Genomic DNA, 70,820 nt, shown 5'->3' on the forward strand with positions numbered 1-70,820 from the left:
GATTAACCTGAATGCACTAGTGGGAACACAACGACTATGACTGCACATTTACGCCGACATCATCCTAGTGCAAAGACAAGTGGAAGCAGACAAAAAAAAGCAAGCATGCTACTAACTTTAGCCAAGTCATTTAGACAGCTGTTAGCACATGATTCTCCTTATGCTGCTGAGAATATAGCCCAGAAGAAGCGGATAGTATAGCTTTTATTTTGGAAAGAGACATTTCTCTGTAATAAACTCTCTTTTCCAAAGATGAGTGATTCCTCAATCAGATACAGGGCTTGCAATATCGCTAGCCCGACGTCCCGAAGCTAGCGATTTTTTCAGTCGGGCTACCAAAATCTATCTCTTCCCTGCCCGTCGGGCTATTGTAGGAAAAATATATGTCAATGCTTTTGCATTCTTTCAGAAATGTAGCTGGGTAATTATGTCATTGGCATCGGTGAGCCACTGTCAATATGTGACATATTGAAGTCGCGTTTGAATTTGCGCTTGTTTTTTTGCTTTCACTTTGCAATCGCGCGAACTGTGTATAGAGAGCGACAGCACTGATCTGTGAGTGATGATAATTTGTGCACCAATTCCTCTGACATCGTCTTATTAATCGTTAGCTTACTATGCAAACATGACAAGTGAAATCTCCCACAGCAAGCTTAAACATGTGAGAGGTTGATCGCGCAGAGAATCGCTGAGCTTATGTGAGTGCGTGTGTAAAAGCATTTCAGTTCTGCTGAGCCAAATAAGACAGGTCAGGGTGAAGAAGTGACACCCAAAGAAAAGCTTACCACAAAACAGAGAAGTTATGACAAATCAGACTATAAGGCAAAAAGAAAGTGCAGCTTTATGGTTTCATGGACAAAAGAATTTCTGTGGCTGCAATATGATGAGCTAAATAACCAGGGCTGCACATAAGTGGTCCGCAGGTGCGCATTCGCTGTCAAAATAAAAAACACGCACAAGGGTTAGGGTTAAATTTAAAAACTGTACTTTTGAGTTAAAATATATATTTATAATTTTAATAAATGACAAATTAAAAATGCATGAACATTTTTTTGTATCGAAAAAATATCGAACCGTGACACCAAAGTATCGAACCGAACCGAACCGTGAATTTTGTGTATTGTTGCACCCCTAATGTATATATATATATATATGCACACACATGTAAACGTGTATATATTTATAAATGTGCATATATTCATACATTTGGACATATATTTATTCTTATGATTCTCACATTCCTGTTCTTACATTTGGCTTCTTTCTTATGTTTCTTGTATTTTGCACACCGCTGTTGCTTTTGAAGCTTGCACACAAGAATTTCACTCACATGCACTGCACCAGTAATGTGATGTGACAATAAAAGTGATTTGGTTTGATTTTTATTTGATTTAATATTGGAGTTTAATCTTGGACCAACCAAATTTTGTTACTAACTTGAGACACTAGCATCGCATCTTCTTAATCTGAAATTACTGCCAGGTTGGCCTGACTTTATGATATGGGCATGTGGTGTTTTTTATATGCTGCTTCAATAAAAGCGAAGCATAATTAATTTTCTTCTTCCTCTTTGACATCATTGTGTTGTGTTAGGTTAGGTTATTTTGTTAGGGTGGAAAATGCAGTTTGGCCACAGGCTGACTGGAAGAAATATTTTCTCACAGTTGCAGTTACCAGTTCTTATGTGTCTTACTGGTGCTTGTCAGTGCCAGTCAGACATGAACTGCAAATAGATTATCATTACATTCTGCTTTGGTGATAACCACTCTACAGGCTTCCTTTCAATACATTAATTTTGATCAGTAATGTTCTTAAAATGACCTCAGTGTTGTGTAATTCATCTGGTGTACAGTAATAGACAGTGTTGGGAAGGTAACTATTAAAATGTAATCCACTACAGATTACAGAATACATGCCCCAAAATGTATTTTGTAACGTATTCTGTTACATTACTCAGTGAGAGTAACGTATTCTGAATATTTTGGATTACTTAATATATTATCATGGTTTTTACAACTACATGACTGTACTATTGCTGTGTGTTTTATTACCATTACTGAAGGTTACTCGCCATACCAATAGCAACTAGATTTTTAAATCTTCATATAAAATGAGTAACAGTAGGGTGGACATTAGGTAAGGCTGCACTTTTAGCAGCAATCTCGTATTAAAACTATTCTGCGCGTATATAAAACGGGTTCACAGCACCGAACCTTAGTAAAGGGACCTCTGGCTAATACGTCGGGATCCATGTCGGGCTCTTAGCTGAAAACTAGCTTTACTTTGTTGTCTGGGTCAACATTGCTAGCTAGATACAGAGAGAGGCGTTGAAAAGGCTGCTCCAATGGAACATATTGTTTCAGAGGAAAACACGAACACAGTGTACAGTTGAGTCTTAATAGCGTACTTACAACTGGGCTCGTCAGGCACTCTTTTTGGCTGCAGTGGTTATTATTATATTTACATGCTTCCAGCTCCCGTTTCTGCTCGGTGACAACTCGTACTTTTCAACTCATCTTTTTCTCCCTCCTTCGCTCACAGACACATAACGGGTATGGTAGTCCATTCTCCCTGCAGCACGGACTACACTGCCCATGAGGCTACGTTCTTTAGGGCTATGCCTCTCACACTCTGCCTTCATATTAAATCATTTTTTGAACAGTAATTTTTAAAAATATTTCTTCACGTCATTATGAGACGTGACATACAGGCATTTGAGTCTCTTAATGCGTGTTTTGTTTGTTTCCACCGGTGTGGAATTACCAAAAATAGAGAGGGCATAACCTAACATATGAAACAGGAAAAGACCGCCATGTAATCCATTTATTTCAACAAAGTAACTGTATTTTGAATACCACCTTTTTAAACAGTAACTGAAACTTATTTTATCTACTGTGCAGTACACAAGTGGAACCATTTTCACTTTCTAATAATCTTTTTCCTCTCTTAAAGATTTTTTTTTTACTTTTTTGTTTGGTCGTTTGCACTTTTTTTTTGTTTCTGGCTCCTTGTGTTTAGTTTGTTTCTGGTTGTGCTTCCTTTGTCTCGTTTGGCCTGATTTGCCCCAGCTGTGTTTCCCTCCTGTTACCCATTCCCTGATTGCTCCCTCTGTGTATTTAAGCCCTGTGTTTTTCTGTGTCCATGTCGTGATCTACCCTCATCTTGCTGTGTGTTCTGTCCGTTTGCCAGTTCAGGTTATTATTGTTTTCAGTTTAGTATTTGTATTCCCAGTTTTGCTAGTTCTGTTTGCCATCTAGCAATAAATCTGAGTTTGAGTTTACTTTCTGCCTCCGAATGTCTGCACATTGGGTCCTCCTTACCACCACTCCTGCCTGCACACAGCCAGAAGACAGAAGATCGCGACCATACTATGGACCCAGCAGACATTGAACTTCTGGAGCGACGCTGAGCAGCCTTTGCCCAGTTGGAGGAGGAACTCCGCTGGAAGCCATGGCTCACCCCTGACGTCGGGCGCATTTTTCATGGAACTCGGCTGGCTCTCGGCGGTCCCCGGAGCTGCCAAGAGTCTCCACCTGTTGCTCCGCTGAGCTTTCTGATATATTGATAACACTGGCCTTGATTCTCGGTGGACATCCCAGAAGTTCTCAAAATGTTTCGTCTTATTCAAGTTTAAAACCACAAATGTTCCTGGAAGAGCATGACTTTTTAATTTTTGGGAAAAAAAATATTTCTCCCTATTTTGGGGGAGCTTTAGGGTCCCTAATAATATATCAATCATAAAATTTGACACCCTGCCCCCCCCCCCCCCCCAAACAGATATTGGTTTGTTGCTTCAAGGCAACGCTGTGCAACAAGGGTAGTAAAATGCCAAGTTATTCTATAATAAGTTGTATTAGTACAACAAGGATGAACAAATAAATAAACAACAAATAGACAATGTAAACATTTCAGAAAACAATAAAACACCAAAGTACATCCAACATTTGACCCTAACTCCATGCACGCGCGCACACACACGCATACACACACACACACGTTGTGTTTCCATCACTTTTGGGGACATTACATTAACTTACATTCATTTCCTGGAGACTTATCCTGACTCTACCCATCACAAGTCCCTGCCTGAACCTTACCCTAACCCTGACTCAAGCCTTCACCCTAAAATTTAATGATTTACCTTGCAATTTGTCCCCATAAAGTAAGCGAGACCTCACAATGTGAGTGTGTAAACAAATTTGTGTCTCCACAACAATAATTAATACATGACCACACACACTGAGACCCTCACAGCAATATTGGTATGGCAGGGATCAGGCCCACACAGTGTGCTTACATATGACCCACATACCGCAAAGAATGACGGCCCTTTGGTGGCCCAGACCTTGTTTGCCAGAGGTGGCCCACACGTGGGGCAGCACAAGGCCAGTTTCAGACACCCTGGTCGTCCTGTGCTGGCCCATGTGTGGATTACCTCTGGCAAACATGATCTGGCCCACCAAAGGGCCCTTATTCATTGCGGTATGTGAGCCATCTGTAGGTGGTGTGCAGCCATGGGCCAGTTGTAGACACACTGCTGGCCCTGTGCAGGCCCAGAACAGTTTCAGCTCTGGCCCCAGATGTCAGCATAATGTGTACCTTAATCAAGCCATGCAATAACATGTGCCGGAACATGCAAAACAGTGCAAAAGTAACATGCCGAAACTCTGTTCAGACAGTGAATGGACTGATTTTTATATAGCGCTTTTCTACTCTCCCAGATTACTCAAAGTGCCGGCTTGATACCAGATCCTGGCCAGACCTGCTTGCTATGTGGGCACTAACACACACAAAGACACAGTTACTTCACCAACTGACCCATGAGCTCCTAAGTGTCCCTCAAACCTCATTCAGGGATCCACTCCTCTACTTCACTGTCACTCCCTGAAAACTCACTGTCCTCACTTTCTGAGGACAGAAAGTGCACATTCCCTTGGTTTCCTTGCATAAAACGTTTTTACATCCATGTCCTGTAATTATGAGTAGACTGTAAAGTAAAAAACATTGACTATGATCATATAAATGCACAAAAACACATCTCTACACACATATGCAAATGCTTTATATTGCCTGAAAAAAATTGGTCTAACTGCACAGTGTTGCCTTGAGGCAACGAATATAAATTAACAGTTTTACTGTATAAATAAATTTTAAAAAGTAGAACAAACAATCAAATATGCTTCTCAACATATTCATGCACATACAAGTATTTTTAAAATGAAATGAAAGTCACACCACCTTCAAGTCATCATTTTATTGGAAAGAGATGTGCCTGGTAGCATTATTTGAAAAAAAAAAGTGTGTTTTTTTTTTGAAGGGCCAATGTAAGGCATGAAAATGTGGTTTGTTGCCTCAGGGCAACGCCATGCAGTAGAGGGTTAAAAAATTACAGACATGTTAACGAACAATGAGGAAAAATATCTGTATTACTGCCAAGCATGTGCAGGATTGTGGTAACAGAAGTATCAAATAACAAAACGAAACCGGGTTTTAGGGGATTGTGTTTTATTTCAACTATTTAATCTGTTGTTTCTATTTTGGCAGCAATCAGGAAGTAGCTGTGGCGAAAATAATGGGAATCAGGCTCGTCTTCTGGTAAATGTTTTTAAGGAATGTAGTGATGCATGCGTTAATAAAAGATGCGGAACTTGAAACATGACCAATGTTTGTCTAATCACATTGAGTCGAATGAGGGAGGAGTTCACATGTGTGTGTTTGTGTGTACACTGCGCATGGAATCGGAGCTTATAAGAGCTTGTAGTTTTCAGTGTTTTCTCATTTTTTTATCATATTTCAATTCATCTGCAGACTTTTTCCAGTAAAATGAATGGTGCAGGTCTTATTTATGTATCGGTAAAATCCATTAATATTCCTGAAATATTAACAGACAGTTGTCATAAGAAGGTTCAAGAGCTTTCCTCTTCTTGGAATCATAAGAAACTCCTCAGCACTACGGCAAGCAGTGGAGTTGACTTATTGAAAGTATTAAATCAAGAATTAGAAATTAAGTTTCTCTTCTTCCTCTTCCTCTACCTTTTCTTGCTGTTAGTTCCTGTTCTGCGGTTCCTGGGCTTTGACAGCATACGTTGTTTTCATTATTATTTACATTATTTATTGTAACTGTTCATTATTTCCAACTCTGTTTTCCATTCAACCCAACCTGACAAGGCACATTATCTATTTCTACAAAGCCTTTGCTTCCCTGCTAGCTTCTTTCTGGCTAACGAGACTTTGTAACGACAAGGAAATGTTTTGTTTGTTTTGGAGAGGATTATTTATGAAAACGTATTTTTAAGAATATTAAAAACTTTAGGATGCAAACTCTGATTTAATCAATTATCCACCCAGATTAGTTGGTTTTATAAAGGAAGAAACATCTGACAACTCCTGCGTGTTTTGTGGAAAGCAAGAAATGTATTAAATTAGAGATTAAATGAAGCTTGTTAAATTTTTACATTCTAGACAGACAGCGCTATTATGTCTATTCCTATTTTCATATATATTTTTTTCTAATATATCTCAAATTTCCCTTTTTATTCCTGACCCTTGTGCGTTTGTAACAATGAACAGTGAATTTCACAGTGGGATTAAGAATCTATGTCTGTGTTTTACGACAGATATATCTGGGTTTCCTTTCCGGTATATGTATTATGTTAAATTCACATTCTAATAGCTCAAAATCACTGTTTTTGTTTAAATTAAGGCCCAGTGAGCTCTTCCTGGACAATCACCAATTGCTTTACAAAACATTATGAATAAAAATGGAGTTTAGGCTGGTTGGGTAGAGCAAAAACTCTTCATAGTTGCTGATATTTTTAAATTGGTGGCTCCATTGTCATAATCTGTTTTCTAGAGAATCAACTGATAAAAATCGGAGTGTATGCCGGTATTGACTGTATCGATGGACACATTTTAGGAAATACCTTTCTTCGTGTCTGGATTATCCTGACTTTTTATTAAACTGTCACAAAACAGGACACATATTTTTTTCATTTGTGAGTACATGAGATATGTGACCACGTGAAATGTGATCGGAGCTGTTTCAAAAGCAAAGAGTATGCAATATTTAAAAACACTGAAAGACATATGACACTGAGGCATTTCAAAACTAAGTACACAAGTCTGAAACCACAAATCTTCCAGGAAGATTACATGTTGAACAATAGCGGGTGAAAAAAATCAGGATTGCTACCAAGCAGTCTACGTGCCGGGTTGGCAGATGAAGGTGATCACAAAAGCAAAAGTAAAAAACACTCCATTTTCCCAAGAAACTGAACATTGTTCTGTGAGATATTGTTTTGTTTCGGGTTTTGTGGAGGGACGAGAAAAAAATGCTGCTGCTTCTTGACTGTTTGACTTGAATCTTGGAACCATTAAAATACAAGTGCATATGTTAAAGGTTGTTTTTCCACCAATAAAAAGATTTCAAGTACATGTCGCTGGGTTAAAATCGAAAAATTGTTTCAGTACCCGTCGAAACCTGAGTAGAACATTTGATTTGATGGATTGTTCCGAGGGCTGTGTCGATGTCACGTGACTATTATCGCACCTTATCGTATTGCGTCCCATTATGTCACCAACTGCTTTACAGTCTCCCGTGTGTTTTTGCCCCTGTTTCAGAATTCGAATTCTACTACAATTTCACGATGCATGAAAAGACTTTCTTTATATCTAAATAATTATGGCATATCCACAGGAAGTAAACTTTTTCTCTGCAATTACAAACTCTGTGTAAATCTTCTTGGTAGCTTAGTATTACAATAGAGCTGACACTTGTGAGACTTTACCAGAGATGTAAGCATCACGGAAGATGCTTTTGTGTCACAGTAACTGAGGACAGAACAGAAAAATAGGAAAGATTTCTTTCTTGACCTGCTCATTTATTGCATATAACCCCAAATATGCTGCAGTATATCAAAAACTGAAGCAAAAAACATGATTAAACACATGGACATTACCTGTACAAATACTGATCCTGCTGAAATAAAACAGAGCAAAGTTAGAGATTAGAGACATAGCTATGCCTTTTGTAATTTTGGACAGTTTGGCAAGGAACCTTTCTTTTGTTTGGAACAACATAAATTGGACTCTCTCTTCTCCAAAAAGTTGATTCTGTTCATCTGGACGTGGCGTTTTGTGGGAGAAACATTTCGTCACTCACCCAAGTGACTTCTTCAGTCTAAGCTGACTGCAGGTTTCCCCAACCTTATAAACAGCACATTTGCATAATGACTGAAACCAGCCCACTGAAGGAACAATGGGCTCTCTCTTGTCAAAGGTCATAAACAACTACAGAGAGCAACCCTGTACACAAAGGTAAAATTGTGCTCAATAAGCAAGTGAACAATTACAATGTAATTTGCGCTTTGTGTTGGTATGCAGAGGACTCCCAAGACACTCCAGTGGATGCCCCCTACACCATGACAGAAAGTTGACAAGCAAGCCATACTTGTTCAGTTTTTATTTTTTCTAAATGTACTGTCATAAACTTTAAACTTTATCACACTAACTGAGGCCTGTAGAATCTGAGCGATCGCTCTTGGGGGTTTTGCCTTTTTTATCACCAATAATCCATATTATCTGGAATCACAATATCTTCTTAAAAACAAATGTCCATTATTTTTTTTAATAATATTTAATCATTTTACTTGACATAAATGACACCTTATCTCTGTCATGAAAAGCAAGGAGGTCGTTCTTGGATAATTATTATTACTGCAGACAAAAAAGAAAGCATGTTTTGTTCTTATCTTTTGTGTTTTCTCTGACAAGTATTGCGAAACTTAATTCTGCATGTAAGACACTGCAGCCGTGCTGCTTGTAGGGTAAATCATGAAAAGGATAGAATTACAACTGAAAACCCAGACAGCTCAACCACTCAGTCAGCGCTGTGGTTTTTTTTTAAATCCACAAACAATTCTTGTAACTTCTTAATAATGCCTTAGTTATAACAGAGATGTGTTCAGAGATGTGTTGACATTATGTGCATCTAAGAATGAGGAAAGTTGGTGGAGGACAATTTTCTCAAGAACATTAGACAAAAATGTCAGCTTAGAGACTGGTCTAAAATTGCCAAGAACTGACGGGTCCAAACCAGTTTTTTTTTTTTTTTTAGAAGCGGCTGGACAACAGCTTGTTTAAACAAATGAGGAACAGTTCCATTTGAGATACTGCCATTTACAATAGCAAGGATGTTAGGGCGGACTGTCTTCAGCACATCTCTGAGAAATGGAGTAGGTAACACATCCAAGGGGCACGTAGTTGGTCTCATATGCATTATTATATCAGTAAGATGGGATAATGAAACTGGTTTAAATTCAGAGAAAAAGAATGAACATGTAGGGGGTTCAGAAGGGTCTTGGGATGAGAGCGGGATATGTGCTCTGATATTATCAATTTTTTCAGTAAAGAACTTTAGAAAATCCTCACAGGTGTGCGAGGCAGTCTCAGATATGGCTGAAGTGGTGGGATGCAGAAAAGAGTTGATTGTGTTGAACAGAACTTTGGTATTACCAGAATTCTTAGTAATGATCTTGGAGAAATAACAATCTCTAAACACTTGGTAAGAAACGAGGAGCTTATCTTTCTTCCATTTTCGTTCTGCTTTCCTGCATTCCTGTCTGACGGCACGAGTGACCTTATTTAGCCAAGGCTGAGTTTTAAATTTTTGCCAGTAGCTCATCAGGATTATTGTAATGAGGAGAGATTTCATCAAAGGTGGCTAAAGGAGATGCAGCGAAGGCAGCTGAGAATTGGGGAGCAGTTTTAGGTGTTATAGGGCGTGTAAGAGAGGGCGCCTGGGTTTGTTTAGAGGATGAGTGAGAAATGGGAACATTAAACAAAATGAAATTATGATCAGCTGGACACACATCAATCACCTCAACACCGATCAGTGAGAGCCCAGATGACAAGATGAGGTCTAGAATGTGGCCCTGCTTGTGTGTAGGGCCGTTGACAGACTGGGTCAGGTTAAATGACTCCAAGAGTTGTGAAAATTCCCTAACCAAAGGTTTGGAGGGGCAACACATATGGATATTGAAGTCACCAAGGATTAGAAACCTATCAGTGGTTGGCAGTGTCACAGACAGAAAATTCCTGAATGAAATCTTTGTTAAGGTGAGGAGGCCTAGGACAGATCCAGCATAAACAGCTGCAGTTCAAAACTAGTGTAGTCACTTCTGAGTAGCATTCTGCATTTAAAGTGTAATGAACCGCTGATCTATACCATAAGTCATCCTTGCGGGGGTTGTCGGAACTGTATGTGCAGTCGCACTAAGGACAGATGTGCTCAGAGGCATGCCCCGTAACGTGTATGGAGCAGTCTGTCGCGGCAGGAATGCACAGCTGCCTCTTCTTCTCTCATTCTCTCCCCCTCCCTCTCCTCTTGCTACTTCAAGCATGAAACTGATCAATGATCAGCTGATCATCACGGAATATTGATAAAATGTCTGACACAACAGGGATTTAAAAAGAAACACATTAGAAACACACAAGCTAATTCAAGTAAAGCACAAGCATCTTTAGCAATCCTGGCTCAAGAGTTGGCTGTTCGTCTTGTAATCGGAATGTTGCCGGTTCGAGCCCCAGCTCGGACAGTCTCGGTTGTTGTGTCCTTTGGCAAGACACTTCGCCATTACCTACTGGTTGGTGTTAGAGGGCCCGGTGGCACCAGTGGCGCCTCTGTCAGTGCGCCTCAGGGCGGCTGTGGCTACAATGTAGCTTGCCATCACCAGTGTGTGAATGTGTAGATGACTTAATGTTTAAAGCGCTTTGGGGTCCTTAGGGACTAGTAAAGCGCTATACAAATGCTGGCCATTTACCATATTTTGCTATCTGGGGTCATAAAAAAGCTCCATCTTCACTTTTTTCTTAAATCCAGCTTCACAGGAAGTCTTACACCCTCATCGGGTTTTGAGAGCGGGGCTGTAATGTGATGTAAATACGTTTTTATATTTGTAGTGTTTCACGGATATATCCTTGGGCAAGATACTAACCCCGTGTTTGCCTACTGGTGGTGGTCAGAGGGCCCGGTGGCGCCTGTGTCCGGCAGCCTCGCCTCTGTCAGTGCGCCCCAGGGCAGCTGTGGCTACAATGTAGCTTGCTATCACCAGTGTGTGAATGTGTGTGTGAATGGGTGAATGACTGAATGTAGTGTAAAGCGCTTTGGGGTCCTATGGACTAGAAAAAGCGCTATACAAATGCAGGCCATTTACCATTTACCATTTCACGGATGGTGGGTATTTTATATTGGTGTGGACAGATTTGTCCCGAGGGAGGACAAAGTTTGAAATCACAAAGTTTTTGGTATGAAATTAAGCTTTTGATGTTTCCTCTCGCGGTAGTGTTTGGTTTTTTCGGATTTTGACCTTATCACTATTGTGTAATTTCATCAACAGAACAACTGAGCTTCTAAAGTTATCTCACTTTAAGAGGGAACAGCCGTCTGCCACGGGCCACATGTGACTTAGGCTCAGGTACATTTACTGCGCTCTGCTGCCATCTAATGGACATTTTAGATTTTTTTTATTTTTTTTCATGAACCAAGGGACGCATGTGATCGGCGTTGTTTCTCAGCGAAATGACGCACAAAGGGCCGATTATACATCTCGTAGCGATGGAGCATGGGTAAAGGAACACCAGCTATGGATCAGTCCATAAAATGGACGTTATTAGCTGAAATCAGTCCCATCGTTTTGGGCCAGTATGGGCCATCTCCAACAGATAGTTTGTTCAGAAGGTTGTTATCATCCATTCAGATCGAGGATCACTTACAAGAGCATGGGAAGACTCCAGATTCGCTCTAGTTGGAATCCGATGAATACAGCAGTCTTTACAGGTAAGACCATATAAATGGACAGCATTTATATAGTAACTATTAACAAGTCAGCGAGTGATGATAATAATGATAATGTGGTTATGTTAGTAATACATTAATTCTCCACACGATGTTCATTTACAGAAATGTTTCACAGAAACTGATTTCTCTATCAAAGACTGAACTAGTGTGTTTCCGTAGATTACCTCTGTATGAATGTACGCCTAAAGGAAGGCGTGTTTGTCTGGGGGAAGACAAGAAGCAGAAGTACTTGGGAGAGGCAGCTGCAGTGAGGACATAGCCACCTTACACTGAGGTCAGAGCTCAGAATCTGAAACAGCTCAGGTTTATATTCTAGGGGTTATAAAAAATCTAAGTCGATTTATAAAGAAACTTTCAAATAATAATTATAATCACAATTATGATTATTATTATAAAAAACAAACATTTAAGTGGATTTTCTGTCACATGTATTGTGTTAGCCCTGCAATAAACTGGGAGCCTGTCCTGCCTTTGCCTTGTTGCAGCAGCATCCTCCTGTGACCCTGAATTGGATACATTGAGGACAGCTACCTGTAGTCTGAAAAACAGTTTTGTCAAGTTTGCAGGTCTATCAGCACGAGACATTCTTACATAGAAAACACTGTTAAAGTCTCTAAGTCAGTTAAGCATAATTGGTCCAGTCTATGATGGCATTCAGAAGAAGTCAGGGAAGAAATTTAGGCCGTGTACTGAAAAGGTATTTTTTCTTATTATCAAAGGACATTTGGAGTGACGGCTTCTACAACTCAGTTCTTGGTTGCGTTTAAGTAAAGCCTACAGGCAAAGAAGTCACAGTGTTGATATTCAACACAAAGAGAAAAGCTTGTTTGAATGTATTTACAATCACAGTTTTCAAAACCTCTGACTGTAAACAGCTTTACAGGTTTGATATAATTTGACACTTGATATCAGATGATGGGATTTAATTAAAAGGTATCCCACATAATAGTTTTTTATCTTGTCATGGGAGACCCACCCCTTCCTCCCAAGTTAACTGCAGCCCGAAAAATCTATTGGGGGTATATACACACTCACAACCATTGGGGCAAAAAGAGCAACCAAAAAACGGGCAACCTGCACAGCCACAGATGCGCGAGAAGGTTGAAGCGCTTATAAGCTCTACTCATGAAGGAACTCTTGGAGAATCTTGCTAATGGTAACAGGGGACAAGTACTCCTGCCCAAGCTGACATGATATATCCGCACATACAGCCCAGCCACAAAGTGAACCAAGTCGTTTAGTTAAAGACAGCATGACCTGAAATTTCTTACTCCTAAGTTAAATGGATGGATGAATGGATGAAAGTTAGATGATTACAAGCATAAAATCATAAAAGCCACTAGTTCCCACACTGGAGTTCCCTAACACTGAGTATTAATTGTACTGAGCTTGTATCAACAGTTATAATGGACTAAGCTACCTGAGACATTGCATTGAATTATTGTTTCTATCGTAATTATTTCACCTGAGAGGTTTTAGCTCAGATATTCAGCTTTTTCCTTTCAGTAGACTTAGTCCTGTTTCTGCTTTCATTTTGATTGCAAGAAGAAGAAGAAGAAAGCTTCAAAGAAGTGGTGTTCAGGGTCTCAGTGAACAGTGTGCCGATCATGGTCACGCACTGCATGTGGTTTTAAACTTTGAAATATATATTGTTATTGGGGGATGTGTCATATTAGTGCATGGTACAGTTTATTATTGAAAACTGTTGAGTTCTGTTTTCTGTTTTGATGACCACTTAGACCAAAGATTTTAAAAAGTGTTGTTTTTAAGATCCTTTTTTAAAAATCTGTAAAGTGCTTGTTCATTTTTTATTTAAAAAAGTTTTACATAAATGTTAGTGTTTCATTTATAATATTTTATAGCTTACACTACTCTGTACAGGTCTACATTAGAGACATTTCTGTTACATATGTATGAGAATGAAACAGATTTATCAAATGTTATTTGATTAGATACATAATGTGAAGTTCATCATTTTCATAAAAATAAAACTATAATGACAAACATGAACAGCTTTGCTTATTTCTGAGACATTAATGCTTGAAAACAACTATTTTTGAAATGTTTTAATATTTAGACAGTTTATATTTGTAGGCTGAAACTATAATGGTGAACCTGAGGTGATGGCCAACAGAAAGTAAATATATATATAAATATAAAACAATATTCAAGTAATGTTTTTACCCTGTGCAGTGTGTGGACGCTGTGCACTCAATCACCTCATACACTGTAGTAAACATGCACCGCTAGCTGGATGAACACCACCATCTCTCCACATTTTCACCATCTGTGAGCACAAATTGCTGCTCTGCCAGAAAATCACATATAACATACACAGAGGTGAAGAATATTACTACTATTAAACATTAGAGAGACAACAGATTGTGAATGAATAAAGTATGGTATCATTTTCAATTCAGGTGTCACAATAATTTATCCAAACTATATATCGGTCGCAGGGTTAACACATAGACACAAACAACCATTTGCACTCACACCTAGGGGCAACCTATCCCCACTAACTGCATGTCTTTGGACTGCAGGAGGAAGCCAGAGTACCCAGGAAGAACCCACACAAAGACGGGGAGAACATGCAAAATCTACACAGAAAGACTCCAGCCTGATGCTGTGAGGCAACAGTGCTGACCTCTGTGCTACTGCTGTGTGTATGCGTTCAGATTTTTCAGTTGCAGAAAATGCAACTGAATGAATCAAATATTGAACAAAAATATATTCTAACATTCTGCATTCTCAAATTTCACAGAGTAAATCAGAACAGAAAAATTATTAATTATAAAAAATAATAATATTATATATTATTAAAATTTTCTGCAACCATGACCAAAGTCACAATCATCATTACAGTATTGTGGACTTACTGCTTGGCTAATAGTGACAAACTTCAGGAGAGATCATGATGACAGAAAACTGCAAACAACACTGTGAATGCAAGCTTTTTTTCTCTTGTTTCTGTGACCTCAGTGTGCTGGCAGACTTGTTCAAGAGTTTAAAAAGTGATAATTAACTACTCTGTTTGTCTATATTCTATGTATCATATGGGAATAAAAAGATTATTTGAGAAAATCTGTTTTGAATCTAGTTTTTATATGTTTAATTTTATAGTAAGTAGAAATTTTAACCCAACGTTAATGGTAAGATAACCCTTGTGATGGGTTCTGAGTTTCGACCCAATTTTTGGCAACCCCAACTTTAAACATTGGTCAATTTAACTCAATTTTTGGATAGTTATCCTAACCCAGTGTGCTGGATCAAAACAGTAACCCAACCTTGTTAAGTTGAAACAACCAAGCGTTGGTTTGGTCCATATTTGACCCAGCGTTGGGTTACAAATTGGCTCATTTTTAACCCAGCGTTTTTTAGAGTGCATGGAGAACTGTTCTGGCAAACTGAAAAGAGAATTAAAATGAAAAAAAAAAGCCAAACAGACCATCTTGGAATCAACAATCAAAAAATGATCGCAAATTCATGAAATTTAATCACTGGTTCATATTTCAATTAAATATGAATATGTTCCTTAACTGTAAACAGTTAAGATGTGATTTAGTTTACATCCTTCACCCAGCATATTTGTCCGGGCCTTCAGGTAAAAATAGGAATAATTTCAGTCAACATGGCTTATAGTAGAGATTCTGTAGGAAAGATTGCTAGCTCTAATATTAATATCACCAAATCCAAGGACACACCAACTGCTCAGATTTCTAGAAAAAAAACATTTTTAAAAAATTTCAGTCTATCCATTCATTTTCTTCTGCCTAATCAATTCAGGTTCACAGTGGTAGGGTGGGGGGCTACAGCCTGTCCCAGTGGTCATAGTTAGTGTACGATACCTTTGGACAGGGATCAGTCTGGTACATCTCCTCACCAACTTCACTGGAGTGTGCACTCTTAAGTATTTTTCCCACATCTGAATAAAAAATACTGATATTTACAAATAACAGAATCAGCTGATGCCGCCTGAGTGAAATCCTGATTATAAATGTTAGGAACAGAGACAGGGAGGTACTGTTTGAAGTTTATTGTTAACATGAGTCAATGATCATTTACAGCAGTGGTTCCCAGACGTTTTTTTTACTAGGCCCCCTTTGTTTTACAAGAAAACTGGGGGTCTCCGCAGTTTTCTTGGAGGGTGACATGGCTGCCCTCCAGTGATCCTCCATGGGCTCTTATGCTCTGGAGGGCCTCTAGATGTCTGGGGCCTGGATCTCCTCCATGCCTGCTTCATGTCCTGTTGGCAGGGCTATGGCTCCCAACACCTACTATTAGATACTTACATGGAGAAACCTTTTGAATACAAGCATGCTCACGCACACAGGTGTGCACACGGGTGAAATCCTGCAGTGCCCACAAGGTCCCTCTGTTCAAGAAAGCACATGTACAGGCCCATTTGAAGTTTGCCACTGAACAACTCAGTGATTCAGAGGAGGACTGGGTGAAAGTGTTGTGGTCAGATGAGCCAAGCTATTTGGCATCAACTCAATTCGCCATGTTTAGAGGAGGATTGCTGCCTATGACTCCAAGGACATCGTTCCCACCATTGTACATTGAGGTGGAAACATGGTTTGGGGTGTTTTTCTGCCAGGGGGACAGGACAACTGCACCGCATCAAAGGGAGGATGGATGGGGTCATCATCAAATCTTGGGTGAGAACCTCCATCCCTCAGCCAGGGCATTGAAAATTGGTCATAGGTGGGTATTCCAGCATGACAGTGATCCATAACACACGGCCAAGGCAGCAAAGGACTGGCTCAAGAAGAAGCATATTAAGGTCTTGGAGTGGCATGGTCAGTCTACAGACCTTAATCCCATAGAAAATCTGTGGAGGGAACTGAAGGTTTGTGCTGCCAAATTTCAACCATGAAACATTAATGACTTGGAGAAGATCTTCTGCAAAGAGGAGTGGGACAAAATCCGCCTGATATGTGTGCAAAAATCAAATCACCTGGGGCTCAAATGATTTTATTTCTCTGGCTGTATCTGGGTTTTTCCACTATTGACTGTGTCTAGCAATCCGGACTTTTTCTCAGATTGCTTTATGTAGCCACCGGTGCTATCTGTAGAAAAATATTACACCACTGGACTTTCATGACAGTACTGAATAGTGCACGTCTTTGACTGGATTTGAAAATAATGGTTCATTCTGTTTATTGATAATACAAATTATACTAATTAATATTATATGGAGAGTCATCACTCATTCAGTAAATGCTATTTGGATAGTCTGCAAAAACTTAACATTCAGTGTTTTCTCAATTTCTATAAGTCACAAGAGTAAGCCTGCTGATGTTTTGTTTCTTTTTACTCTACACTAATACACGGTCATAGGAGAATGCGTGTCTGCGCGAAATGTGATCGGAGCCATCTTGAAAGGAGAAAACAAAAAAATATTTAATAACACTGAAAGAAAGATGATACTCAAGACACCTTAAACAAGCTACACAAGTTTAAAGCCACAAATGTTCCAGGAAGAAGTTCAGAAATTCTTTGAGTGCCAGACATGTTAAAACAATAGCAGGGTGTGGGGGGAAATCTGTATTAGTGCCAAGAACATGCAGGAATGCGGTAACTATTTCACTCAAAACCCCACAGAACTATGTTCACAAACCACACTGAACATAGTTCTGTGGGGTTTTGTTTCGTTTTGTTTCGTGACTGTGTGACTTGGAGCCATTGATATATCAGTGGATATGTTGAAGCTTGGTAGTCTTTTGATTTTCCACCAGTAAAATAATTCCATGTCTAGATCAGTTAGAGGTTGGTTCACGAATATTTTTGAGTCTGTCCCAGTCACTTTGAACTCTTTTGGTGGATTCTTTTACATTTTCACAAGATTCTACACCGTGAATGATTCATGATTCGGTAGCTTGTAGGACCGTTTTCAACAGTACAACAATAGGATATTAGCCCTTTATTGTCATTGTACATGTGCAACTAAATTGTGCTGAATTTTTTATCATTCATTAGTAACGTGAAGAATTTTATCAGTCTTTCACATCATTGTGAAGAACTTTTTTCTCACTCTTCTTTAGGTCAAGTGAAGTGGCTTTGTTGTCATTTCAACCATGTGCAGTGGTACAGTACATAGTACAGTGAGACAGCATTCCTCCAAGACCAGGGTGCTACATATAGCAGACAATCAACACAGAACTACATAAAGTGTAAATGTGCAGAAATTGCAAAAAAAACCAAAAACAAACAAAAACAGTGCAACACCAGAACAGAATGATACAGACACAACAGTGTGCAATAGAAAAGTGCAACAATGGCAATGGGTTGTGCAAAAAGTAACTTGATGTATGAAGGTGTGTGCGTGCGTGTGTGCGTGCACGTGAGTGTGTATGTGTGTGTGTGTGTAACATTTATGGTCTCAGCCATTGCAACACCTTGAGTTGTGGCTGTGGGACAGATGACTACATATTTAAAACTTTAACATTTTGATTTACAGGGAAGTCCATGGCCAACTCCGTGATTGTAAGGTGCTCGGATCCCATGGCTTCATACATCATCCCTCCATCACCATGACTGAAAATTGACAAGCAAGTCATACTTGTTAAGTTATTTTCTTTTCTAAATGTACTGTCATGAACTTTAACATTTACCACACTAAATGAGACCTGTGGATCTGAGATGTAGCTCTTAATTTGTTATTTTATTTTTGCCATTTTCTCTGGGCATTGGTCTGACCTGAATCTGTTAGGATGCCTGAATGCTCCAGACCAGCAAGGTGCCAAACCTTCTGATTTTATAAAGGTGTTCACACCTGCTGATGACCAGTAAATCAAGTGCATTTGATTGAATCCAATTTTCCTAGGACAGTGAAAACTTCCTTAATTCTGTTGAATAAAGTTAAATTACTACACCTGATGACCAAGATAAAATTTCAAGCAGCAGAAACTTCAGATGTTCAGATAATGTTGATAAATAAAGTTTAAATTATCAGAAATGAGGGAGGCCAATCAAATTACGTTTTTTGCTTGTTTGTTGGGTGGGGGGGTTTGGGCAGGTAGTATTGTCACCAACATTCAACATTTTTTCTAAGCACAGGCTTTGAAATGGGCACACAACCAGGAACAATAGCTCTTGTCTATCTGTGCTTTAATTAGCTGTTCACATACCTAGCCAAGTTTCATTACTTGTTGACTTGTCACCTGCAAGATAAGGACACAGATTTGGCTTCAGTCACAGTCTCTTTTTTTAGTTTCTTTTACCTGGAAATACAAATCTAATTCTAAAACTCAGTTTTCAAAACTTTAGCACACAGGTTCTCCTGTGCTCCACAAACTTAGAATTGACAAGCACCAACGTAGTGTTTGCCCTGATAAAAGTGGTCTATACTCATAAATTTGCCATGAATGAAAACATTCAGTGTTTAAACAAGTAGATGTACTTCTTTACAACTTCATGCACATGCACATATTTTTTATTAATATGGTTATTTCTATTTAAACACGTATAAAGATAAGATTAGCCTCAGAGGTTGCAGCCCTCACAGCTTTGTGTCATAAAAGGATTCCCGCACCTCCAACCCTCTTCTGCTCCTCATTTTAATGAACAGTCTAGTGTTATTAAATAAATAAAAATTAAGAGATGGAAATTTGTTGCCTGAGGACAGCAACTAATCTAGAGGGTTAAAAATGAAACGGCATCTGTGCAAAAGTACAATGGCAGAGACAGCAGGGTGCTGTTTGTATACTGAAACATGCTGAAATTAACAGCAACATTTTTCCACATTTAGCTCCAAACCATACAAAAACATGTTTTTCAAGTCATTTTTGTTGTGGGGACATTCTTGAAATATTTAAAGACTTGAATAAACAAACCATGTTCAATTGGCCGGTAAATTTAAAAAAGAACATTTTCATGTATGTCTTCCTCAATTTTTATGAAAACAAACCTTTTTAAGCTCATGTCACAACATCTCAATCAGTTTAGGACAATCGGGCCAGGACTTTACGTAGGCCACTCCAAAGTCTTCATTTCATTTTTCTTACATCATTAGAGGTGGACTTGCTGGTGTGTTTTAGCTCATTGTCCTGCTGTTCTCCTTCAGGATGTTTTGGTAGACAGCAGAATTCACTAGGGCAAAACAGCCCCAGACCATCACACTACCACCACCATATTTTACTGTTGGTATAATGTTCCTTTTCTGAAATGAAAGGACAGTGAAAACTTTCTTAATTCTGTTGAATAAAGTTAAATTACTACACCTGATGACCAAAATAAAATTTCAAGCAGCAGAAACTTCAGATGTTCAGATAATGTTAATAAATAAAGTTTAAATTATCAGAAATGAGAGAGGCCAATCAAATTACGTTTTTCGTTTGTTTGTTGGGTGGGGGGGTTTGGGCAGGTAGTATTGTCACCAACATTCAACATTTTTTCTAAGCACAACATAATGTTCTTAAAAATCGAACAAATGACAAATGTACAGTAATAAAAGTTCGTACATTATAGATAAAATATATTCATTTCACTTAATCTAATGACACCTTTACTCTCTCATGCAAAGTACGGAAGTTATTCCTGGAAAATTATTGTTACTGCAGTCAAAGACAAAGACATCTTTTGTTCTTGTCTTTTGGTATTTGTACGCTCCATGTGAGATATTGCAGCCCTACTGCATCTAGGGTAAATGAAACCCAGACGATGCCACTGAGTCACTGCTGTGTTTATTTAAAACTATGATACACTTACTTCTATGTAACTGATAATCCCTTAGTTATGACAGAGATGCATTGAAATGGGCACACAACCAGGAACAATAGCTCTTGGCTATCTGTGCTTTAATTAGCTGTTCACATACCTAGCCAAGTTTCATTACTTGTTGACTTGTCACCTGCAAGATAAGGACACAGATTTGGCTTCAGTCACAGTCTCTTTTTTTAGTTTCTTTTACCTGGGAATACAAATCTATTTCCAAAACTCAGTTTTCAAAACTTTAGCACACAGGTTCTCCTGTGCTCCACAAACTTAGAATTGACAAGCACCAACGTAGTGTTTGCCCTGATAAAAGTGGTCTATACTCATAAATTTGCCATGAATGAAAACATTCAGTGTTTAAACAAGTAGATGTACTTCTTTACAACTTCATGCACATGCACATATTTTTTATTAATATGGTTATTTCTATTTAAACACGTATAAAGATAAGATTAGCCTCAGAGGTTGCAGCCCTCACAGCTTTGTGTCGTAAAAGGATTCCCGCACCTCCAACCCTCTTCTGCTCCTCATTTTAATGAACAGTCTAGTGTTATTAAATAAATAAAAATTAAGAGATGGAAATTTGTTGCCTGAGGACAGCAACTAATCTAGAGGGTTAAAAATGAAAAGGCATCTGTGCAAAAGTACAATGGCAGAGACAGCAGGGTGCTGTTTGTATACTGAAACATGCTGAAATTAACAGCAACATTTTTCCACATTTAGCTCCAAACCATACAAAAACATGTTTTTCAAGTCATTTTTGTTGTGGGGACATTCTTGAAATATTTAAAGACTTGAATAAACAAACCATGTTCAATTGGCCGGTAAATTTAAAAAAGAACATTTTCATGTATGTCTTCCTCAATTTTTATGAAAACAAACCTTTTTAAGCTCATGTCACAACATCTCAATCAGTTTAGGACAATCGGGCCAGGACTTTACGTAGGCCACTCCAAAGTCTTCATTTCATTTTTCTTACATCATTAGAGGTGGACTTGCTGGTGTGTTTTAGCTCATTGTCTTGCTGTTCTCCTTCAGGATGTTTTGGTAGACAGCAGAATTCACTAGGGCAAAACAGCCCCAGACCATCACACTACCACCACCATATTTTACTGTTGGTATAATGTTCCTTTTCTGAAATGAAAGGACAGTGAAAACTTTCTTAATTCTGTTGAATAAAGTTAAATTACTACACCTGATGACCAAAATAAAATTTCAAGCAGCAGAAACTTCAGATGTTCAGATAATGTTAATAAATAAAGTTTAAATTATCAGAAATGAGAGAGGCCAATCAAATTACGTTTTTCGTTTGTTTGTTGGGTGGGGGGGTTTGGGCAGGTAGTATTGTCACCAACATTCAACATTTTTTCTATGCACAACATAATGTTCTTAAAAATCGAACAAATGACAAATGTACAGTAATAAAAGTTCGTACATTATAGATAAAATATATTCATTTCACTTAATCTAATGACACCTTTACTCTCTCATGCAAAGTACGGAAGTTATTCCTGGAAAATTATTGTTACTGCAGTCAAAGACAAAGACATCTTTTGTTCTTGTCTTTTGGTATTTGTACGCTCCATGTGAGATATTGCAGCCCTACTGCATCTAGGGTAAATGAAACCCAGACGATGCCACTGAGTAACTGCTGTGTTTATTTAAAACTATGATACACTTACTTCTATGTAACTGATAATCCCTTAGTTATGACAGAGATGCATTGAAATGGGCACACAACCAGGAACAATAGCTCTTGGCTATCTGTGCTTTAATTAGCTGTTCACATACCTAGCCAAGTTTCATTACTTGTTGACTTGTCACCTGCAAGATAAGGACAGATTTGGCTTCAGTCACAGTCTCTTTTTTTAGTTTCTTTTACCTGGAAATACAAATCTATTTCCAAAACTCAGTTTTCAAAACTTTAGCACACAGGTTCTCCTGTGCTCCACAAACTTAGAATTGACAAGCACCAACGTAGTGTTTGCCCTGATAAAAGTGGTCTATACTCATAAATTTGCCATGAATGAAAACATTCAGTGTTTAAACAAGTAGATGTACTTCTTTACAACTTCATGCACATATTTTTTATTAATATGGTTATTTCTATTTAAACACGTATAAAGATAAGATTAGCCTCCGAGGTTGCAGCCCTCACAGCTTTGTGTCGTAAAAGGATTCCCGCACCTCCAACCCTCTTCTGCTCCTCATTTTAATGAACAGTCTAGTGTTATTAAATAAATAAAAATTAAGAGATGGAAATTTGTTGCCTGAGGACAGCAACTAATCTAGAGGGTTAAAAATGAAAAGGCATCTGTGCAAAAGTACAATGGCAGAGACAGCAGGGTGCTGTTTGTATACTGAAACATGCTGAAATTAACAGCAACATTTTTCCACATTTAGCTCCAAACCTTACAAAAACATGTTTTTCAAGTCATTTTTGTTGTGGGGACATTCTTGAAATATTTAAAGACTTGAATAAACAAACCATGTTCAATTGGCCGGTAAATTTAAAAAAGAACATTTTCATGTACAGTGGGGCAAAAAAGTATTTAGTCAGCCACCGATTGTGCAAGTTCCCCCACTTAAAATGATGACAGAGGTCAGTAATTTGCACCAGAGGTACACTTCAACTGTGAGAGACAGAATGTGAAAAAAAAATCCATGAATCCACATGGTAGGTGTTACGGCCCTAGCTGGGCCTCCTGATACTGCCCTTGTGTGGGCGTGGTGTTTTTCTCCGCCTCCTCCTCTTTTGCTCCACCCCCCGTCTCTCTCTTGCTCTTCTCTCTCCCCAGGACACAGCTGCTGCTCATTGGACTCATTTACCACCTGGGCCCAGTCAGCAATCACCTCTCGGAGGTCATATAAGCTGGGGATGAGCTGTGAGCAGGGGGTGGGGTGTTCTCTGGTGTTGTGTGTGGTTAGCCTGCTCAAAGTGTGGAGTTGTGGAAACAGCATAGCTGCTTTGCGTGAGTGGTGTGGGCTTGTGAGCCTTGGCAGCAGCAAAGCCAGCTGCTGTTAGTGACAGGGTGAGCTTGTGGGCCCCTGGAAGTACCTCCTCGTGGTGTGGAGTTTTTGTTTGGTTGTTGTGTTCTTTGTTGTTGCAACCCTTTTTCTCTTTTTCCAAGTGTTATTGGTAAAACGGCGTTGCCGGCTCTTTATGTTAAGATGATCTATAATAAAGACTATTTTATTTACTGAAAACACTGGTCTGTTTTCCTTTCATTCTGTTCTGGACTCATTTGTTACTGGTCCCCTCACTCACATGCCTAGACCCCTTCGGGGGGAACGTAACAAAGTGGGGGCTCGTCCGGGATATGACTGGAAGGAACAGCAATTGAGTTTTAGTGAGTTGTTTGCTGGTGGCTTGTTTAGTTGTATTGTATCTGCTGCGCTCTCTCTCCAGTTAGCAAAGGGGAGTGTCTAGCTGAGCGTAAGCTCCTCCTTCGGGCACTCATTTTTTATTTTTCCTTTGTTATTTTCGGAGTCATCCCGGGTGGGGATTAGTTCCCTGTCGGGGGTAGGCTTGTCGGTGCTTTGTGCACTTGACGCTTAGCCTTTAAAGTTGCCTCGAGCCTGGTACACTCCAGAAGCTAACTAGGCTAAGATTTTAGTAGGCAGGTCTGGGGAGAGGGTTGGCGGTATTTTTATTTATTGGTTAACCTGTGGCCACACTTTTCCCGCCTGTTTTCTCATTTGTGTATTGGAGGTGGTGCTTCTTTGTTGTTATTGTTAGCCTCAGGTAGTGTTTGTTTTAGAGTCAATGGCTACCTTTGATATTGCAGTGTTTAAGGGTGAGCGTGGTGCAGCGTCTCAGCCCGTTCTGCAGGCGCCAGCTCAAGCTGTAGGTCCATTGGTGTCGACACCTGTTGATCAGGGGCTGCCTGAGGACAAACCCATGACAGTGCCTCGCTTCGAACCCCTCTCCATTGAATCAAGTGAAGGCTCGAAGCTGGATGCTAAGCTCCGTGTCCGTCTGGCTCGTCTCCAGCTGGAGAAGGAGCAGCGTGAGAGAGAGTTCCAGCTGAAAAGGGAGCTAGAGCTTAGGCGTTTGGACGCGGAACTGGCTAGGGCTAGGGAGGTTGAGCTGATGAAGGTGGAGGTGGAGGCAGAGACAGCTGTGAGGTTGCGACAGCTGGAACTCCGGCAGGTTTCCCTTCCTCCGACCGCCTCCATTCGTCAGGCGGACATCCCGTTTGACGTAGGGAAAAACAGTCGTCTGGTTCCGATGTTCCGTGACACTGAGGTCGACAGCTACTTCGAGTCGTTTGAACGAATAGCCACGGCCTTGCACTGGCCACGGGATTCATGGGCCATTTTGCTCCAATGTAAGCTGGCGGGTAAGGCTCAAGAAGTTTGTTCCTCGTTGTCAGCTGAGGACAGCTTGGACTATGACAAGCTGAAAAGGGCTATCCTGCTGGCCTATGAGCTGGTCCCAGAAGCCTATAGGCAGCGTTTCCGGGGGTTGAGAAGAGGTCAGGGTCAGTCCTATCTTGATTTCGCCAGGGAAAAAGGTGTTCTTTTCGATCGGTGGTGTGCGGCCTGCAAAGCCACTGACCTGGCTTCGATCCGGGAACTAATGCTCATAGAGGAATTTAAGAACTGCATTGCTGAGCGCATCGCGGTATATATTAATGAACAGAAGGTTTCCTCGCTACAGCAGGCTGCGACGCTGGCTGATGAGTTCGCGCTCGTCCATAAAACCAGTGTCAGTAGGTATGACCGGCGCGATGCCCCAGTGAAGGTTAGTGATGTGCCAGCTACACAGTACCGAAAGGGTGAGGTACTTGTGTCCCATTCCAGTGTGAAACGAAAGTGTTTTTTTTGTTTAAAGTCTGGCCATTTAATAGCAAATTGTGGAGCCTACAAACAGAAACAGTCAGTCTTGAGAGTTAGGAGTGTGCCAGCTAACAAAGCCGATACAGGCGTGGTTTCAAGAGCCAAAACAAAGCTCTGTTTCTTCTGCCACAAACCTGGCCACCTGGTTGCTCACTGTTTGAAAGCAAACTCAAAGCAAAATCGATCTGCTTTCAAAAGAGTGAACTGTGGTTCACAAACCGACAAAGTTGCCAGTCCTAGGCAACAGTTGGAGCATAATTGCTCAGTGGTGTCATTTGGTCACTGTCAGAGATCAACTAATTGTAATCTGCCACCTGATGACGGTCTCTCGGGTCCAGATGACCTACAGTGTGATAGATTGTGTGTGACACAACCATTTCAACCTGCACCTCTGGCTAACCAGCATGCCTTTTGCCGTGACCTAGCGAAGAAGCGTCAGAGAAGTGTTGCTGTAAGGCCTTCTAGCTGCCTGATGGGTTCTCCATATGTGATGGCTCAAAAAACATTTGGCTGTCATTTGGGACACTATGTTGAGGGACTTGAGCCAACCCCATGCAGTGTTTTCAACCCATCAAAAAGGTCTTGGCAGATTCGGCAGGGTATGCCTAACCGTTATTATGGTGGATGGTAGGTGATATGTTTAAAAGCTGGGTAGGACGTTCTATGACAAACCACTGGTTTGTAATTATGGGAGGGGGTGTTACGGCCCTAGCTGGGCCTCCTGATACTGCCCTTGTGTGGGCGTGGTGTTTTTCTCCGCCTCCTCCTCTTTTGCTCCACCCCCCGTCTCTCTCTTGCTCTTCTCTCTCCCCAGGACACAGCTGCTGCTCATTGGACTCATTTACCACCTGGGCCCAGTCAGCAATCACCTCTCGGAGGTCATATAAGCTGGGGATGAGCTGTGAGCAGGGGGTGGGGTGTTCTCTGGTGTCTCTGCGTTGTGTGTGGTTAGCCTGCTCAAAGTGTGGAGTTGTGGAAACAGCATAGCTGCTTTGCGTGAGTGGTGTGGGCTTGTGAGCCTTGGCAGCAGCAAAGCCAGCTGCTGTTAGTGACAGGGTGAGCTTGTGGGCCCCTGGAAGTACCTCCTCGTGGTGTGGAGTTTTTGTTTGGTTGTTGTGTTCTTTGTTGTTGCAACCCTTTTTCTCTTTTTCCAAGTGTTATTGGTAAAACGGCGTTGCCGGCTCTTTATGTTAAGATGATCTATAATAAAGACTATTTTATTTACTGAAAACACTGGTCTGTTTTCCTTTCATTCTGTTCTGGACTCATTTGTTACTGGTCCCCTCACTCACATGCCTAGACCCCTTCGGGGGGAACGTAACAGTAGGATTTGTAAAGAATTTATTCGTAAATCAGGGTGGAAAATAAGTTTTTGGTCAATAACAAAAATACAACTCAATGCTTTGTAACATAACCTTTGTTGGCAATAACAGAGGTCAAACGTTTACTATAGGTCTTTACCAGGTTTGCACACACAGTAGCTGGTATTTTGGCCCATTCCTCCATGCAGATCTTCTCGAGAGCAGTGATGTTTTGGGGCTGTCGCCGAGCAACACGGACTTTCAACTCCCGCCACAGATTTTCTATGGGGTTGAGGTCTGGAGACTGGCTAGGCCACTCCAGGACTTTCAAATGCTTCTTACGGAGCCACTCCTTTGTTGCCCGGGCGGTGTGTTTTGGATCATTGTCATGTTGGAAGACCCAGCCTCGTTTCATCTTCAAAGTTCTCACTGATGGAAGGAGGTTTTGGCTCAAAATCTCACGATACATGGCCCCATTCATTCTGTCCTTAACACGGATCAGTCGTCCTGTCCCCTTGGCAGAAAAACAGCCCCATAGCATGAGGTTTCCACCCCCATGCTTCACAGTAGGTATGGTGTTCTTGGGATGCAACTCAGTATTCTTCTTCCTCCAAACACGACGAGTTGAGTTTATACCAAAAAGTTCTACTTTGGTTTCATCTGACCACATGACATTCTCCCAATCCTCTGCTGTATCATCCATGTGCTCTCTGGCAAACTTCAGACGGGCCTGGACATGCACTGGCTTCAGCAGCGGAACACGTCTGGCACTGCGGGATTTGATTCCCTGCCGTTGTAGTGTGTTACTGATGGTGACCTTTGTTACTTTGGTCCCAGCTCTCTGCAGGTCATTCACCAGGTCCCCCCGTGTGGTTCTGGGATCTTTGCTCACCGTTCTCATGATCATTTTGACCCCACGGGATGAGATCTTGCGTGGAGCCCCAGATCGAGGGAGATTATCAGTGGTCTTGTATGTCTTCCATTTTCTGATGATTGCTCACACAGTTGATTTTTTCACACCAAGCTGCTTGCCTATTGTAGATTCACTCTTCCCAGTCTGGTGCAGGTCTACAATACTTTTCCTGGTGTCCTTCGAAAGCTCTTTGGTCTTGGCCATGGCGGAGTTTGGAGTCTGACTGTTTGAGGCTGTGGACAGGTGTCTTTTATACAGATGATGAGTTCAAACAGGTGCCATTCATACAGGTAACGAGTGGGGGACAGAAAAGCTTCTTACAGAAGACGTTACAGGTCTGTGAGAGCCAGAGATTTTCCTTGTTTGAGGTGACCAAATACTTATTTTCCACCATAATTTACGAATAAATTCTTTACAAATCCTACCATGTGGATTCAAGGATTTTTTTTTTCACATTCTGTCTCTCACAGTTGAAGTGTACCTCTGGTGCAAATTACTGACCTCTGTCATCATTTTAGGTGGGGGAACTTGCACAATCGGTGGCTGACTATATACTTTTTTGCCCCACTGTATGTCTTCCTCAATTTTTATGAAAATTGGAATCCCACAGCTTTAGAAATGGCTTTGTAACCCTTTGCAGACTGATAGATGTCACTGAATTTATTTCTCAGGTGATTCTTTAGATCCTGGCATCAGGTCTTGCTTATTAAAATCTTTCAACCTGCTTCACTTTGTCAGACTAATTCTATTTAAATGACTTCCTGTTTCAATAAGTCTCCCAGAAAACATAATTAAGTTTAGTTTAGTAAGTTATGCTTTACTATATTTTGAACCCTGCAATCATGAAGGGCTCCATCTTCATTGCAAAGTTGCTGAAAACACAATGCGTGAATAAGCAAACAGTGGAGTGGTCAGCATTGCACGGGCAGACTTCTAAAAGGGTCCAGAACCAAACAACTAATTGACTGTTTTATTTTTCATTTGCAGGTTTCATAATGTAATATTCACAATTATGATAAGGAATTGCTCTTATTTGCAGGGTAACTAGAAGAGGCTAATTATTTTGTATAGATCCCTTTTTAAGTGTGGCGTGTATTTTATATGTGTGTGTCTTAGTTTTATGCCCATTAGTTTTTAAATTGTTATCATTTTTTAAATTGTATTGTTTTTTCTGTATTTCTTGTATTTATTTATTTTTATCTTTTTTTTATCTTCAATAACTGTTCAGCACTTTGTTTGAAAGTGCTTTATACATAAAGCCTTAATAAATAAAGTTATCATTATTATTATTAGTAGTAGTAGTAGTAGTATATTGGTGTGGACAGATTTGTAGTCCTAGGTCACCTCCACTCAGCCTTTGCTTGAAATCCCTAAACTAAATAAAACGATAGTTGTGAAATAAAAAATAAAGCTTTTATATATTTTATAAATCTTAAATCTTACGTCTTGTGGCAGTATTTTCGGGTCTATGACATATCGTAATTGTTACGATTATTACAATAATTTATTCAACAGAATAAGTTCTTAAAGTGCTCTGTCGCCCTCCGGCCTCAGCTCAGATACATTTACTCAGCTCTGCTGCCATCTGGTGGTCATTTTAGATTTCTTCATGAGCCAAGGTAGAGGCACGTGATACGTGTTGTTTGACACTAACTGAATCTGATGAGGCATGGCGCATGGGCACAGGAAGAACCGAGTGAATTATAGTGGAGGTTCTAGACAACCTGAAATAAAACTTCAAAAAAAGTGGCCACGTTCCTGGCGAAGGAGCCTTGACTCTCAATTCCCTTCTGCTTTTCATGTTATGTCAAGAGCGTCAAGTTTTTTATACCAGACACCCCTAAAAGACATGCGCCTCCAAGGCTCGGAAAATGTTCGTTTATCCACTCTTAGCCTGTATTTATCACTGCAATAGATAACTAAGGAAGTTTAGAGATTTAATTTGAAGCGTATGGCCTTTAATAGTCCATAGGCGCCTGCGCATTGCGCATGACGTTCTGATAGGGTAAAGACGATCGATCTGTACTTCCGCTGCAACCCAAACAGCTGCACCGATGTTTTTCTAGTCAAAATTATCCGATCTGTGTTGTCCTCTGCTGCTTAAACCATGTCTGCATCTGGATTTGTTCTCGTGATCCTCGCGGTGTCCCTGTGGCCCGGTAAGATGGACGTTTACTCACAATCACATTAATGTCTGCATCACTGCGCCCCCCCACCAGACGACATTTATTCATTATTCAGTTATACTGTATACAATATATAATGTAAACTTACACCAGGCTGTTGTTGCTGTTTATTGAAAACGTATAACCCCCTTGTAGTGTTGTAACTATATGCTAACCGATGCTGAAGCCATTACCTGCAATCTTCTGTCTTGTTTTCTGTTTCTTTTCTCTTTTGACTGAAGGAGACTCCAGGTTTATTACTGACCCTTTGTCATTCATAAAGCAGAAATCTCTGGTAAGCCTCGAAAAGAGCACATGTATTGAAAAAAATAAAATAAACAAAACTGTATCTGTTTGCATAACATGAAAGCGCGAAAACTGAGCAATTTTGTCACTGTGGCTTCAGCAGACGTTGGATATCTGTCCAGAATGCAGCCAGATCATCCAGCTGTCGGCCAACATGATTTTCAGCAGCGATACCAAGGTAAAGAACGGTTTCACTTTACTTTCACTTCACTGTTTTACTCGCGACACGAACTGGGCTTGAAGAAATGCTTATTAAATAAAGTGGCCGCCACACCCTTGTAATATTTCTCTCCATGCGTTTGCAGGGAGTCGTATATGAAAGCTTGCACGCTTTGTGCCGCCGCCTCCCTGAAGAGCAGGTGCCAGAGTGTGATTTACAGGTGAAGACTTACCTGCCCAAAATCCTGCATCAAACCCCTGATCACGTGGTGAGTTTAACCTCAAGTGAGGCTTCTTTTTATGAAAGAAGACCATAAACACTGAAGCCTTCTGAGAGTCCTTTTACTTGATGTAAAATATTTGATATATTGTGTTTTGGGGTTGTTGTTTTTTTTGTTTTTGCTTTTTTGTAGAAACCAGGAGAGCTTTGTGCAGCTTTTGGACTTTGTGCTCCTCACGAGAAAGAGAAAGTGCAGAAACTCTCCCACCATGCAGCTGGCACAGATACACTGGCCACAGGAACAAAGACAGATGTCAGTATGAGAAAGCAGAAGTCGAATATAAATTGAAAAGTGAAGTGAAACCTTTGTGAATTTTATGAAATGGGCCTCTTATCGGCTAATTCTCTCTCCAGGACGAGCTCAACCCAGTTTGCACCCTGTGTTTGTTTATCATCAAGAAGCTGGAGAGTCTGCTGCCCAAAAACATGACTGAGGTCATCTTTTCTTTACTTTGGTTCATTTAAAGAACCGTACCATCCATCACATCGTGTAAACCCTGCCTTGTCCTTCTTGCCCTGCAGGATGCTATAAAGAAGGTCATGGGGGAGGTCTGCGATCTTATACCCAAGCACTATAAGGACCAGTGTGATGATTTCATCAATAAATATGGCGTCGAGATTGTCGAATTCCTTTTGTCTTCTGCTGCACCTCACACGATATGCAGTCTTCTGCACCTCTGTCTGTTCAATGAGCAGCCGGTTCCAGGTTTGTCGTTATTGATGTATAGACTGGACCTGGCTCACTTCCTCATTCACCTAATTAATGCTCTACTGTTGCTGATTCTCCAGAGGTGTTCCTCCCATCAGACTGTGAGTCATGCCGCATACTGGCTGCGCTGAGCCGACTACACCAGGGCCTCAACGCCACTGAAGCTCAAACTTATGCTTTCCTGGAGTCTGTGTGTGACATCCACCCTACCGCCATCCCTAAGGTCTGACTCTCAGCTAACAGTGGTACTCTTAGAACAACACTCTTTACAAATTATATGGAACTTTAAAACACTTGAAGCCAGTGAGCCTTTTGGTAAATTTCTCCAACCTTTTTATGCGATCATTCAGCTTCTTGTCTGGACTTTCGCTCGAGTCTTTAAAGTGTCACAGCACGATAATACTGTTGATTCTCTTTTCAGTGTGAAGCCTTCACCAGTATCTACGGCTCACGGCTGCAGAAGGTCTTGGGAAACCAGATGGGATATCCTCATGCATGTGAAGTAAGAATAAACTAAAGGTTATTGTCAATGGGTTTACATCTGAATAGCAACATAGAGCCTGTATCAACACTAATTCAAATTTTTACCACAGCCTGCAGCAACACAGAAATTCAGCAACTAAAACCTTCACAAACGTGCACTGATCTGCAAATTTACGATGTGAATCATTCCAGTCAGGGCAATATCAATCACAGACACACAAGTAACCACTTGATGGCACCACTCATGAGCAGCTGTCATTCTTTAGGTGTTGTTCATGTTCTCATGATGTTTCTTTCCATCTGTCCTGCAGAGAGCTGATCTGTGTGTGGCCTCGAAGCAGCTGGAACCGCTGGGAAAGAATCGTTGTACCTGGGGACCAAGCTACTGGTGCAAAGATGCTGAAACTGCTCAGGAGTGTGGTGTACGTGAAATTCTTTATTATTAGTAGTGTGAAATGATAAAAGACATGAACATCCATGTGAAAACTAAATATACAGCAATTAAATCGATTTTGCCACTGGCTGCCTAAAGTTATGCATCCCATCTTAAAGAAAAACACTTCAGATCGCCAGCTGGACCCAGCTCTTACTCTTCTGTGTATTTGATAAACCCTTGCTATCTGTTAAAGAGTCTTCCAATCTCTCTTTTCTAATAATTTAGCCTATTGATGAGTTTTTTATGTTTATTGATTGCATCAGTAATACTCCTTATATAAATATCAGGATCTGTATGGAAAGACAGCTCAGTCTGCCCTGAGTTTTAGTTGTGGCAAACATGTAACATAATGTCCTCTCTGATCAGAATACAAGCAATTTCCATCCACTGAGACTGGTCAGGTTGGGGTCTACCCCAGGTTAAATGTTAAAATCACCAGTTAATTGAATGTGTCTTTTAATTATGTCTTCTCCTGTCCTCTGACATACACAAAGAAGACTGCTACTCTGTGAGACGCTACGTTTGTTTCAGATCTTTGTGTTTTCAATCTGCAGAATCAAGCCTACTGTGAGAAATACATGTGGAAGAAGAATGAGTGAAGCCTGCCAGACTGACTGCAGCCTTGTGCACACAGTGACCTACTTTTTATTAAACTGATCAACTGTTAAATGTTTTCTACCTGTGATGCACTGATTGTTTGTTTTTTACATTTTTGTTATTGTTGCTGTTTTATGGGTAAATTTTCCATATTCCAGTCAATAAGCCTTATGAATGTTACACATGAAGTTTCCAGTTTGCATGAAGTGTCCCACTGAGGCTGGGGTTCATTCTGAAACATTAGTTTAAGGCTGAACAGTAAGTCTTATTCTGTGTATTACAATAGCTGTTATTATCAATGTGAAAATCTGCAAGCCACACGCTGAGCTCTAAGAATATAATGGAAACTACTGACTGATCGACACAGCTGCTGCTTCTGTAACATTATTTGATCTTGCCTTGACTGCTGTTGCAAATGACCACATATGAATAAAAATGGTATTAAATTATATCAAAGGTGTGGTGTAAAAAAAATGTAACCTGCAGACAGACATGTGTACTGGACCTGGTTTATTTAGAAACTTCCAAGTAGTAAAAAGATAAAACTGTGGGGAAAAAAGAAAAAAAAAACCAAGCAGACATTTGCTTCATGTGGTTGTAAAGGATGCCCTGATGCTCTCTTGCCACTCTCATTCAACATTCTGTTGTTTTAAAACACATAAATACCCAGTTCATGTCCAGGACAATCACAAAGCCTCTGGTTATTCACACACTGAGGAATACTTTAAATCCCCATGTGGTTGTTTCTTCCATCATTGCTTTCTTGCCTCTTCCAGATCTGAGAGGGGAGGAGAAAGCACACTGTCAACTACAAGGACTCCTTGTTAAACAATTAACGCATGTCGTCAATATCACAGTCCGAAGATGCAATGGTCTGCTTCAAACTGTGGATGTTGCACATAAAACTGAGTGGTCGACTTGCCTGGATGTAAGCCTCTGAAAGTGTGATCATCTGAGGGAGGATGTCAGTCACCTGCAGGTCCTGCATCTCATACCACTTTCCAGTTCCCTGATTAAACACAAAGACAAACGGATGCCGTTTAAGACAAGCCACAGTTTACAAAATCAATTTGGCTAAAAGCATTAACGTGCTCGGTTAATTCTATTAGCAGTACCAAAAAGTTCTAGATGCTTACATGATGCAGAACATGTATTCTGTACGCTCCCTCAGTGGGTTTCCCATCATGCACTACATTTGCAATGAGGTCATACGTCGTGTTCTTCTCGGTGGCTTGAGCTTCTTCTGTCAAGTATTCACGAAGGTCTACATTTCTGTTGAATTACACAAAGGGACGACATACCGTCATTTAAACCGAAGACACAATGAACACACAAGAGATACAACACGCAGTAAGTATAATGTCTTTGATCAAGGCTACATTTTGAATACACGAATGGCACTTACGTTATAGGGAAGTTGACAATTGTGGGGTTCTTTTCCACAAAGAAGTTGTTCTTGGTGAATCTTTTGATGCAAAAGATGAGGTACGGAGGCAGTTTGGTCAACTGGAACCTTTTGAGAAAATTCTCTTTGTAGGTTTTGTATTCCTATAATTAAGGGAAAATACACAGATTTGTTCTCAGTGTTCAATTATTAATAGAACTCACATCTAAGTAACACTAAGCTTTAAATGCTCTAATTTCAATTAAAATAGACACCCTTTCAAAATTAATGTTATCAACAGATTTTTCTTTCTTTTTTTGGAGGAAGAGATTGTTTTGAATCAAATTAAGTGGACTTTTATGCAACACCAATTTGTACCACATGACTGAATGGCCATTAGCTGTAGCATCGAGGACTGCCCTGAGGAGAAATGTCGATGTAGAGGCAGACGTGGAAGGAAAGGGATTCTAGAGAACAGCCTGAAAGGTGAAACTTCTCATGATGCTAGACAGAAATCACGCTTGGTTGCAAAGAACCAAAGCAATAATAACCAGGAGCAAAACAAGACAAACATGTCTAAGCTTTGCACCACATATCCAGTTCGTGGATATTAACGGAAAAGCTAATAATGCTTATAGACTGTAAAAACCTAAGTTTCAATGCAAACTTTTGTATCACTGCAGGTTTTCTGCAATAAAAGTTGTTAAACCCAGTGGCTACGTCATGGATGTTAGAGGGCATAATGCTGCGCTTGATATACGCAGCGCACTTCCTTCATTCTGACACTAAGTGTGTGGCACAAACTCAAGAGGTGCGCAGCTGTTCTCCACATCGGTGCAAGCACAGTGGAGGAGAGAGGAAGATATAGGCTGTAGTTGTGTCAGCTACATTAACCGTTTCTGATAAAACACTGTCACCTAGTGTTGACACCTTTAGTTCAATTTTGCACTTTCTACTTTATATTACTGCACAGCCATCAGTAGTACAGATCACTCCACTGCGATATTGACATGGCAGTATTTGCAAGCTCTTTTACTTTGTGAGAGTGATTATCAAAGCCAGTAGGATTAAAATGAATCGGTACCTTCTCTGTGCTGCCATTGAACTTGGCCAGGATGTTAAAGAGAGGGACCTGAGGGATTATAAGCTGCTCTTTTTCATCCTTGTACAGTGGAGCAGTTGGGAGGTCAAGGGTCAGAAACAGAAAGGAAGACTCAGACATCTGCTCCTGATACTCATCTGTTGTAAGCAGAGCCTCTTTTTCCTCTGGCGGCTGTAAGATTTTAAAAATCAAAGTCATCAAAACATAAACAACTCAATTCACAGGAAATGAGTTATATACTTTCACAGAATACATAGTAAAATGCTATTGGACTCTTAGAAGAACTGAATCTTAAATAGTGCAGAACTTAAAAAGAATTTGAATAAGTAACAAATAAAGTCAAGTTTTTCTATTACTAAACTTATTCAGGTCCATATGTTAAACAATTATCTTATAACACAAGCAAGAAACTCACCAAATCTGGGTGTGGGAGTTTTTTGGAGAAGATCCGCATGTAGCCTTGAAATGCTTTTGTAATGATTGCTATGAGGGGAGAAGGGCAAGAAAAGGGAGGTTTAGTGGCCTCATAATGAGGTGAACCGTCGAAGTGATCTCTTCCACCTGCTCTACATTCTCACTACAAGTCACAATGTCATCTGCAAACGTCATAGTCCACGGAGCTTGTCCATCACACTGCACAGTCACAATATGATTTTGTGCAGAGACTGCAGATTCTGTATGAAACCCAAGGTTTGAGAATCAAAAAAATACAAATTAAATTAACCCTTAAAGTCCTTAAGATGCTTTTAATATCACAACAGAAGGCTAAAGATGCACTACTGCATTAGAACCAAACTTAAGAGTCAAATCCAATTTTTTTCCCACTTACATGGCTTCTTCTTTGTGCCTCCGAGAGCACCATGCAGGGCATTTAAGAACCACGTCATGAAGTCCACAGCATCACCTGCAGAACAGAAAACAATCAATTAGCACCAAAACCTGTATTGAAAGCCTACCTAAGCCCAGAAAGTACAACTTAGTGAATGTAAAGCAATACCTTGCTTTGTAATCTGGAAGTTCTTCTTGCTGCACAACACTACAGCCTGCAACATCTCGTGGGGCGACACATGGGCCTTAAAGTTTCTTGGATTCCAAAGTTTGCGCATCAGCTCACCAAACCTCTGCACCAAGAGAAACATGATGTCTCCCGGGGGCCTGCGGATTCCTCTGTAGTTTTCCTCCTCCAGGAAGTAATTTCGCAAAGGTGGAACATTAGAAAAAGCCTTGAAAAGAGAGACACAAATGAGAAGGGAGGATATTATTCAAAAAATGTACAACAATTAATAAAATCTAGAGTGGTAGATATCCATACCTGTAACACCACATTGGCATAGTCATTGGCTTTGATGTTGTTGAGCCCTACAATGCCCGGTAAGTAGGTGGTACCGTCATAGGCTCTGTACAGTTTACCCTGCTTGTCCAGCCCCGCAATGTGCTGCTTGGTGAAAGTTGGCTTCAGCACGTACTGTAGAGAGAAGAAATAAGATAAGATAAGATAAGATAACATAACATAACATAACCTTTATTAGTCCCACACGTGGGAAATTTGTTTTGTCACAGCAGGAAGTGGACAGTGCAAAAGTTATGAGGCAAAAATTAGAATACAATAAGAATAAATACAGTACACAACTGTACAGAATAGAATAAAATAAAATACTATATACAGTAGAATAAAATAAAATAAATATACAATAAGATAAAAATAGAATACAAATACAAATACTATATACAACTGAGTAAAAATACAACGATGACAGAAAGGATTATTGCACTTAGTATTATTGCATATGTATGGATGTGTTTGCTTGATCAGTTAAAGTCTTTATTATGGAGTCTGACAGCAGTGGGGAGGAAAGACCTGCGAAATCTCTCCGTCCCACACCGTGGGTGCCGCAGTCTCCCACTGAAGGAGCTGCTCAGTGCTGTCACAGTCTGCTGCATGTAAGCAAATCAGCTGTTTGTGGTAACTCTTCCAAAGCCAGAGCTCAGAAATAATGACAAAATCAAACAGAACATGGTTAGTATCATATCAGACTGAAAACACTGGTGCTTCTTCAGTCAATCCAGTCACAATTCAGACTGGAAGATATTTATTCACTCAATTCAGCTTAAAAAAAAGTCACTAAAGTCAAAATATTTTGAATGTAATTTAACCTTTAGCATAGATATATATTTACACTGTAGATTCTTTTTCTTCTTTCGGCTGCTCCTATTAGGTGGCATCACAGCGGATCATCTGCCTCAATTTCACCTCTTCTCATTACAGCCCAGTATATGCCTTATCCCTCCTCTGCACATGTCCAAACCTCCCTCAGACTTGTCTCTAACTTCACCTCTAAACTGCTCAACCTGAGCTGTCCCTCTGGTGTAGCTAATGCTGTCTATCCTGATCACAGAGATAAGTGAATACGGTCCAGTGAGTTTAAATGCTCAAATTGCCTCCAGTCACCAGATTTCAAAGCAATGGGATGTGATGAAACAGGAGCCACACATCATGGATGTGCAGCTGACAAATCTGCAGCAACTGTCTGACACTATCATGTCAAAATGGACCAATTTCTCTGAGGAATTTTCAATCACCTTGTTGAATTTCTGCCATGAAGAATTAATAAGCAAGCTCTGAAGGTAAAAGGGGTCCAAACCTGTAGTAATAAGGTGTACCCTATAAAGTGGCCAGTGAGATTACATGAATTTTAGTTTTAGTATGAAAAACATTACTTTACTTACTGTGATATCTTCTAGTGATGAATCAATGATCTCATAGTTATCTGGCAGACAGTAAAACTTGAGTGTATGCAGATTGAGGAACACATGATGGGTAAACTGTACGCTGTGAGTGTACGCGTGAGACTTCAGACCTCTTCCTACAAAAAACAAAACAAAACCCACACAAATCAGTACAAATACAACAGGGTCTCTGATCCCCAGTTAAAATGTCAATTTGCCTACCTTGAAAGTATTTCCCACATATAAGGCAGGCGTAGACATTGATGTGGGAGAGAGAGATGGAGCAGAGTTTCTCAAAGTCGAAGTCCAGCACACTCCTGCAGGATTGACAGACGTGAATTCACCTGCAGAGGTGGAATACAGCTTTAATAGCAATACACAGTCTACTCCGGCCTACCTGTTTATGGTGTCAAGGTAAGGACAGTGGCGGCTTCTTCGGTCTTCTACTGCATGTCCTCGTCCCACTTTGGCTGCCACTGCAACGTGAAGTGGCCCAAGAACAAATGTCAAGCCAAACCATGTACCAACATTTCAAAGCAATGAGCTAAACATGCTAACTAGCTTAGCTTTAATGTTGTGAGGTATGCTTGTTTTCAAACACTGGGTGCTTTAAGATGATGGGTATCGTTGTTTTTAGCACACAGTGGAGACACTTATTGATCCGTCTATACGTTACTGGACAGGCCAGTAAAAAAAAACGAACACACCACTGGCTAACAACAACGCTAACTGCTAACCAAACGCAGGGCATACGTTTGAGGAATATACTTACCTCCGTCTTCATTGTCATCATCATCTAAATCCACCTCTCTTTCACGCTTCAAAGAAATCATAGCAGCAGAGAGACGGCGTCAAAACAATGGAGAAGCTAAAACTTTACGTTATTTGGAGGGAGTGATGAATGGGTCAAACACGGTGCGCCTCGAAACTCGCGGCGATTGTGCGTTGTAGCCGTGGAGCAGCAAACTAAAACCTAACCCGGAGTTTAAAAACCTACTAACGCTATACACGCTGTTAATCACTTACCAAAAACTAATATAATAACTTGCCTAACTTCTAAACTCTAACTGGACCTTTGTTTGTCTTTTATATATATATATAATATATATATAAAGGTTTGTCATGTATGGGTATTTGTTTATGGTGTGCAATTTAGTTATAACATTTTTATTAACTCAGGGAGCATTATAATTGGACAACATGTTATCGTTAGTTAGCCGTAGCTATATAGCTTTTTGACCGTTCACAGTGCTCTGATTGGGACTTGTTGCAATCAGTAGTGCTTAAATACTGACTTTGTTTGGAAGCGGTTTGCTGAAATGGATGTTTTAAGAGAAGAGGGGGTCCACGAGCTGAAATACAAACCAGGTGGCCGCTTGGATATGAGCCACGGCTTCCTGCACCATATCCGGAGGAACCAGATTGCTAGGCGAGTTCCTCAGCTGCTATTAGCGTATGCTAGTGCAATAGGTCATTCAGCTAAAAACATAATCGTTGTTATTAGTAGTGAAAAGTAATTTTATGATTAAGTGAATGTTATCTTGTTATTAACATACACGCTTTTACATTCGGAGCTAAAATATATGGGGAGGTCGCAGAGGCCTGGTGACCAGTTCGTTTTGATTTAAGATGCTGAGAAGCAAAATGATGAACAACTGCATACTGAAAAAAACTGAGTTCAATCAGTGCGTGCATCTGTGAAAAGGGGGGTCATTTTTAACTTGTTTTTGACAGAAAACACGACAGACCCCAAAAAATACTAGGAAAGCAATTAAACACATCACTTCACTTCTATAATGTTTTTGTTTGTAGGTTTCTTTGAAATGCATTTCAGTATAGCAAGTAAACTTGGCACAAAAGGTAAGGAAAATCTGTATTTGGCTTTTGAAAATAAGTGATATTTCACTGTAAAGTCTGTTTATGTCCTCTTAAATTGTGCCACTTGTGGGATGTGCCCATGAAAAAACCTGGCAAATCTTCTCTGTGAATCCTAAACAGTTTCTTTCTGCTACTGACTCTTGTTTTGAGATTCTAGTACCCCGGATACAGACAGTCAGGTGTCTGGTTGTTGCCGGATTAGCACCACCTGTTATCGTGGACCTTACAGGGTACGTGCCAATAGGGCAACTTCAAGTACCTTATCCAAATTAAGGGCCAAGTTCTATTTGACGCAGGATGTCAGACAGGCGACGAAATGGGAATCCCAAGAAGACGACACAATAAGAAGACTGTTTCTTCACCCTGTCAGCGCTTTGGAACAGAAGTCAGACTTCTGTAGATTTTCAGTCAAGGTTTGCAGAACAGTATGACTGACTGCGCTCTACCCAGAAAATCCAGACCAGACTCCCAAGGCCAATCTCCAGGGTCATAGGGCTGCCAGGAGGCTTGCCATGACTGCTGTTCACCATCAGGCAAATTTGCGCTGCTGTTGGCAACATGTGCACTGGGACACTGTGATGATTGCTGCACTGATAGGGTAGCAGCTTTTGGTGGAGGTAGTGTTATAACGTGGGGCAGCATCTCCTTTGGTGGAAAAACGAGGCTTGCCAAAATTTGAGCCAATCTCAAGGCAAGAGATATTGAGATGAGATTCTGCAAATGGTGGTCACCACAACAGAGCGGACCACCTCAGCTCCGGTCTTTGGGAGTGAAGAGGATGGAATGTCCTACCTGAAGTCCTGACCCTGTTGAACAGTTATGTGATCAGCTTGGATGTGGACCAAACCGGTGACCAGCGTAGAAGATGCCAAGCTGTTGAGGCTGCGTATGGTTACTGCTGCATGCATAGCCCCATATTTCTTGGATTAAAAAATTGCTAAAAAAAAATTTAAGACCTAAATCATCTAGTTCAGTAGACAACACCAAACAAGAGTCAATAGCAGAATAGGCTGTTTGGTATTGAGAAGATTTAGCAGGTTTTTCATGGCAAAACCCCCATACTCACCTCTGCTGATCATTCAATGCATATGTTAGGAAAAATGCATTTTCCTTAGAAATGTGGGACTACTGAAGGGCAAATAAAAAGGCTTCCAACGGTATGAGATTTATTTGCAAGGTGGATTGTTACAAGAAAGAAATAATGGACCTTACTTTTTGTGCCAAATTTACATAGGAACGACCTACTTTCATAATGCATTTTCTGAACTATACAACAAACTGTTAGAAATTTACATACATGCATATGTAGGCATGGATATCATGTCCATGAATCATTTCACACACAAAAAGACTGTTCAAAGAAAATCCCCAAATTACATTGCAAGCCTGTATTTAAGCTTCTCAATACTGGCTGAAGACTGGCTGACTGGTAAAAAGGGGCATTTTGCTGTCAGTGTCTTTCAATTTTATTTAAAAGGTGACCTCTGTATACAGTGGTTAGTCAAGTCAAAAATCACAATTAAAAAAACAGTGTTACTCCATTAATGCTTGGGTTTGAATAAATGGAGAATTCTGCAATCTGTGACTTTGATAGTAGTCCACATGACAGGTTATTACTAAATGCGGTTGTTTCATTCTGCTGTTTTAGCATTAATTTTATGTAATTAAAAAAAAAAGCCAGGTAAAATTAACAGTAAGATGAAAATGAGAGCATCACAGGGAAGAGTTAAAAATATTTCTGAGGCTTAATCTTTTCTTTTCTTTCTTTTTGAATGAACAAATTGTTTATTACATGTTCTTGATTTAGGTTTTATTTTTATTATTTATTTATTCATATGCCATGGAACAACCAAGTTGTCATATTTTCTGCATTAACAAAATTTTGATTCCCTTTCTCCAGAGATGACTATGATAAAGAAGTGAAGCAAGCCAAAGAGCTTCAGCGGCGGAGACACACCACAACCCCTCGAAGACCCCGTCGACCTGACATGCAAGTGTACCATCCTCGAAGAAGACGTAAGACTGATGTGCTTTCTCTTGACTTTTGTGCTGATTGTGCACCCATTAGCGGGAAGATAATGTGTGTGTGTGTGTGTGTGTGTGTGTGCGCTCATTGTTCAGATGGTTCAGAGCCAGGGGCCGGTGCTGATGCTGAAGAAAACGAGAGTGGATCAAGCACAGAGACTGACGCCAGTGGGACTGAACTCTTTTGGCTTGAATATGAAGCAGATTCTGGTACCATTACATCCATCCTTGTGCACAAGGTTAATGCCGATTTCTTTTTATGGTGTTTTCAGCTCTTTGGTCATTTCCTGTGTGTAATTCCTTTAAATGCCCTCTGTTTCTGAAGGAAGACAAGCCTGAGAAGGTGGTAGAACGTGTTGCAGAGAAGAACATCCTGGATGCAGCCATGCGGGCAGCTCTGAAGGTTCGAATTCGAAAGGAAATTGATAAAAGGCGAGACAAACGCTGAGCAATCAACAGATTACGACCAAAAGGAGCTCCACACACAGAGGAGTAATGCTTCGTTTGCAGTTCTGCACTCCTCCAGAGCACTCTTGTGCATTAAGGGTATAAGAAGGATCATTTAGAGTGACTGTCAGCAGAGATCTAACATGGAGACTTGTATTCAGGCCTTTTTTTTTCGCAAGAAGGAAGAGCACAGTTTATGGCTGGGAGTTGTTTTCAGGTTTAATTGCAATTCTTGACCTTGGACAGTTGTGTTATTCTCTGATTCACATATTGAGGACACATTTAAGTTGACTGGACATTTTGAAAATTGTTACTTTTTTTTAATAGTTACATTTAGAAAGAGCAGGTACTCTTCAGCACAGAGTCCTAAAAGTGTTGTCCTCCATGTCCTGTGATTCTTGTGTTTACAAAGATTCTGTTTTGTTAAATTAAGATTTGAACTCTTTGTGCGAAGTGTTTTAAGCTGATCATCGGTCTGTCAGCAATCCTGTGTTTAAGAAATGAGGGAAATTAGTTTTGAAGTCTGAGTTTAGTAGATGTTGGGTTGGTAACTGTTCTGTAGGTTTCAGTGCTCTGATTTATTTTGGATTGTTGAGAGGCTTATTTTTGATACTGTAATATCTTTTTGAGAATGACACTTTACATATAAAATGTATAAAAGCCATGCATTGCTGTCCAGTTTTATGGTGCTGAGCACCACTTTTTTTTTTTCCTTATCATCTTATATGACAGAGATTCTGATTTTAAACATGAATATAATACTGGAACATAGAAAAATACGGCATCACTTTGATTTGACAAATGTTTCACATCACATTTTCAGCAGGTGGCAGCATCAGTCATATAACCACACAGACCTCTGCTGTAGTTTTCCTTCTGTTTAAATCAGGTTTTACTCTGTACTTCTGTATAAAGAATGCATTTTTCTACAGAGACCTACTAAACAGTTTAGTTTCCATAAAAAGGGCACTTTGAATTGTTCTAATATTTCCCCCTCTGAGGGGCTATGAAGAATTAGGTGGCAAGTTGCTGTACATGGAGTAGCACCTTAGGTTTGTATCCATTTCAGGATCTTTGTGCACCTCAGTCAGAGCTTCTGTCCTCTGCTTTGTCAGAAATCTCATCTCATTGGGGCTGCTTGTCCAACAATATATAGCCTCCTATACACAGGAAAAACTCTTAATTTGTAGAGTTCAGATTTCAAGTGGCAGTTTTATATTTTGCTATGCAGAGCTCTAAAATATGAACTTGAGTTTTCTGTGACAAAGCAGATGTTCATCTTGTGACCAAAAGGAGTGATTAGTTTGTGTGAAGTTGTACCTGTTCTCATATTATTTAAGCAATTGTGATTTTTGTATAACTTTTTTCCCACTATTATGTTATTTCTTTCCCCACCTTTTTACCTGGAGCAGTAGTTTATGATTTGTTTTTCTACTTTGACTTAACCAAGCAAGCTGGAACTCGCTAGTGATGTATTGTGAAAATGCCTCAAGTCAAATTCCTATGATTCGTAAGACCCTACCTGACAGCTACGACAGGATTCATTTTAAAACGGATGTCTATCAGTTATTCAAGAAAAAACGAGGAAAAAAAGGTCCGTCCCCCTAAAAGGCCGATAGCATGCACATGTTAAAATGTCTGTCTCCTATCAAACTCGAAAATGAAAATGGGAAGCTCCACTTCCCTGGAAATGGAAAAATACAAAACTGACTTGACATTTAGACAGATAAACTGTTGAGCCACGCCATAGTGGGAGATTACTACATTGTTTTTATTGACGTATGAAGATATGCAAACTTCATCCTCTGATCACAGGGCGGGCCAAATATTACACAAAGCCTTGTCAAGGAGGAGTGGGCTGTGCAAATTGATTGGCTGAACCGAAACACTCCCCTTCATGCCGTCAACGCCCTCCTCCAGCTTGCTTTCATTTCTTAAGCAGCATGTGACTGAAGGAGGGAGACACATTCCCAGGGTAGCTACTCTGCTGCTCAGCAGATTATCTAAAGTTACACAGATTTCCAGTTGGCTGAAATGGCCCAATCACAGCTCACAATTCAATACCCGACCCTTAGTGTAGCTTATCATTAGAAATTATGTAACTCAAAACCTTTTCTTCCGTACGTTAATTCTGCCTGTGAAAAGCTTTTAAGGGGTGAAATTATGCAGTTTAGCAAAGCACCAATTGGTTAGCCATTGTGGTAAAAAGCACTGGTTAGACTCTTTTCCCATCCACTGCTGTATTATTAAAAAAAAAAAAAAGACAAATTAAGAAAAATCCAGAAACCATAAACATACAGTTTCTATTTGCAAGAATGTGCAAGTTTGTATTGTCTTTATTTTTTACATACAGTAGATGTTCATACACTCCACTAACAAACATACTGACCCAATGTCAAAATCAGTCAGCCATTCAGCTTCTCTACTATCAGGGCCTACATCACATTGTTTGTCTTGATTTATTTACTGAAGTACTAAACACTTGAACTGAAATATTGTCAACAAGAGCACTATTGTCAAACCTAGCATCCAATATCTGACCCCTCAATGTTTGGGGAGTTTAGAGTTCTGTTTACTTTGCCGGCTAAATCATTACAGCGAGACCCTCGAGCCACATCACCTGACCATGCGTCTGAATTTCTCTTCTTTTTTTCTTGCTTTTGATGTTCTTGTAACTAAATAGAAATCCAACTTTATACCATCATATACTATAATAAAACGCATCTTGAAATTTGTAATGAGATCAGCATTTGAGGTTTAGCATTTGGCTTGGGAACTTTTCTCAACCAAATGGAGCAGTCTCGGAGACGGATGTTATACAACAGATCAGAGAATTGAGGCTGGGTTACTTAATCTCAACGTCATAACACTTCGAAAGAACTTCCAACCACCCCCAAAAACACAATTGCACAACTTTGGAACTGACAATGACTCAGTTTGATTCACAGTTACCTTGTTATCTGCTGTACCTTTGTAACTGCACTTTGTCGGTATAAGATACTGTGAAGATAACCTGTCTTTCTAAACAGCCAAATCATGAAATACATACTGTGACAAAAAAAACGAACTGCTAGCTGACGATGCATTTTCGTTTTAAAAACAAATGTGTTACAAAAGCCTCATCTATAAATGTGTAACTAAAAAACAAAGCACTCTTGAGTTCCCTTGTGGTTTGCAAGTTCACATTTTATTTCGCCCTTTGTTAACAGTTTAAAGCTAAATTAAGGCGAACATCTTGTGCAGAAAAGTTGGAGGAGGAAGTCCAGTTTTCTGCAAAAGTACAGTAGAGCAACAGCAAACACATACAGATATTGTATCAGCTGTCATCTAATCCTGACAGTGAATGCCGGTGACCTCAACTAAACAGCTGACCTGCCTCTGCCCTTCTCACTATGACTGTATTCCACTTGCAGCATGCTTAAGTCAACCACCAATAAAAGGCTAAAGCTTTATCAGCACGTTGCTACATAAGAAAAAAGATCTGCTTAGTGTGTGTGTGTGTGGTGCATTGTTCTTGAAAAACAAGCTTCCAAGCCTTTTTCCTTTAATTAGTTCTCAGTGCTTTTCAGTTGCAACAGCCTCTGTTGGTACCATGGTGCTGTTACCGTGGTGAGTCTTCTTGCCCATTCAAGGCTGTTCAAGTATGAGCTCCCCTCTACTAACATTCGGCTAAATATAGATGCTTAGCTGTCGAGCGCTGTAGTGGAAATGCACAGCTGCTGCAGTACGACCAGTAACCACAATTTGGGTCCAAGAAGTCTAGTGATGTTACTCGAGTAGCAGAACTTGACTGTAACTGTATGTGCAAGGCTAAATTTCAGAGTCAAGAAGTACATCCAGTCCTCCGTAAAAGGGAAAGGGAGAGGTTCCTAGAAGTTATTTCCAGTAAGGCTTCTCTTGCTCAGCGTATAGTAATTCTCAGTTGAAGTTTGACCTTTGCAGTAGAAAAATTAATATGCTCACACCCAACTTCATTAGGTATACCTGTTCAACTCCTCGATGAGTCTCGATTTCTGCTGCAACATTCAAAAAGCATGGTCAGAATTCAATGTAACAACGTGACAGCATGGATCCATCCTGCCTGTATAAGTGGTTCAGGCTGGTGGTGGTGGTGGTGTAATGGTGTGGGTGTATTTCCTTAGTACCAACTGAGGCCTACCTGAGTATTGTTGAGACCATATCTATCCTTTTATGACCATAGCGTCCCCATCTTCTGATCGCTGCTTTCACCAGGATAACGTGCCATCTCACAAAACTCAGATCATCTCAGGAGATTAACCAGGTCATCTACTAACCAAAAAGTGCACATGTCGAGGAGCGTGTCAGGCTACATTTCACTGTGTGTTATACTTGTATAACTATGCATGTGACAAATAAAGAACCTTGAACCTTGAAAAGTTGGTGCTTCAATCCCTGGCTGACAGTCATGCCAAAGTATCCTTGAAAAAGATGCTCAACTCCAAGTTGCGGTCCATCATGGGAGTGTGAATGTGTGCGAATGAACTAGAAAGCAAATAAAAACTGATTGTTTGAATGAGGGATGTCGTAGTATATAGTGCGTAGTAGAGTAGAAAAGCTCCATACAAGAACCAGTCCATTAAACCCTTATCATTTTAAACTGTTTTTTTGTTTTGGTTTTTTTTGTAACACGACACTTCCCTATACTGAAATGGCATCACACTCACTAGATCTCAGTCTGCACAGACTTTTATGCCAATAAAACATCTACATGATTTGGAGTGAAGCATTCAGTACAGGAAAAACTGTTCTCAGCATAATATTCCATTCAATGTGACGTTCCCTCAGCAGGTCATCGACAGGTTAAACTGCAGGTGATTTTTTTATGTTAACTTTTCAAAATAAAAATGAAACTTAACCTTTAACCTCCTAAGACTCGAACTCTTCCATGGCATGCATTTTTATTTATTTTTTTATATTTGTGCATATTGAGACCCAATGTATGTAAAAACAAAGAATCAGCAGATTTTTTTTTCTTTAACCTGATGAGAGCCACATATGAGGACATTTGTTTTAAATTTTGATAAAATAGGCAGTATAATGTCCTCATAAGTGGATATCAGGCCCTTGTCGAGCAAAATTTTGTATTTCGGTCTAGACAACCAAAAATGTGATTTCCACATATGTGGACGCCAGGTCCTAGGAGGTTAAACAAACAAAGGGATATTTTTATTGTTTATTTGGTTGCATTTACCCTTTCTCACTTTAAACTTTAAACATTTTAAGCGGCTCAGTCTAAATTCTTTGCATACACCTGTCTCCGGAGGCAAATATTTTTCTTAACAGTTGTTTGCCATTTCCTTTTGGCAGCGAGCTGTGTGAACTGCCCGAACTTGTCCGACATTCTGGTGTGATTAGGAATGACAACAGAATCTTCTCAGACCATATTTGGCCTTTTTATTGCTTTCATTACAAAACTGTAATTAACATATTACCTTGTGTTGCATGCTAACAATGACATGTTTCACAACAGAATGCCAACAGTACAAATGACTAAAATATCACATCATAAAGTTTCATGGGTGTTTGATAATAAAAGAAATATCTGTGCAAACCTTTCAAACTGCTAAATTGGGATCTTATGTCATTTTATCGATTTATTAATCATTACTATGATCTCATCAATTTGTTGTAAGCTTTGCTCTGGTTAACAACTTCAAATGTAGCTGAAACGGGTGCTCAACCTTTTCAAAGTGACCGATGAGTTCTGAGATGTAACTGGAAATATTATCTTCGGTTAAGAAAGGGTGGGACATGTTCCCCTTTGAAGCTCAAATCGCAGTGTTTGGAATTTGCTTCAGGGTCATTGCTCATTACGGTACTTACACAACCATGGATTTGTTTTTACATTTCAGACACATTACGATCACTTATTTGGAAGGTATCGAGCAAACCATTAGTCAGTCCATTAAGACACCGCAATGTTTTAACAGTTTTGAAGTTCAAACAAATTCACCCAAAGCATATGCAAAGAAACGGTGAAAAAATAAATAATAAATAAAAATCACACAATTGGGTAAATGCATGCTACCATCAAGTTGCATTTTGTCTGAATGGCAGGTTATAGTGTAAGGTGGATTATTTAGAACATTCAGTGCCAAACACAGATATGAGCTGTGCTCAGACTTATACTTGGTGTACAACTGGACACAAATTAGGCAAATGACAAAGGTTTACACTGTATATTCCCTTTGATATACTTATTTACTTAAAGACATGTTTGATGGTGGCAGCATTTTTTAGCCTTTTTAAAGAAGCCTTTTGTATGGACGCGTTAGTACTAATTATCATGTTAATACTGATTATCTGTTTAATCGGTACCCTTTACAGTCTCTATATAAGCACCCTAAACTTTATAAACAGATTTTTATTTATGAACTCAGCTTTTTGCCTCCAAAACAGCATGGAAATGAGACCATCTGAGGTGTCCTGTGGTGTGTGGTGCTGGTTTGTTGGTCTCTATGGATCTTGTGTTGATCCTGCAGATCCTCAAAAACAGAATATGGAGGTTTGGAGGCTCCATCAATGCCTTTGGTCCTTTCTAATGCTCTTCAAGCAATTCTTTAGCAGATTATGTGCATTTGCAGAAATCATTGGCTGGTAGGTCGTAGGGTAGGTCATAGCTCTGGAGGGATATGCTTTGTTTTGGGGACTTTGATCATTTAAAAGTAGCATAAATATGACTTGCAAGGTTTAATCATGTTTCCAGGATGAGGAAGTATAAGTGTAATATTATTATTATGTATAATGTATTTAGAGGTTGCAAATTTGTTGAGTTGAGTGCTTAATGACATTTCTTTTACTGTACTGTATTTCATGAATGGATTTTACAGTTCACCACTAATCTTAAGTGGTGAAGATGAGCAAAACAAGTTGTCTGTGTGAAAAAGCTGCAGCTCATAAAACAAAACAACCAACATAACTTAATAACTTAAAAGTGAAGCTCTTCATGAGTTAATATGCCTATATATAAAAGCTTCTGGCTAGTTAGATATTTGACAATATTGCTATGCTCCTGATAATATCGCCTTTGTATAGACACAGAATGTCGATGGTTCTGTAAATGCTTTCAATCTTAAATTCTTAGTTCCTATATCTGCAGGTCTTTCCCTACTAATCTTCACCTTGTGCGTTTCCTACACTTACAGCTACCTTTATACTATTTGGGTGTTGATTTACAATAGTTTCCCAAGTTTAGGCTTGAGTTACAGTGATTACGTGTCAGAGTACTAAGTATACTGACTGAAGGGCTGGGAAATGGTCGACATGTCACAGAGCAAGCTGTTCTGCTATCAATTCAAGGTTCACTGTGACATGTGAACATCACTCTTAACCTAAATAAAGTGTGCTGAAGAATGTAGTTATGACCTGACCTTGTTTTTAAAAGAGCAAAAATGGTCTCAATGTTAGAATTTCTCTAGTTAAATCATTAACTGAACAGGCATTTTGAAAGAGCAGAAAAGTAAATGAATAAAGATTTTTAAAAGTATAATCACTACACAAACCCAACCAGCTGTGTCGCAGATTTCACAATCACTGACTACTCGTCAATAAACCCAACCTTTAACTGTGGGATCTCCTGATCTTCTTGGATGTTGACTCAGTAGGTAAGAGGTCAATTACATTACACGTTCATTTTTTTCAGTGTGTACAGTTTAGGTATTAAACTTTCCCTTTGGAAGAGGAAGCAATATGAAAACCAAAAAAAACGCAACATTGCAAACCTCTTTTATTAACTTAAGAGTTATTTCTTTATGTGTACAGGATCACTTACATTAAATAACATGCTGGAATGAATAGTCCAGCACCAAGCAATGAAACCAAAACATGGTTTTGTAATCAGTTAGTTTTGGAACTTGTTACACAAACAAGTGAAGACCGCTCCTCCCTTTTTGCCAGCCAGGTGTTGCACACACCTGGCTGGCAGGTTAGAATACATTACGTGTGTCTTATGTAACTGCCGAACATGAGCTGAACTTAACTGAAGACTTACACCACAAATTATCTTGCACAATTTTCTTTGTTAAAGGCTAAGGCAGCAGGAGGTATGCAGTTTTTTTTTCCTCCCTTTGTCTCCAAACCACTCAACCTGAGCTGTCCATCTGGTGTATTTATTTCCAATCGTGTCCACACAGATTTCCAGCCATCTTGTAAACCTTCACTGCCATCTTTCAGCCACACATTACCGCAGACCCTGCCTGCACAGTCTTCTTCACTGTTTATTGCTTTGGATGGTTGACCTCAGCTATTTAACCTCATTCATCATTATTGCCGTAACCAGATCATGACACATTATTGTCCATCTTTATTATTATACAGGTATGCATACCCAAAGTTTTTCAGTCTGTTTTGAAACAGTACAAGTGGCTTCGCTTTTATGTGACTCAGTGTGTATAAAGTCTTTGATTTTCTGTCAGAAATATGTAGAATTTAAGGAGCTATTAGCATAACGTGATGAGTGTACATGAGGTCAGTTTTGCTTGGTACAGCCCTGACTGTTAAAACTATCTTTAAATGTTTGTATTTTTCCCCCTCAAAACCATTTTGGGTGTGCCTAGTATTATCTGCCCTGCCACAACTGGTACCACATTGTTGCTTGGTAGCGTGCATGAAGGGTGGGAGGGTACACAGATCAAATTACTCTTTGGAGCTTCCTCCATTCCCACTACCTACCATATAACCAAATTATCAGCTACAATTTGAGCTTAAAAAGCTCAGCCAGGGTGTTGGTTGTGCTCCAAGTCACATGAAAATAACCTGACTTTTATCTTGTTCTGACAGCTGCTAGTAACAAATCAAAAGACCGCAGTGAACATTGCTCAGGGCTGAAACTGGTCCAGTGGCTCTGAAACCCCTTTAGGTCCCCCGGTTAAGTGATGCTAGCCTTACCAGTGACCCTGACGATGAATGCCAAACAGTTAAACAAAGTGATTAAGAGGTAATGTGTACTGGAGACCTACATGTATCCATTAGGATTGCAGTTTATTTATAAACCCATTCTAATTTTGTATGATTTTCAAACCAATGTTAATGATCAGCATTAATCTTGGAGGGTTTCTCCCCACCCACAACCACATTGTACTGCAATCTGAATTTTCAAGACTCCAGCACCACCTTTGGACCCCGAGCCTGAGTCAACCTGCATCACAATTCTTAAAATGTTACAGTTGCGTGTTTTTTTTTTTTTTTTTTTTTTTACATCCCCAAATAAAGTAATAAAAATAAAAATAAAAAAAAAGCACAAAGACACTTGAGAGGTGTAGTTGTTTATTACAGAGAAGGAAACTACCCAGTCCAGACATGAAGTTTAATACAGAATGAGCTACGTGTTCCTTTGGAAGTTGAACGCATGTTGGTGGTGGGGAGAAAAGCAAATGGGGAGCAGAGGAAATAGAAAAGGCACTCTTACACTTACTATAGCCAACGGGATGACCTCCAAGTAGTAAAAAAAAGGGACCAAAACCAAAACTTCTATCCCACACATGAGATGGACATGTAAACAAGGCTGGTTTCTCTGTACTACACCAACCAAATGTTGCCATCACAGTAACGGGGATAGGCTTGAGCCAAAAAAAATTAAATAAAATAATTGCACCAGATATTTTAAAAAATGGGATTTTCGATAACTAACCTGCCTAAAAAAATAAGTTCTGCAGTCCAAAAATAAAAAAAACAGTTGTAAAATAGTCATTTACAATTAGCCAGTGACACTTTCTTGCCGAGGCAGTCCAAAGCTTTTCTGTACAACACTCTGGAGCCTCAAGCCAAACACCAAAATGACCACGTCACAAGAAAGTCAAGACCTAATACCCAAGTTTGTTTAAAGCTGCCTTCTGAAATTTCGGCTTCTCTGTATCCACGCCGAGCTTCAGAGAACAAATAAATAGTGTTGAGGTTTAATTCCTAGCCAATAAGACTGTGGCAAAGAACACACCCCTCTAAGGACAAAGATGAAACAGGTTTCTCTGTAGCTACACCTGCCATCTATATACACTTGAGGGAAATGGAGTCTTTAGGTCACTTCAAAGCATACAAAAAAAAAAAATTAAATTAAATAATCAAGTGTAACTAGTTTTTTTTTTTTTTAAATGACTAGTTTAAAATTGAATTTCAATGCATAAGCAATTCAATTTTTCCCATAACCTTCAAGTATAACCAAAACCTCTGCAGACCAGAGCAGTGACAGCAGCTTCTGACTTTTCTGTATTACGTCAGAAAACAGCAAAGGTCTGCAGGGGTGTCTGAGGCCTAATGCTCATTTAAGAGCTTGAATAATTAGGATTTGGCTTGCCCCTTAGCCTGCAATGCATAGCTTTTTTTCTTTTTTCTTTTTTTTTTTTTTTTTAAATAGTGAAAACAGCAACAACCCTTGAATTTTAAATTGTGCCATTCTAGCATCCTCCACAAGGATGAGGGGAAAAAAAACAAGCTAACAAAAAGGATAAATGAACACTGGGGGTCAAGGAACAACCGTACCAGGCTGACAACAGGAGGAATGGAGAAGCTAACAATTTTAGGGGGACACAGCCAGATCACACGACTCCAAATATGCACTTGAGAGGACTTTGAAATTATTTTTCTCTTTTAGATGTCATGCAGACTCATTAGTAGCACCAGTAAATTAAGAGGAATATCACATAAAGCCTATTATACTACCGCCATGACAGTGATAGTGACGATAGTGATGAGTGTGGAATGCCAAAAATGAGGGCTGAACGCCGCTACTCAGCGCATCACAATACGAAGCGGGGGGAACCTCAAGACGTGGGAGAACAGTAAGTACTACGGTGCATGAGTTCATGGAACTCATCTAGTTCTTTAAAACATCAAGTTTCTGAGGCATGCCTCCTGGGACCCAGCACGATACTGCAATCAGCAGAAAAACCGTAACAAGACAAAAGAAGGGAGGTGGAGTGAGGAAAGCGGTTAATGTGTTAAATGGTACCAATATGAGAGAAAAGGGCATTTCACCCCCGGAACCTTGGAGGCTTCTCTGTAGTATACACCAACAAGCCTGGGGGTAAAAGCTTAACAGGTTTAGTATTTGAGTTTTTTGGGGACCTCCCAAGGGAAGGAGTCTCGGCCAAAGTGGCCGTAGGCTGCGGTCCTCTGATACAAGGGTTTCTTCAGATCCAGATCCCTGGAATACATAATCAGACTCTTTAGCAGCAGTCACATCCAGTGACCTCAAATGCACACACACAGGCATAATACTCGAATTAGCCAGTGGGGAGTGGCGACAGCGAAAAAAATCAATTAGATGGCTGGCTGGTAAAGAGAGGAACGTGAAGACGCAACACTTACCCTGCTAACCACAGGACATTGCAGCTTGCAGAAACCAAACTCCTCCCATTTATAAAACCACTAACTGAGTTAAATAATCCAAATACAAGACCCCCTACTAAATAAGCTGTTTGCCCCCACTGAAGCTTAGGTGTTTAACCTAATGCAATTTGTTTATTACCTCACCCCCTAATTAATAATCTATATATAGTTTATTTGGATATAATAAACTACAGATTGGAGAAACTAACATAGAGCAATCCTCCAGGAACTGTGCTATCAGTGAGGAGGTGGCTTCAAAGGTTATACATTACCTGACGATGACTCCAGGCCGGAGATCAAAGTTCTTCTTCACGATGTCAAGTAGCTCCCTCTCACTCTTGTGGGATGTCCCATAGTGGAAGATAGAAATCGAGAGGGGGTGGGCAACTCCAATGGCATACGACACCTAATACAGCACACAGATGTGTTATATCAAGCAGGAAAACAGAAAACTTCAGGCAGGAGTCTGCTGCAGCCTTGCTCCCTGAAATAAAGACTTGGGGGGGGGGGGGTTGGCTGTGTTTCCACCACAGGAAATGAACCTTTCGAAGATGGGGCTAGGGGTTTAAATTAGTCTTCAGCTGATTTAAAAAAAAAAAAAAAAGAAAAAAAAAAAGAACTAATCTACACCCAGCTTTTAGAGCACAGTGAAACCACAGCTACCCACAAATCTGATGAACCCCAATAGGACAAAATATATTAAAAAAAAGAAAATGTTTCTGAACATGCCGTGTGGAAACGCAGCTTCTACCACTACCACTCACCTGGACCAGCACCCTCCTGCAAAGCTCAGCTTTCACCAGGGACTTGGCCACCCAGCGTGCCGCATAAGCAGCAGAGCGATCCACCTTTGTGTAATCCTTCCCAGAGAAGGCTCCGCCACCATGGGCTCCCCAGCCTCCGTAAGTGTCTACAATGATCTTACGTCCGGTGAGGCCAGCATCTCCCTGCAATGAAGGAATCAAGGTAAACTCAAAGCTCAATAGCTCCCGATAAACAAAACACGCCATGAAAAGGTATTTACCTGTGGACCTCCAATGACAAAACGACCACTGGGCTGCAGGTGGTAGATGGTGTCATCATCCAAGTAAATGCAGGGAACAACCGCCTTGATGACCTTCTCCTTCAGAGCATCTCTCATCTCCTCCAAGCAAATATCTTCATCGTGCTGGACAGAGATGACAATAGTGTGCACACGCACTGGCAGCATGGCACCGCGGTCCTGGCGGTATTGTACAGTAACCTGTGAAAAGAAACAAAATGAGCAACTTTTTAGAACAACCCATTTTGCTAGTGAAAATTAGAAAATAAAATGATGAATACCTGTGTCTTTGAGTCTGGTCGGAGCCATGGAAGGGTGCCATTGCGGCGCAGTTCAGCCATCTTGGCATTCAGCTTGTGGGCAAGAACGATTGTGAGAGGCATGCACTCCTCAGTCTCATCAGTGGCGTATCCAAACATCAAACCCTGCAGAGTGAGACAATTATAGTTTTAAAAAGCTGTTAAAGGACAACATGTTGTATTTGTGGTTTCAGAACACTCAGGCCAATACTAACCTGATCCCCAGCTCCGATGTCCTCCTCATTGCGATCAATGTGAACACCCTGAGCAATGTCAGGAGACTGCTGCTCCAGCGCCACAAGAACATTGCACGTCTTGTAGTCAAAACCTAGGCAGAACACACAGGAGTTTAAGAACAGTCCTTACAGAAAAAAAGAAGAAAAAAAAAGGGAAATAAAATCAGTAAAGCAATGCACACCTTTGGAGGAGTCGTCATATCCAATTTGGCGGATGGTGTCACGAACAATTTTCTGGTAATCCACCGTGGCCCGTGAGGTAATCTCACCTGCCAGTAGGATCATCCCAGTCTTGGCAATGGTCTCTGCATGAGGCAATTCACATGTAGTTCAATACCCTGGTGTCAACACAGGAGTGAAGCCAAAGCAAACAAGATAGGAAATATTTACTTACCACATGCAACTTTGGCATCTGGATCCTGCTTCAGATGGGCGTCCAAAACTGCATCGCTTATCTGGTCACAGATTTTGTCTGAAAAACAAAAACAATAACGTGAGTAAACGGCAACATCGATCACATCACAGGGTCTAAACGTAAAATGCCGCACGTCGGCGCAAACTGTCCCCATTCATACTCAAGAGGAATAGACCGGAGTCTCGGCGGTCGCCATGTCAGCATGCGCACGTGTGGCGTCAAAGAGAGCCCGCGCAACTCCACGGAGACCGGAAGGCAAGCACGGTACACTTATAAATGTTTGAACCAACTACATATCGACAGACTGATAAAATGCACAGTCTATTTTCATCTTCAGGGATGAAGACGACTGTGTTAGGAGTCACCTACACAAACAGCCGCGTGCTTCATGAATAGGGACGGATGGCAGGATGAGAAAAATAAATAAACCAGTTAAAACGAATAACGATACTGTAAATAAGAAACAATTCACATGACAATATCATCATGTCCACTATGACTATTGTGCTACATTTGCTGCCGGTGGCGGAGACAAGCGACAGAATGACCTATTCACTTAAGATTAGCTAGCTTACATCAGCTAGTAGCGCGTGGTCTCGAAGCCGGCCAAGGTACAAGAAGAGGGAAAAAAGGGCCGCGATGTTGTCATTTCACTCCCTATTTGTTCATTTTAATACAGTAATAGGCTAGTTTGTGGGACAAACTATTAAAAAAAAAAAAAAAAAAAAAAAAGCAAGAGATGTAGCTTATTTCATCAGCCAGAACGATAGAAGGCCGACATCTCGCGTCTTACCGGGATGTCCTTCCCCGACGGACTCCGAGGTGAACAAGAAGCAGTCCTCGTCAATGAGGGAGTTATGAAAACCATTCATCTGTCCGTTCATCATCGTTAACGGCTGCCACTGGTACGAAAACGTTAAATTACGGGGTTGGTAACGTCTTTAGTCGGTATTACGTATTACTGGCACTGCCTCGGCGGTTTTCCCAGCTCTTCAAAGGACAACCCCTAACGTCTCGGTGTTCTGAGCCTCATTGCGCAGAGCAGCTGTATTTATCCTGCGAAGTCAGACGCCATGACGTAACGAGTAGGCGGACCGTACCACTGAGCCTATGAAGGGGGCGCACCAACCGAGAATGCGGTGCTGAATTTGATAGCGAACACGTGCCGAGTAGATGCTACAGTGACATGGCCGATATGCAGGTTTTTCCCTAGAAATAATAGTATAATACCTAAAGTATATGGACGTGTGAAGGTGTGGCAAGAATGATGATCTTGTAAATCCGTCCAGGTTGTCCCATCGTATGTGGTAGTTTGGTCAGGTCAGAAGCCCACCTTTAACAGCTAAAACTATTAAAGAATAATTTTTGCTCTGATCTGACTATAAAACAACTCCTTTTGAGATCATAAACTTATTTTGTTTACTCCTGAAACTGTGCGTGGAATTCCTTTTTAGGCATGGATCTATTATAGACTACCAAAGGGGAAATATGGAGTGAAGCTAAGCTGAATACGCACAAACTGTGTAAACAAAGTAGATTTTGATGCTTTGAGCTGCCAGTGACTGAGTGAAAATTGTAAGGTGAGGAGAGGGGGAGCATTTATTTGGGTTCTAAAGTGGCACAGAGTTTGAAAATCGGTGCCTTCCACCCAAACACATCCTTCTTGAATTTATTAATGCCTTGGACTAAAAAAGAATACAGCATTGTTGTCTTCCAATACAAATATCAAAACTCAAATTGAATTCTCAAGTTACAGGCCACAAATTGAGCACCAAGGATTAACCGGCTGGGGCTGAGCTCGCATGTATGCTGGACTAATAAAAATTCCGGTTAGACAACAAATAGAAAGCATTGTAAATAGTCGGATTTAAGGTATTGTTTGTTTTGTATAATTCCATGCAGCTCCCATTGAGTGCCATATTTTAGTTTTTAAGTATTTGATCATAGGCTTAAGTGTACTGGATGAGAAGTGGGTTTCCTGGAAACAATTATTAAAGTTTGGTATAAACCAGCAGTGGCGTAATTAATCTGATAAGTTGCATTAGTTTTGCTATCGTGGGTACATCAGAACATTCGCTTCCCTGGTGACACAGCCAGAATAACCTGGAAATGCATTTCCACCAATGAAAATTGGACTGTTGGGGGGGGGGGAACAGATGCTGTGGATATTATATCTAAACACAACTTGATTATATTAGAATAAAAATGCTCCTCTCTCTCTCTCATGCTCCAGGGCCTGTTATTTAATATAATCAACATCTATGTTTTGTGAGAATGTACCTTTGTTAGTCCCAGATGGATTTAGTTATTATCTCTAAAACTTAGTACTTAAACAAAAGCAAAGAAGTCACAACATAAAACAAAACAGAGAATAAGATTTACAAGATTTCATTCCACTTTAGGAGACCAGAGTCTATCTATCTTTAGTTTGGGAACATTGTATTTCTTCACAGGAACACATAGATCTTTGTTTTTTACCCACAAAAGATAAGTTTATCACAAATCTGATATGCATGTAGAAGCTGACAAAACACTTACATAATATCTTAGTGAACCACTTGTTTGCTGAGACATCTTGCATAAATCTATTCTGCATGTCATTGTGAATATTGACATTCTGCATCCATTTCTATTTTTTTCATTAGATATTACAGTGACATAACAGTCACAGTGACATAGCGTTTACAGAGGTTTAGACCACACCCACCCCCCCACAGTGCCTTTTGAATCAGAGGATTTTCATTGTGAATTTATTAGCTTGGTCAGTATTGCCTTGTATAGTGACACTAAACCAAGCAAATCAGTCCCTGACAGTGTTGCATCAGTGCACTCATCATGAATGTGCAGGGTGGACAGTTTCCTTTCACAGGGCAAAAGTATGATGCAAGATGTACCTGCTGTTGCTTTCTGCACAATGTGTTTGTTGCCGACCATTTTAGACTTCAGAAAATCTAAAATAGCAAACAATAGCAAATCAATAAGTTTTGATTTCTTTTCATTAGATTAATAATGGACTAAAGGTCCCCTTCACTGCTTGTTATCTTTGAAATAAATGTAGCTCGGTAGTGCCGCTACTCTATTTACCTTTATAATGACACCCCAAAGGAGATATGAATATGCAGTAATTTGTGCAAAGGATTTCACAATGTAGACTCTGTTTCTTGTCATTTCTTTGCAAAAGCCCAGAGCCATGCATGGTTTTTGTGAGATTATAATATTATTTTATGCCATGTTATACCCCTAATTAAAGATTGTGAATTATTATGTAGTTTTAGTTTGCATTATTCTCCTGAATTAGAAGAAGGTGATAACTAGTGCATTTGTTAAACTGATTTGCATTACATTAGACTGCTGATTTATTGTGAATGAATGATATTGTTATATGATGCATTATACTGCTGAGTTATAAGAAATACTGTTCGCAGAAAGTCATCGCCTTATTTGTCTGATTAGAAGAGAACAGAACATACTGGAGTTTTCTGCCCCATCTCAGCAGGAGCAGATAAACAGGGAGCCAAGGTCGTAGCTTAGGCGCTGAGTGAGAGAAAGCATGTGAATGTTCAGGCTTTTATGATTAGGTGGGGGCCACTAGAGGCTATAAGAGGTTGATCAATGCTCCACCATTTTGAGATCTGATGCTGTCTGCGTACGGTGTCCATCTCCCACGCGTGTGATCATTAAAATCATCGCTTGACTCAACCCGGCCGGACCAGTGTTGTTCTTTTGGTTTTTCCTCTTGTATCCATCCCCAATATTTGAATCCGTAACATTTTCTTTATGTTTTGCTAGTAAAATGGGAAAGAAATATAGTTTTCAGTGTATGGTTAAGCTTGTTAAACATGTGCAAGCATACATAACAACATAAGGCAAAAACAGAGTTTGTACAATTCCAGTGGGCTTAAAAGTCAATATTTGGTATGAGCACATTTATTTTCCAGCACAGCATGAAATCTCTTAGGAAATTCTCTTGTAATTTCTTTAAGTAGCCTTCAAGAATAGTTCTCCAGGTTTCTTGAAGGACATTCAATGCACTTCTTTGTTGGGTGCCTTTTGTTCTATTCTCTGGGGAGGTCCAATCCATGACTGATTGTGTGCCATTGTGTCGTGTTCTATCCAAGTATGCTTTTGCTACACTGGCAGTGTGTTTGGGATAATTGTCACACTGAATAATTAAGCCATTGCAAATCAGTTGCTTTCCAGATGGTACTGCATGGTGGATACGATACTTATCTTTATAATTCAATCAATTTGAATACGATCCAAATGCCACTGTCTGAAATGTAGCTCCAAACCATGCAGCCTCCACTATGTTTTACATGTGGGTGTAGACACTCACTCCTGACCTCCATTACGTTAGCCTTTATGTCTTGTTTCCCTTCCTTAAGAACGACATTGAGAAACAGTCACCAGAGACCATTTCTAAGGAGGCTGCAGCAAACATGGTTCCATTGAAGGGTCATTTGCATCTCTCGGATCTTGTGTCTTCCTGTTTCTTAACAGCATGACTTTCATTTCACGCAAATAGTTTTTTGGACCTGCGTCTTCTGCCTTTCTCCTCCATCTATCCAGTTTCCTCATATTTTTTTCAGGACACACTGCACACCATGCTACAGAAAAATACTATTTTATGCCTGTTAAACTGTGGTCTTTGGGATTTTTTGGGAAGAAAAATATATGTTTTTGGAAAAGGTTCCTAACAGAGTCTCTAAAGATGCAATTTTAAATTGTTTCTCATCTGTTACGTGTGGACACAACACTGGTTAATTCCTTGAGTAAGGTCCCTTTAAAAAAATAAAAATAAAAAAAAGACTCATAAGGCAGTATTAAGTGGCTCAAACGAAAATACGTTCTTCTGAAAATGGTCAAGATAAAGTCTGGACTGAAAAGGAGTGAAAAAGCAACCATTGTCGTAGGAGAAAAAAAAAGCAGGTACTTTATGCATGGTTCTGTACTTTGGTACATTACTGTGTTACTGCATTTTATAATGTATTTTGCAAGTTAACTCACTGTTTTTTGTCTGTATCATTCTCTGTGTTCTCTCCCATAGACACAGTTTTCAGAAAAAACAAAAACAAACACCTTTCATTCAAACTAATTAACCTGAACGATAAAACATGATAAGATAGTTACACATTTTTTAATACAATGATATTAAATATGAAACAATTAAAGAAACAGACAGACAACTTGAAAGGGAGAATATTATTTCTTTGGACAGTATTGCACTAGTTTCCTGGTTGGAGGATAAAGCAAGCAACCCTTTAACAAACTTCCTGCTTCTGTGATTAGACGATCAGAGATAAACCATCATCCTAGGCCAACACAGGATCACACAGGCTTGCTGTATTGTTGTAGTTTCGTTCACAATTATACGAACACCTGTACACTTAACAATCTACACGTCTGACAGTGAAAGCAGAATTTGATATGAAATTACTAATATGTGAAGTGGAGAAATCATCATTTGTCAAAAAAAGAAAAATAATTATTATCAATATTCTGTAATATCGTTTCAGTAGAAATAACGCTCCCTTGCTGGCCAGCAGAATTTAGGCTCATTTTACAGTTAAATAAGAAAATAAATACAGAATTTCAGTAAAATAATCTTTGCGGCATAGATTGTCTCCTATTTGATCATTTCTACCATACTTCATATTTATCCTTCACATATATTTTCTTCTATTGTTGCCACATAAATTACAAAATAATAACATTCTGTAGACAGTTTTCATTAATATTTCACAATACATAGTCACTGGCATTGACTGCAATACAGAACATGATCATCTACTATCTAAAATGTGAGACTTGTCTTTACACGTTATTTCCAATAAAGGTCCAATAGATTTCTTTCCCATTTTAAAACCAAAGAATTACATTTAAATACAATGAAGTGTTTCAAACAGCTCCAGATTTCAGCAAGTATAACTACTCAGCAGTTTATCACCTAACACATACACTTAAGTAATTTTTTTTACTGCCCTTACCAAGTTTTTCTAACAATTTTCACGGCCACTATTATGACAAGGGAAGTCAAAAACAGCACTTTACGGCACAAAAACCACAGTACTGGAATGTACAGTATGTCCACAGCAGCAAACCATGCAGACAGACCCCATTCACTGCCTCAGCCACACACACACACACACACACACACACACACACACACACACACACACACACACACACACACACACACACACAGAGTTACAGCTACAGTAGTATACACTGTCCTATGCTAAGTGCTTAACAGTATAAAGTGTCTAATAGGTCACACAGTAGCAATCTAACACAACTATTTTGACTACTGTCACTGTCAGCTAATCACCTGGATCATTAAGGGTGGATCTGAGCAAGAGAGAAAACAAGCATCAAATTAAAGTGAAAGTAAAGTATCTGATAGGACCACTCCACTTCTTTAATAAAGAAAATAAATGAACATGATATTTCACAAAAGTGAAGCAAGTCATTTTTTGTATTATACTACCTACAGCAGCGGTCCCCAACCCCCGGGCCTCGGACCGGTACCAGTCCGTGAGTCGTTTGGTACCGGGCCGCGAGAGTTGAGGCTCAGGTGTGAAATGTATAGTTTTCAGGGTTTTTATCGGTTTTCAGCGTTATTTCGTTATCGTTTTTATCGTTTACTCGGTTTTCCTGGGTCTTTTCACGTGTGTTATGAATAAATTTTCTTTTTTTCGGTACCGGTACTAGTTTTATTTTGTTGTATTTATCCGCAACACCTTAAAGGCCGGTCCACGAAAATATTGTCGGGCGTAAACCGGTCCGTGGCGCAAATAAGGTTGGGGACCGCTGACCTACAGTACAATACAAGTCCCTATGGTGGCTCTACACAGTAGAGTTCCTGCTCACATTTTTATGAGATATCCAGATGAGAAATGTATTGATTTTGGGTTTAAACACCATGCGAAAAATAAATTAAATAAAAGATCCATGTTGTTATTCATGTTGTTAATTTGCTTAAAAATTAACAGCTGTTTGCTGTGAGCAAAAGCAGTGCGGCTCATTAACTCACACCAAGCATTGTGTGTAAAAAGCAATTCATGGTGAGTCAGGTATTGCTGTAGGCGTTGCCACAGTTGGTCCAGCAGTAAGTGGCCAGCAATCAATCAGCTAGTTTTTGTAAGACAGCTATGCTGTGTCAGCTGACAGCTAGCCTCCCACACCCATCACATACGCACTGCGTGGACATGGCGGCCTATTTAAACGTCCTTACACTCGCGTTCACTCTACACTGGTGTGTGTTGTTCTGACGCCGTGGCTAGTGTCCGAGTCCCCTGAATTACAGCCTCCGCGTACTTTGGCTCTGCTCAGCTTTTATGCACCCTCGAGGGAATTTATTCCCACTGGTGGATCATTTGAAATGCTCCCTGGATATTTTGTAGTATAATGTGTGCTAGGTTAGAACCACATCACCAAGTCAAACTGTATGCTGCACATCTGTCTCCGATTGCAGAAACTAATAATGTGACTGTTTCCAGAGCTGGTGATGACTTTATGGATTGTTTTTGAATTAAATCTTATCTGTATGATAGGATTTGTTCTATAATGGATCCATTACTACAGCAAACATTGAGTGAATTATGTGGAATATCTGTGTCGAGTATAAGTTATAATCCAAATATCGTATATGTAGTGAGCTGACATGACTGCTAGGAACATCAAAGCACTGTCGAAAAACAGTAAAGATGGTTCCTATGAAGTATTAAGTGAGCAAAAATCCTTGAGTAGTTTCTCATGAAAGGTGTCAGCTCCCTGTGCTGACCACACCTGAGAACGGACGAAGAGAGAAGAAACACAGCAGAGAGTGAAGGGTTTACAAATAAAAGACATGCATGTGCACAGCTTACTGAAACAACCCAAGGCAAAGTAAACCTCCTGGACAAACCAGATGGCTATTCCTGAAAAGGATGGCATCGGAAACTGTAAATTTTCTCTACAGAAACTTTACAGTGAGGTGGATGCATGACTTTAAAGACACAACAGGTTTTTAATGTGAGCTGTAAACACAACCGGGCTCACACTCCTGGATCCTGTGAGTTTTTCTCTTGCTCCTCAGGACCAAACAGCTGGCTGCTACTGCCCTCTGTTGGGCCTCTAATGGACTTGCACTCTGTCTCTGCAGTGGTGCTTGATGGAGGAGCCTTGGTGACATCAACCTCTTTCATTTTGACCTGGTGAGGACTGCCAGAGCGGCTGCGGCTTCGGCTGCCGCTGCGATGGCCGCGGTGCTTGCTCTTACGTGGGCTAGGACTGCGGGACCTCATCTTCATGACAACAGTGCTGTCATCTTCTGAAGTGACATCAGAGCTGTCTGAAGAGCTCGTGTCATCGCCTGAGGTGGGAAGCAGGATCTGAAGACAGATGGAAAAGAGTGTAAGTAAAAGTGGAAAACGTGAAATAAAAAGAGTACAGATGCAGATGAGAACACCAAAGGAAAGAGCATTTGGCTGTTTTCACGTCAAACAAGCAGTGGGTTGCAATTACCTGAAATGGCTCTGTTACACCCACAATGCTGCTCATGTTGTTGCTATAGTAACCCAAGATAAAGTCTCCTGAGCCTTTAGGCAATTCCTCCTCAGTAAAGGTTACCTGGAAATCAGTCGATAAGACGTTCATTAAATGTGAAAGAAAATTATCCTTGTATTGAAGCCTACGTGCATCCAGATTACCTGATGTTCCTGTCGAAGAAAATCTGATTCCTCCTGCTTGGCCCACACATATCCCACATAGTCTTTGTAGTGTTTGAAACCCACCTATGGGAGAAGTCAGTAAAATCAGTAATACACAGGATTACTTGTCATGCTCAAACTACTTGTTGTAGTATTAATTTCACGTATTGGTTTGTTACCTTGAAAAGTCCAATCCAGTCCCAAGAACTGCGAGAGTAGTTGGGTGCCAGTTTGAATATCACTGTGGCATCAGCAACACTGTTCCACTCATCCTCCACTATGATTGTGACCAGGGGAAGATCCACCTTGTATGGGAACTACAAAGACACTTATCATAGTTATTTAATACCAAAGTGCTGTGAGGTTTCCACGATGTCCTAAAGGATAACGAGAGCAGAGGATAGACCTCATCTAAAATGTCAGTCATGTGCCTGTCGGCGGAGGCTAAAAACACTGCTCTGATATCCTGGACCTCCACAGCATTGCAACATAAGCCTGTTATATTTCTGTTTCTTAAGACAGATTAAACAAACAGCAGATTTGGGCACTTGTGAGATGAAATTCTCCCTGTAAAAGCTCCACTTTAGCACATTTATGTATTGTGAGGAGAAATCTGTACCACCGGGATGAAAGTCTACAGAAGTACAGACAGTTCTATTTATATCACTCGGAAAAGGTCAATAATGGTGTAATCGAGTAGGTGAAGGACAGCAAAATCAATATGTAAGACCTAATGTTAGTTATTTACAATCACTTGTTTAAGGGTTACTGTAGTCAGGCAAGTAGGGCACAGCTATCTGGCATTTGTCTACACAAACCTGTTGAAAATAACTGTCAGAGCAGAGGAAAGCCCTGTTTAGCCCTCCAGGTGAGACAGATATATGAATTTTATTTATCAAAAATAGTATGGTATCAAAAGCCCGCTCCAAATTCATTTAGCATGTGTATATATTCTTTAAATATTTTCTTTATTTCATTGTCTGACTTTATCATAAATATGCTACATTTCTAGCCAAACTACTCTGATTAGCAATAGAATATGTATTTATTGTATTATCAACTACAGACTAATTTCAAAGATGCAAAGGCCTAATACTGCTCACAATCATCCTCATAACGTACCCTCGGATCCTAAAACAACCATGACCTGGATGACTGAGAGCCTGCACAGACATACCCTAGTGTTTCTCACCTGAAGAGTAAAGATGGAAGAAACTGGTTTGTGGTCACTGACGGTGAATTCCATGTGACTTCGATAGTTGTGCTGCGTCACTTTGGCGCCACTCGTTAGCCCTGAAATGGAGCCACGCTTCCCTGCACCAGCAGGTGCCGTGGCTCTCAGACGCCACAGGATCCGGTCAGTCCAAGCTGGTTTACGTTTCTTCCCACTGGGAAGTTTCCAGAAACAAAAAGATGGGGCATGGCAAAAATAAAGAAATAAATGACGCCATGTTTGAAACCACTAGATCGAGGATAAAATACGAACTGTAAGGATTCATTTAAGCCAGCAAGAGCCTTTCAGAGGATGTGTGTTAAAGGTATCTGGTTAGTGGCCTAGAATTCATAAAAGCACCCCCGGCATCACCAACCTTGTGTCGTATGTATTTGTTCCAACATCAAACTTGTAGGTAGGAGGGAATTTCAGCGGTCCCTCCTGGAATCCCTCTAACACTGTCTCGCTGTCTTTGGCCATGTTTAGCTGTAAATCATAGTACCAATCAGAAGACGTCACATAACTTCAACAATTACTGACGCTGCTCATGGGAATAGTGTGTTTCTGTATCACCCTCTAGTGGCATTCCCTACACACTGCACCACTTCCTGACTAACATCATTTCAGCTTTCGTCTCATAAAATAAAGAACTTCTCTATACAGTTTTACATTCATTTCAGGCTGAATGCACTGAAATAATAATAAGAAAAATAAATATGGATAGAATTTCAATATACACACTCCTCAGTTGCTATGAGATGAGAACTTTTAGTGCTTCTGAGGAAGGCCACATGCAGATGAGCTGAGGTACAATAATTGCATACATATAAACGTTTGGTTTTACCTGATCCTTTTCCCATAATATTGAAAACTTGTTGTTATCAATGGCTGATTTGACCACCTGCATCTCCAGGTCATCGATGCGGAAATTAAGATCCCCGAACCAAAACACCACACTGAAAAAAAAAAAGGAGTCATTTTGTGAATTCAAACAAATGTGACGCTTTAAGTTACCTCAATGACTGTGTAATTATTTCCCTCAGAAACCACGAGCATGGATAAACAACACTAGGTTGATCTTACAGATACATACAGCATATAGAGGGGGAAAAAATGAGGATGGAGATGAAGGTTATATTCAGAGAAAACAGTTTCCTGGGCAAGACCTAAAAATTTATGAGAGAAAAAAAAAAGAGTAGATTTTTTTTTAGGTTATAAAATCATAAATTTACAAGAAAAGATTCAGAAAGATAGTTCCTAAGGTACTAGATTGCTTTACTTTGCGAGAAACTCAATATTACCACTCATCATATCACAGATGCCACAGCTTCGCACCGACAGTGGGAAACCTCATCAAATTATAGCCCACTTTGCAATCAAATTTTACAGCATAACATACTGTTACGTTGAAAAGATGGAGTTCTGGCAGTTTGCAGGTCTGGATCATTCGAGTGTATGCTAACACAATGCCACAATCTTCCCAGGAGTGGATGTCCCAGCAAACTGACCCCAACATCAGACTGTGCAACGCTCAGAGAAAATGCAGAAAACCCAAAAGCTACACCTGAGACTCTCCCAGGCCTCAGTCAACATGTTAAATGATAAATTTCTTGACAATTTCTGTAATAATTTCCTTTGGACAGACAAGACCAAAGTGCAGATGTTTGGCATTAAAGCACAGCACAGTTTTGCAACCCAGGCATCTTCTAGTCACTTAGGTAAGGTATTCTAAAGTCAAATGTGAGGCCATCTGTCTGACAGCTAAAGATTGGCCCCAATTGGGTCATGAAACAGGACAATGAATTGAAGTGCAGCAATAAAATCTACTTTAATGGCCCAGTCAAAGTCCAGACTTCAACCAGATTGAAATGCTGTGAGAGGACCTTAAGAGATCTGTGCATAAATGAATGCCTGCAAACCTCAATGAACTGATGCAACGATGTTAAGAAAACCAAACCAAAGTTCTTCCACAATGACGAGAGAGACGGATAAAGTCATACAAACAAATATGGTTTCATCTTATTCTTGCTGAAGGTGATTCTACAAGCTAGTGAATGATGTGGTGTGCTTAGTCACAGGACTGCAGAGAGTCCTGTGAAAACTTTACATACGATTGTAACCTACAATCACCACATAATCATAAGCATTTAGACTTCCAGGAGAAAATGCTGAGAATGTGTCTGCTGAGAAGAAAACATGCTGGTTTGGAGGAGGTAAGGTGCAAAAGGAGCTACAATGCAACTGACAGACGCAGAGATATTTCTCATTAGCTCATCCATAATGTTGAATCCTGCCTTTTGAAAGTCAAACTCTGGGGTTCTGCAACTGTTTCAGCCTTAATGGACCGACGTGAGAGAGCGAATAAGTAGCGTCTGACTTTTGGTCATAGCTTATACATTAACCTAAAGTTTCTGTGTTTCTGTGAACTGACATACTCATGGTCAAGAACCCCAGTGGCAGCCTGGCCCTCAAACTGCTGCTGCTGCAGGATGCTCTCAAAGTCCTCCATCCGCTGATCTGAGTTTTCCATGTGAGCCGGGAGGTGGCAGTTGAGAAAGCAGATGGTGTGACCGTACACTGACATGCGGGCACTCACTCCACCTTTATTCCCCTGTAGCAAGGAGCAAGCAGAAGAGAAGTTAAGTGGAAACAAATGAATTCAATGTATGTTATTAGTGATTAAAAAGCCAATAAAAACAGTAATTAGCATGCTACGATTTTCCACTGTATTATATGTGTCTCAGCCACAAACAGGAAGTTCACTCATTAAGGAATACCGAGGGACAATATCAATATTTAATGATAACAGCAGAGAGCACAAAGGTGGGGTCAAGATGAGTCGGCACACAACTTCCCACTGTTCTGACCCACAACAACACCAAAGATGGTGCGTTATAAAACCCACAGTACACGTCGATGTCATTTGAGTTTATAAAATGAGAATTTTACTTTTGAAAAAAGTGTGCGTAGAAATGCTGCAACTAACCTCCTTTCTAAATAAAACTGTGCTTGTTGACAAAACTGCTGTAAAGCAGTTGCTTTTTGGTAAAAATATATTTTACTTTTCAAGCTTAAAACACATTAAAAAATTATTAGATTGGAATATCACTCCAGCCAGCAGTTTGCCTTTGGTTCATTTTTTTTATGCTTGACTTTTCCAAATGTTAATAACAGCTTGCTGCAAGATACCAGCATCTATCTCTATATTTACATAAAACTGGATGAAGCCATGTTTGACTAACAAAGTGCAAGAGCTGATGTGCAGATATTTGGTGTGTCCCATTTCTATATGAGGGTACGTGGGAAAGAGATACCAGCCTAAAAATAAAACCGAGATATAGTCCACTTCTCTGTAGTGCTTTGTTTTTATGTGGGAAGTTTCCATAATGCAGTGCTGGTCACAACAAAATGTCAGTAGCCAGCTCACCCAGTAACCCCCCAGGCCTGTGCGAGTGGTCTCAGTCTGGACTCCACGCAGGAACGGCAAATGGAAATATTTGGCAAAAACCAGCAGTAACACTCCCTGCATCCGCTGGGATGTAACCTAGAGAAGAGAAAGCCATGAAGAATTAGACGGGATAATGTAAATAGACAGCAGAGTTATGAGGACATGCTTTGCATAATTCGCTAAGGAGAGCAGCTGTAAAGTTCACTTGCACATCAGGCTTACAACATGAATATAAAATCTCCTGGCATCCCTCGCACTCGTCCTCTTTTTACCAACTTGCATTTCCATTTTGGCCTGCAGGAGCATGTGGTCTAGTTCAACAGCTACTTCACATGAAGCCCCGGGCAGCTTTTGCCACAGCATCTACACTTACTGAGGTTAAAAAAACCACTAAAACCTTTGATATTTGCCCCTTACCTTTCTCAAAGCCCTTCAACATCCCACCAAGCGTTTCATGATAATATGCAGGATTTGACATTAGTGCACCTCTGGTGCTATTTTTGTTCAGTACAAGACAGTGAGGAATGTTACATGCCATTTACACGAGATGTCAACCCTTCCCATGTCCATGCCTCCTCCCCGCTGCCTTCTCCAGTTGTCCACACATCCCAACCCCCATCCACAGTCTGAAGAAGCACAATCACACCCAGTCTAAATGCCCGCGGGTGGAAATGGAGGCATACATCTCCGCGTGACAGGGGATCCTCTTGCTTGCACACTAACTGGCTGTTGCATAATGGATTCTAGTGAACCGTAAAGTGGACCAACTTCTTTTTTTTGTCATTTGTGTGAGGACACATAACGATTGGGTCTGCGTGCACTTGGGTAAAGTCTGAGGAGAGGGTACCTTGGCCTGCATACACTGTGGATGAACATAAATTCCCATCATCATAATTAAACAAAGAAAAACAAAACAAAACAGAAATCTGCTGAAGGCTGCCAAGCCACATTTTGACCAAGCACAGAAAAGACATTAAAGCCCAAAGACAAATGTGTGAGAGACAGAGACAGAGCGGGGCCATGAGTCCAGCAGCGTATGTTTGACCTTGTACAGCACAAACATGACTAAAGAAATGAGCTGTGAGTGTGATGCTATTTGGAAAAAGTTTAGTGCATTCTTTATCATCTCTAACAGAGATGGACACAGAAACACAGAAAAAGAGAAGTCTTGCATTTAGTGGATTAAACCACGTTGCAATCAGAAAGGCCAGACTGCCTTTGCTATTCAGAGCACTTAAATTGTAGCTTATTTGTACAGGAACTATGGTGAACATCAGCAGAAACCGTGCAGTGAATGGCCCGAAAAAATGTGTTGGAAGCTGCACTGCACAAGAAAAGGCTTCCTTGAACAGTCAGTTTGAACCCAACAATGAGTCACAGCGAGCAGAGTATCTCAAGGCAGAAAGTATAGATGGTGTGTCTCGTTACTACGTTTCTTTTGTCATGACTAAACATCTTCCTACTGCCACAACCGTGCATCTCACTTTACTTGTTAGCCTGACAACCCCCACGACCTGTTCACGGCATTGATTTCTACTAGAAACTTAAAAAAGGTCACATCGCGATGATCATTAACAAGGTTTAAACTAACGTAGCAGGACTGCGAGACAGCCAGAGGACAGCATCAGTCACACTGTCAGAGGCCCATCAACACTGACAACAACGAGATCCAAAAATAAAACAGCACCCTGGGAGACGTTTGTCTAGCTCTTTCAACTCGACAGCTGATTCACGCGGCCTGGCTCACCATGCCAACTGAGCCAAGCATTGTTGCAGACGCAGCCAGACAAACACCGACCACAGCG

General features: G+C 40.2%; 5 protein-coding genes and 1 long non-coding RNA gene across 7 annotated transcripts in view; 3 read left to right on the forward strand and 3 right to left on the reverse strand.

Annotated features, from left to right (window-relative positions):
• Nucleotides 1-11,550: 11,550 nt before the first annotated feature.
• Nucleotides 11,551-14,911, forward strand: LOC146697022 (uncharacterized). The gene is made up of 3 exons (XR_014923126.1): nt 11,551-11,836; nt 12,017-12,131; nt 14,401-14,911. It is a non-coding gene; the product is annotated as an uncharacterized LOC146697022 (long non-coding RNA).
• Nucleotides 14,912-29,603: 14,692 nt separating this feature from the next.
• sftpbb (surfactant protein Bb) lies at nt 29,604-33,257 on the forward strand. 2 transcript variants are annotated; one of them, XM_085475456.1, is made up of 11 exons: nt 29,604-29,790; nt 30,039-30,091; nt 30,203-30,280; nt 30,408-30,530; nt 30,675-30,794; nt 30,896-30,976; nt 31,064-31,247; nt 31,331-31,473; nt 31,672-31,752; nt 32,045-32,155; nt 32,724-33,257. In XM_085475456.1, the coding sequence occupies exons 1-11, from the start codon at nt 29,739-29,741 to the stop codon at nt 32,766-32,768; spliced, it is 1,071 nt and encodes a 356-aa protein (XP_085331582.1). In that variant the 5' UTR covers nt 29,604-29,738; the 3' UTR covers nt 32,769-33,257. The 2 variants fall into 2 exon arrangements, with proteins under 2 accessions (XP_085331582.1, XP_085331583.1); XM_085475457.1 differs by having other exon boundaries at nt 30,206-30,280.
• Nucleotides 33,258-33,259: 2 nt separating this feature from the next.
• usp39 (ubiquitin specific peptidase 39) lies at nt 33,260-38,952 on the reverse strand. The gene is made up of 13 exons (XM_085475454.1): nt 38,752-38,952; nt 38,377-38,455; nt 38,202-38,296; nt 37,980-38,116; nt 36,565-36,717; nt 36,250-36,475; nt 36,082-36,156; nt 35,668-35,735; nt 35,235-35,423; nt 34,172-34,314; nt 33,903-34,038; nt 33,689-33,775; nt 33,260-33,544 (listed from the first exon to the last, which is right to left on the reverse strand). The coding sequence occupies exons 1-13, from the start codon at nt 38,810-38,812 to the stop codon at nt 33,491-33,493; spliced, it is 1,503 nt and encodes a 500-aa protein (XP_085331580.1). The 5' UTR covers nt 38,813-38,952; the 3' UTR covers nt 33,260-33,490.
• A 214-nt stretch (nt 38,953-39,166) lies between these two features.
• On the forward strand, nt 39,167-42,993 carry lg12h2orf68 (linkage group 12 C2orf68 homolog). Its single transcript, XM_085475458.1, has 4 exons — nt 39,167-39,408; nt 41,758-41,873; nt 41,979-42,121; nt 42,208-42,993. Exons 1-4 carry the CDS (start codon nt 39,299-39,301, stop codon nt 42,328-42,330), a joined length of 492 nt encoding a protein of 163 aa, XP_085331584.1. The 5' UTR covers nt 39,167-39,298; the 3' UTR covers nt 42,331-42,993.
• A 10,375-nt stretch (nt 42,994-53,368) lies between these two features.
• mat2ab (methionine adenosyltransferase 2Ab) lies at nt 53,369-56,703 on the reverse strand. Its single transcript, XM_085475455.1, has 9 exons — nt 56,458-56,703; nt 55,644-55,721; nt 55,432-55,554; nt 55,229-55,341; nt 54,996-55,139; nt 54,697-54,915; nt 54,437-54,619; nt 53,945-54,078; nt 53,369-53,487 (listed from the first exon to the last, which is right to left on the reverse strand). The coding sequence occupies exons 1-9, from the start codon at nt 56,549-56,551 to the stop codon at nt 53,385-53,387; spliced, it is 1,191 nt and encodes a 396-aa protein (XP_085331581.1). The 5' UTR covers nt 56,552-56,703; the 3' UTR covers nt 53,369-53,384.
• A 4,074-nt stretch (nt 56,704-60,777) lies between these two features.
• The window catches only part of inpp5jb (inositol polyphosphate-5-phosphatase Jb), a 20,309-nt gene continuing 10,266 nt past the window's right edge, over nt 60,778-70,820 (reverse strand). The window contains exons 5-13 of the mRNA XM_085475459.1: nt 68,995-69,111; nt 68,003-68,178; nt 66,412-66,523; nt 65,944-66,053; nt 65,547-65,742; nt 64,534-64,671; nt 64,355-64,438; nt 64,170-64,274; nt 60,778-64,036 (exon numbers count right to left, since the gene is read on the reverse strand). Coding sequence (XP_085331585.1) covers nt 63,701-64,036; nt 64,170-64,274; nt 64,355-64,438; nt 64,534-64,671; nt 65,547-65,742; nt 65,944-66,053; nt 66,412-66,523; nt 68,003-68,178; nt 68,995-69,111 — 1,374 coding nt within the window. The 3' untranslated portion in view covers nt 60,778-63,700. The remainder of the gene's footprint in view (nt 64,037-64,169; nt 64,275-64,354; nt 64,439-64,533; nt 64,672-65,546; nt 65,743-65,943; nt 66,054-66,411; nt 66,524-68,002; nt 68,179-68,994; nt 69,112-70,820) is intronic.

Source organism: Copadichromis virginalis, linkage group LG12, assembly GCF_057382275.1.
Source record: "Copadichromis virginalis isolate Kocher_CV1m ecotype Utaka linkage group LG12, C_Virginalis_male_GT1.1, whole genome shotgun sequence".
Lineage (NCBI taxonomy): Eukaryota > Metazoa > Chordata > Actinopteri > Cichliformes > Cichlidae > Copadichromis > Copadichromis virginalis.

Bases quoted from the DNA above. Each gene is read 5' to 3' on its own strand.
- sftpbb (XM_085475456.1), top strand. From the start codon at position 29,739: ATGTCTGCATCTGGATTTGTTCTCGTGATCCTCGCGGTGTCCCTGTGG. The intron at 30,795-30,895 runs GTCAGTATGAGA...TTCTCTCTCCAG, and splicing joins CCACAGGAACAAAGACAGAT to GACGAGCTCAACCCAGTTTG. The intron at 31,248-31,330 runs GTTTGTCGTTAT...CTGATTCTCCAG, and splicing joins CAATGAGCAGCCGGTTCCAG to AGGTGTTCCTCCCATCAGAC.
- usp39 (XM_085475454.1), bottom strand. From the start codon at position 38,812: ATGATTTCTTTGAAGCGTGAAAGAGAGGTGGATTTAGATGATGATGAC. The intron at 38,456-38,751 runs GTAAGTATATTC...TTCACGTTGCAG, and splicing joins TGATGACAATGAAGACGGAG to TGGCAGCCAAAGTGGGACGA. The intron at 34,039-34,171 runs GTAAGTGCCATT...GTAATTCAACAG, and splicing joins ATTGTCAACTTCCCTATAAC to AAATGTAGACCTTCGTGAAT.
- lg12h2orf68 (XM_085475458.1), top strand. From the start codon at position 39,299: ATGGATGTTTTAAGAGAAGAGGGGGTCCACGAGCTGAAATACAAACCA. The intron at 39,409-41,757 runs GCGAGTTCCTCA...CCCTTTCTCCAG, and splicing joins CGGAGGAACCAGATTGCTAG to AGATGACTATGATAAAGAAG. The intron at 42,122-42,207 runs GTTAATGCCGAT...CTGTTTCTGAAG, and splicing joins CATCCATCCTTGTGCACAAG to GAAGACAAGCCTGAGAAGGT.
- mat2ab (XM_085475455.1), bottom strand. From the start codon at position 56,551: ATGATGAACGGACAGATGAATGGTTTTCATAACTCCCTCATTGACGAG. The intron at 55,555-55,643 runs GTAAGTAAATAT...TGCCTCATGCAG, and splicing joins AGATGCCAAAGTTGCATGTG to AGACCATTGCCAAGACTGGG. The intron at 55,342-55,431 runs GTGTGCATTGCT...TGTTCTGCCTAG, and splicing joins ATATGACGACTCCTCCAAAG to GTTTTGACTACAAGACGTGC.